At 46.5% G+C, this 72,089-nt stretch overlaps 1 protein-coding gene across 1 annotated transcript; it reads right to left on the bottom strand.

Moving 5' to 3' along the window:
• Positions 1-32,717: 32,717 nt before the first annotated feature.
• Positions 32,718-37,436, bottom strand: LOC128880741 (homeobox protein engrailed-1a-like). Its single transcript, XM_054131170.1, has 2 exons — positions 36,215-37,436; positions 32,718-33,833 (listed from the first exon to the last, which is right to left on the bottom strand). The coding sequence occupies exons 1-2, from the start codon at positions 36,900-36,902 to the stop codon at positions 33,478-33,480; spliced, it is 1,044 nt and encodes a 347-aa protein (XP_053987145.1). The 5' UTR covers positions 36,903-37,436; the 3' UTR covers positions 32,718-33,477.
• Between the last annotated feature and the right edge of the window lie 34,653 nt (positions 37,437-72,089).

Raw genomic sequence — 72,089 nt, 5'->3', positions numbered from 1 at the left:
CGCTCCCATTCGCTCCGATTGTCTAGCCTTTGATCCCATTTACTCTCGAGTCCTGAATCATTCCGTTAACGGGTTCCGAGTGCATTCGCGCGCTACAAATCGCTGTGTTTCTGTAGCCTTTACCCAACGACAATCAATTGGTATCCGAGATGTGTAACAATTGACATTTCTTGCATACAGCGAGAGCTTCTGTTGCGAGTGTTCGCCTTTTCTGTTAATCTCTACGTTGATCAACGCTAGTTCTACATCACGGTAACATCATCTTCGACGTCATCTGGCTGTGCTGCAAGTTCTTCACCAATTAATATTTATTGTTTGTCGATTCCTTTAGATTTTTCCTTTACCTCCGTTTCTACGACTCATGTGTCCACTTTCGTTCTCGAGACCGCCTGACGGTCGGCTGCGCGGGATTAAGAGAAGGATAATAATTCGTAGCGGCCGTGAGAGATCGGTAGACCAAGATCTTCAAGGATGATCGTCGTTAGCGAACGGAGCATTAGTCGTACGGTAGCCGATGCCGATGGATATGCCGTCAGTGGGGAGCCCAACGTGGAAAGCACCGTCGGGAGATCTGATGGTGACGGGTATTAAAATTAATGGTCAGCCGTGTACGCTGACGTGTCACCTTATACCTCCATGCGTCATTTTGATTGACCAATAAATTATCTCGTGGAAGACCTCGCGCGTGGTCGGGGCAACGGTGTTCGCGCGGTTCTTTGCCCGGTTCGGGTAAAAATCACCCTGTTCTGCAATTTGTTGCTCGATCCCCGCGATGATGCGCAGTCCCGAGAGAGTATCGTCGGAATCGAGCTCGTGAAAGTCTGAGATCTTACCGAGATTAAGGGTACGAGGTAATTCCTAGGGGAGGAGCTCTTCTGGCCCCATCTAATTCTAATCCAATGTTAGCTACCTTGAGGTTTCTATTTCTAGAGAAAAAGGAAGGTGGATCAAACAGGAACTTGTAATTTAGATACCGAGTTGCTCACTAGTAAGCGCCAGGTTGGATGGTCTTTTCGTGCCTATGGGAACTGTAGGTTTAACCCTCTCTATCGATGCTCTTGCATACACGCCCTTTTTCTGGAGGTACCACTACTGGTATCTCTACTTCGCTTGCTCCAAAAGCACAGTGATTCTCAGAACCCCTCTCTAATATGACAAACTCTGACTGGCCCCATTGACCAAGGACCCCCTGAGAAATGTCGAGAGATAAATCCTCGAAAACAGCGCTGCACTTTTCAGAGGCGACTAATTAAGATAACGCGGTCGCCAGAATTCTCGAAAGGCCCCCAAACTACCCAGCAATCGTTCCAATGAACGAGCGGAAATAAAGTACGCGGACGAGTATCTCGGATGCCAGTTTCGAGCATTATAGCAAGAGGATCGTGTAGATCCACCCGATAAAGGTGCCTCCCAACTCGGCCGAAGCGGACACCGAATCGCCGCTATGGAACAATAACGAAGCCTCTGTCTCGCGGATTTCCCCGAAACGTCTCGAAGCGAACTTTAATGGCTCAATCCGCGTGTTCTGGCAACTCGATGTGTGGGCTGGCGGGTCGATGGTCCCCTCTGAAATTTTCTTTTGGCCAGCTCGCCGTGGAAGGCGCGTTACCGGCCACCGATGGGACAAAACTCGAGCGCTGGCTTGTTTTTAGTCGCGCGAGAGGCCAAATGACCGGGACGCGCCGCTCTCATGCATGAATGCAACGTCAGCTGCCATCCCAGGATATGGCGAACTCTTCATTAACTGTGCAGGATCGCGAGGAATACGGGAGGCCGAATCCTCCTCGATTTTTAGACCCCGCACTCGCCCTGTGTCCATAAACTTGAATCGCGGAATGCGCTGTGGTTGAGGGAATTCGGGGAATGAGGGCAGTATTGTTCGAGTCATTTGAATATTAGGATAGGATTGAAGCTGTTGGAGATATTATAATAGTAGGAGATGCCTACGATGTTATATTTGTTACTTTCATTACTCCCGAGTTGGAATTTACTAGGTATTTCTGCTGAAACCAACGAGTCCAGAAGACTCAACCGGTGTATCTCTACATCATCCTCTCACCCAGAACTTTTTTCCTAGAACACATTTGCGCAACTCGACTCGCGCAAAGAGCCCCCAGGACGACTTAACAGCGTAAGCTGATGACTCTCGTGCCTAAGATCCTCGCCACTGTATAAACAGGTATCTCGAACACATGGAGCTGGACGTAGCGTCCATCGAGATGTCTAATTCGTCCAGGGATTTCCTCTGAAACCTTCGAATCCAATTTATTCCGAAGCGTCGTTACCCCGATCCCCAGTGTGAATAGCGAATGAAGTCGGTAAGACGACACCGGGACCGTTGATGATCCCCGATTCGGTGACTTTAACGAAAATTAAGTGAGATGGGTCCACGGAGCCCGATGCTTTCCGACAGCGTTCGCCACGACGGGAATCATAGGACCGGGTCGGCGGTATTTAGTTTCCTAGTGTCATGTCCACCTTTACGCGTCCGCGCCTCCGGACAAGCCTCGAACTCCAAACATGTCTGGCCGCGGACACTTCTCGCGCGTCACAGCTCTATTCGGCGATCGGGAACCAGTTTTCAAATCTCTACCCGTCCCGTCTGGACGGATCTTTCGGGTCAATTGAAAATCGAGTCGAACGGAATTGCTGAGGGAGGTGAGAGACCCTGAAGTCTACCATTTTTGGGAAGACCAAGTAATTTGGAGTGGAGAGTCACGCTGTATCTAGTCTAGGGGAGTAGGTGTCTTAGTGACACTGTGCCTAGTCTATTGGGGGCCCCTAGCATCTATGAACCTGGTACTTGGCCCTCAGGTTACAGAAAAGGTCTTGAAAATGGTGTAAGAAGGTTCCCTATGGGGTATGCCCCAAACCCTGAGCAAGAATAAATTTGAAGAGGGAAATGATCAGGTTAGTTCCATATCTCTAGGAATCATCGGTAACCCCACAGCTATGCTTATTGGAATCAACCTTCTTTAATGACAGCTATCAACTGACCAAGTTAATAAAGAATTTGATGAACTACCACCTTCACGCGACGGACTACTATGTATGTATTCATACCTAACTGAAGTAACGATCTAAATGCTACACTGTTAAGCTGAGACTATCGACAACTCAAAATGTGGACCCTCGAGAATAATCCCTGCTACACCCTATTAGGAGCATCCTGGTGTTCGACCCGAAGCGATCACCGGGAGGAGGAAATGTTAGCAATAATGAGATACGCTTCAAACAATATTTACCTCGAGATCACCTGGGGAGAGGTTTCGTTCCAGCAGCCGCATCCGGCGGCACTAACGAACGTTTCAATGCCAATTACAGCGGGAATCGACTTACTATTCGTGATCCCGATACAAATCTCTTTGATTGTTGCGCAAAAATTCGCGTCAGACCGAGGCGAACGACGACGAACGAGGAGGAATTCCCGAATCCGTGGTAGCCAATAGGTGGATGAGTCACCACCTTCGGGAACGGAGCGAAGAAGGTAAAGAGCCGCTCGGCGAAGGAGAGGAGAAACGAGAGAAAAAGGAACGATGAGAGAAGCTGAAGAGAACCTCCAAGTGGTGGGGACATCGCGGTGGAGTGGTGGTACCGGGTGGAAAGAGTGGATAGGGAGAGGTGGGATTCGAACCCCGGGACCACACACGACGCTCCACGCGTCTGCGACTCGGTTACATTGCTTAATTGTAAACGTTCCAGTGGTTCTCATGCCCTGTGCTCTTTCCCTCCTCTGTCCCTCGATCCATCCTCAGGTTCTAGAATGAGGATAATGATGGTGCCTCGATGGATGCAGGCTCGCAAATGCAGGCAGGGAGATTCGTACACTTATCGAGGTGAGTGGGCCAGATAAGGACACTTGCTCGATAGATGTCAACTGATCTGAGACCTAGCTACCTCAGAACAAAATTTGACTTGTTAATAGACAACTACTCCTGTTATTTATCAAACAGTGGAGAAACCTAGCTAAGACAGTCGAAGGTGCATGTGCCAACGTTCGAGCACATGTGCTTCCTATTCTCTCAACTTCTATTTCCGATTGTACTCCTCGTTAAACGGACATCCCTCCTACAGTGTACAAACCGAAGAGGTAATTGAAGCACATGTGTTCGAACCTCTTCTACCAATGCCAATACGTCAGCTGTATATCAGCAGTTATACATAAAGTGCTCAACATTCTTTCTCGATTAAACAAGTTTCCCTCCGTAATAGCATCTTAATTAAACCTTTTTTCCACAAGTGAACGACCATTACTTGGTACTCCTCTTTGATTCTTCCAACCTATAACCTTCAACAGAGTCCAAAGCTATTCGAGATAGTGTTCACGCTCGATCGTTCGCATTGCGCTTTAATCACATCATACGAGCATAACAGCGACCTGTCGTATTCCTCATAGCAGCCACGGGCGTCCTACACAGCCAAAGGACTTACTCTATGATCAACTCTACCTCCAGTTACCTGCAACAGCCCAATGCCCAGGTATCTAGCGACAAGTTGTAGAACAGCCTTACACACTTTACAATTATCGTAGGTACAACTGTTTTAACGATCATTCTACGAGAATTCGTCTTGCTCCTATTAGTCGACGTAGCAGGTGTCTATAAAGATTTTAATCATATCTGCTCGAACGTCGATAGGAAGAATTCGATGGGGGGTCGTTACAGAAGCTCTCTGGGACCGTGATTACGAACAGGAGTTCAGAAGGCTGATTTCTTATCTGAGACATCATTAATGCCACCGATTGTTCCTCCCGACGCGCGGCGGTTCCAACTAATTAAAACCAGAATCTCATCGAGCTTCTTCGTTCCCCTCTTTCGCCTCGCGGTCGTGTTGACCTCTCCTTTTCATCTGCCTTCGGCATTCCTCAAACGTTGTCCGTTCCTTTTTCCCGAATGTCCAATATTCAACGGGATTACATAACATTACGGGAACCGGGGATACATTTTTTTAATCCGTGTCCACGGGGACTGAGAACACTCGACGTTATCTCTCGTTTGGACACCCTTATCACGCGGTATGGTATCCGATGCTGTGAAAACCGAACACAGCAGACAAGCTGTTTTGGGTGTTCGGTGGTCAAGTGTAATCGAACACGACCTAACCATCGCAGACTTATCTTTTCGTGAGTTCCTTCAACCTGGAAATGGATGGAAACAATTCCACGTTTCAACGTGTTATTAAGGTTATGGTTAGATATAGGTGAGTGCAGATCGTAACTGAGAAGCCTTTTGGAATCGAGAGACTACTGGTAATTAGGATGAGAATAACAGCTACTTCCCTTATTTTAATTCATTAATTTATCTACTACTGGGGGCCAATTCATACATTTTTAAATTGCAGCGTCTACCTTTAACAATTTATTAACATTGTTGATGGTTGTCTATTATAATACGAAATTCAAAAAAAGAAAACAAATAAAGGTCGATTCAGACTATACGACACGGACCGTCACGTTCCGGCAACAACACGAACCGGCACCGACACGATAAAACATTAAAACACGCGTTTTGATGGAACTATTCACACTATTCCCGTTGACGTTCAGGTCGGTGTCTGTTAAGTGTGAATAGTTCCATTAAAACGCGTGTTTTAATGATTTGTCGTGTCGGTGCCGGTACGTATTGTTACCGGTCCGTGTCGTATAGTCTGAATCGACCTTAAAGCTTCTAATATATTGGGTATTCGAAAAAGTTCGTGGCGTTTCTCAACCATTTGCATAATTCCATAGCATCGTTCTGTAATTGGTCGATCACAGCGTGATGCATCTTTGACATCAAAATTTTGATACAGTATTTTGTCCGTAAAATCTACAAATTTTTCACAAGCCTGCGTAGCATTCTCAGTCAATGTTAGGTTACATTAGTACACTCTAACGCATAGGTTCCCAACCTTTCTTGCCCCACCGCCCCCTTTTTAATCGACTTCGAAAAGAAGGAGGTTACTCAATTCGACATGAATATCTTTTTTTTTTCAAACAGTGATTCGACGGCGCCTCTTTTAGGTGAAATATACTATATTACTACGTTATACATATATATTTAAAAACAAGGACCGGGTTTTATTAAAATTACTTTATTGAAAGATATTAACATGTTAATTAATAATAAATTAATATAATATTATTAGTGAGATGGCTGAGTTTGGTGTAACGACAATAATTTTTCGATATTTGGTGTCAGATTTGTCATCAGCAATCTTAAATTGCCGCGTTCCACTATTGACAATCTGTTTCTTTTCTTTGTTGCTAAATTGTCGATTACAATGACATTTACAACATTTGTTGAACATTGAAGATATTTGTTAAATACTTCTTGCGAGTATTGCCCAGGGTGCGGCAGTTGGTCCTCAGCGCCCCCCAAATTTGAGTTCGACCAAAAGCGCACCCTTAGATCTCTTCAACGCCCACCGGTGGGCGGTACCTACCCCGTTGGGAACCTCTGCTCTAACGTAACAAGTGTTAAAAGTATGTATTGGAAGGATATATTTCATAAACAGTGAAGAAACACTGTTATCTCTCTCGTAAACGTGCAAAATTTAATAGTTATTCACCATGATGAGCTAAGAGGTGCGGTAGTTAGATAATTTTCGTTAATTGTGAGATGACCCTTGTCCAATTCGATCTCGTTCGTTGTCGAGTGGCGTCACACATGTCGTTCGCATAATTATCGTTTCTAACCGCACACTTGTTTGATATTTATAACATCGAATGCACGAGAACGAACAATTCCACTTCATTATTCGAGCCTGGACACATTTATCAAGAAGCTTTTTGAAATTACGATAATTCAAGATAGTTAAAACCGTGCACGCACCAAACGTCTTGTCGTCATCTGTCGGACTTCGATTTATTGCGATTCGGTGATGTATCGAAGCAACTCGAATCTCACGCGATAGTTAGGTCGCGATGCGACCGACGCACAAGGTACGCAGCGTCTCCGCAATTATTCAAAGAAGAATTGGAAATTCAGTTGTCATATGTAGCTCTGTATTTCGCCATAAACGAGAGAAAACATGGGTAAGTAACTGTGCTATCGTGTGAATATCTCCAATTAACCGCAGGACGTTGGTTTCAGCGTATTATTCGAATCAAATTTTTCGCATTTCTAGGCCTGATACAACGAGTGCTGCGAAAGTAACGACGAGAGTCGGTGCAAAGACGAGACGTTAAATGAAGGGAAACTACGAGGCAAAGGATGCAGAACCTACGAATTATGGATTCGTCACGGGCGGATGCGGTGAGTGGTCTTTACAATCTCCTGTTTACTGTTTACCATTTTCTTCGCGGGTCTACGAGATAAATGTACGCCGAGGGCGGGGGGCAACAAACGAACGCAATAAACGTGGCGTTTTCACGTACCTCGGATACAATTATTGCCACGCTTCATTTTCGTTCTAAAGGGAACAGTTCGATTGAGAAATATCGAACATTTCTTTCTACTTTTTTGAAAGAGTTTCATTGAGTAAAAAATGTACAGACTTCGCGCACTCGCAAAAGTTGAACGGATTAAAAATCAAGTGACAGGATATCTTGTGAAATTTTACAATTTATTCAGAAATTACCTGAATAAAATAAAATAAAAATACCTGAATTTCAAAATGTTCACCTCCTTGAGCCCTTTATCGTGCTCGAGCTGTGACTGGAGTCCTGATAGCTTGAGATTGGAGGCTGATTTTAACAACATCGTCGCGTATTTAGTGAACGAAATTTTTGACAATGGTCCCACGTGGATCGTGGTCGAGACGCCGGCGCCCCGCAGACTATAGCCGTCGCAGATTCGTCGAGAGGATCGAGAGACTTATATCGAACACCCGCGCTCTGATATCAACCGCGGCGAATGTCTTCGGGGTGGCTAGTAGTCCGCGTGTGACGGGAGGGCCACCCATGTAGCCGTTGTTCGCTCGCATCTATCATGGAGCCACCTTCTTTTCTCGGCAGCTTAAGCCCCAATAAAAGCCCCCGGTTCGGCCTGTGTCTCCGGATCGAGCAAAAAATCGGCCATTACTTCGCGAGTCTCCCGACCGATGGATCCGAGTCACTCGTGGTCCTCTATCCCCTTGGATTCGCTCGCCGCGATTTCGCCCTTCTAATATCCCAGCGACGATTTTTCTTGGAGCGTTTATCGTGCCATTCGACCGTATCGTGGTTCGTGATTGGGAAATTAATGTCGCTCGCTCCTCCGATCGAGAAGAACAGGCACCCCTATGCGAGATTGAAATTCTTTCCAACTTTATTTAATTGGAGATTTGTATTCTTACCACTACGCTAGGATGGTTAGTTTTGGATGATTTTATTGGGGCGGGAGAAGAGTGATTCTTTTTGGACTGGCGGTAGTGGTTTTTTAATTTGAATGTAGAGGGGTAGAAGACCTCTTCTTTTTTCTTCGGTGGAAAAGGTTCTTATGTCTTTTTCAAAATTTACTCGTGGTAGGTAGCTGCAATGAAAAAGATATAATATTGGGTTGTCCAGAAAGTTCGTGCCAATTTTTAAGAAACATTCAAAGACACGTTTGAATTTCGATATATATTTATTGAATTATATATGTACCATTTTGTTCCACAATTTTTCCACCTTTTAAGGGATTTCCACATGTTATTTGTTTTCAACCATTCCGATATATTCAGACCTGTATCGCCTACTAAAACTCGGCATGGACTTTACAGACAACTTAATAGTTTAAAAATTTATTTCTCAAAAACCAAAAGAAACCACGCTTTTCCACTTCGCGAGGTTGTTCTGGACAACCTCCCCTATACGTAAAATAAACTACCGTTACTTTTAGAAACATTTTACCCCGTAAGTAAGTCTCGAACAATTTTCGTCACCTTACGAACGATTACCAGCGAAAAAATTAACAACTCCAAGTCTAACTCTGTTACAGTCCCCCACATCCCTTAATCCCTCCTATGCGACATATTCAGAAAAAACAAATCGTAATTACCCGCGCTCAAGGCTGAATTGCACACGCTCCAGTCCGTTGGCGGCCCGTTTACCTGAAAAGCGCGTTTGTCGGTCGGCTTGCGGATTAACGATGCACGCTAATCGCGAGCAGGTGTTTCCAGCGTCGAGTTATACGAAGTCAGTTGCATACCGCAGGCACGAGGCCTTCGAAAAAGGAATCGTCGCGCTTTTTGCCCTCGCGGTGATCGTTACACTCGCGATATCGTTTCCGTTGGTGTCGAGATCGAACGGTAGCATCGGGGTTAATTAGCGCGGCCCGCGACACACTCACACGCGCGAGGGAGAATGCTCGTTAACCCAGATTTTCACGATACACTATACATATATAGTGTGTCCACGCGGAATGATTATTTCGACCTGCCATCGCGATTTCGCACTGAATTTTTATCTGGTCGTCTCGTTCGCCAAATGAGTCGATACGTTCGAAATTTTTTTCAGCAGACTATGCATTCATGGGGACTCTAGAAGAAGGGTCCATTTTATGGATACTTTTGTCGGCTGAAGGGTTCATAAACGAGTTGAGAGAAAGATTATTCAGCTTTTTTTGAGCGTATAGGTACATGTGATCAACATGATTAATGAGACTTTCACCTTTGGAGATCAACAATAGATTCAAACTTAATTTATCTGAGAACTATAAACATTCTTATCACGGTGGCCTGTTCATAGAGAGAACTGCACCACCTTAATCCTTACTATATTTGATATGACCTTCTGAGGGGTTAAAATGTATGGGGAATCAGAAAACGACTCTATGACCCTATTCAAAGGTGAAAGCCCCTTAGTTACTCCCCGTGGTGACGTCACGGTGATTACTTCTGAATGGCGACGTTGCTTAGAATCTCGTTTTTTCATCTCTCTTGAATACGACTCGCTTAATTTGGAGTGAAATTAACGCTGCTCGCGATGTCGGATGCAATTATCTCTTGACCTTCTTCCCGATTCGGGCCTCCCATTGCGATTGTGAACGTATACCTACAGCGCGTACTGTTTGTCGAGATTAAACAGGAACGAATTAAGAACGAAAGATGGAATATTTCACATATTTCAGATAAAAGCCTCATGACGAAGCAAAAAGAAAGCCACGCATTTACTTAATTAAGTGTGCAACTGAATGTTTCATTAACATCCTTTAACAAAATTCTAATTAAAAATTCACAAAACAACGTACTTGCAACGAACCACGTTCCAGCAACTAATTTTCTAGAAATGTTTACCATCGACTCCATAAATCCAAGATTTTCATCCAGTCCCTTAAATGGTCCCAGATTCGACAGCCATTTTGTTCTAAACCGATTCGCAACTGGCAGCAATCGTTCTCCAGTTTGTAACCTCGGCTTCCAGCTGCCCCGATCGCAATCTATCGATACCCGTAATCGATCCCACGGAGAATCCTCCGACTGGTGGCACGGCGGATCGTCCTATCGTCCGCTCCTCTGTTCATCGCTTAATTATTACGGGCGTGCACATAGTACACGTTTGCGATAGCGCATAACCGGCGATTTGCACCGACGGAATTTATCACCTCCGTAATTGGCAATCGTTTATCCGGCGCAGAACCAGTACCACCGGCGTTGGTATCCGCGGATTATCAACCAACGCCGCGTACGTCGATCCACTGCCGCCCGCCCTCTTCGGATACCTTCAATTCAGATCGTTAATTCGCCGGGCATTTACATTTTCAATTACCCGTCTCGAAAGCTGGCCTCGCGTGCGAGAACCGCTCCGTCGAAACCGATTACCCCTTTCGACGGCGTAAAAACCGGTGAAAAACGAGGAAAACGAGGCCTTATGATTGTTTCGACGTCCTCGATGCATGGCTTGACTCTTCGATTAGGAATTATTATAGGTTTGCGGCGCGGAGAGCTGCGAATACTTGCACGTTCGTGATAGAAGAGTTGGGAGTTTAGTTGGCTGGTTTCAGGTGGAACCGAGGACACCGAGGGGAATAATTCGAGTTATATTGGGGGTTGGTGATGGAGCTGGAGGTTCCATGACTGTTTAAGGCTCGTTAGCAGTTGGTAAGCAAATGAGTTGGTATCTGTGAGGCTAGAACTTTTCGATACTTGAACGTTGGGCTCTTTAGAAAGTAACGGTTCGATCAGTTGGACCATACTGAGGAAGAAATCACCTTACAGGCTCTCTTAGCAGAGCAAAGATCCCACGAAACTGGAGTAATTATGGTACATTTAAAATGTAATAGAGTATCTTATGTAGAAAATGTGATATCGTTGAAACGATCTGGTTTGGCCACGGCAAAGTCGAATATTGAACCTGGTTGATCGAGATCGCTGGTGTCGTCACGAGGGCCTGCCATTACGTCACGAACAATTGCTTCCGAGTTGTTTATGCATTCGACGAGCCGTTACACAGCGATTACATTTCTCGCACCTAATCGCCGCGTATCGGAGCTGAATAGTCGCATTTGCAAGTCAAATAAACGGGTCCGAAAGCGTTTTCCTCGCCGTATTTACGACGATCACCGTTTATGATCGCCATTAACGTTCCGGGAGTGTTACAACGACCGGGAATGCATCGAATTGCAACTTTGGCGAAACGCTTTGGATCATCGATCGTAGATCCCGGGCGCCGATCACCTGTGATCACACCAACGCGAGTAGTACATTATACAACACGATAATCTAGAAGGACAATATAAATGGAAGTGAGAGAGTAGAGAAAGCAAGTTTTAAAGTTCATGGCAATGAGGGAGGTTGCAGAATCTGGAGATCGGAGTATTATTATTACGCGAAGACAGATCGAGGAGCTTGCAAACAATGCAGCAGAGAGGAAGAACTCATCTGGCTGCATAACCAGCCAGCCAGAACGCTGGAACTGAGGAGTCATGCGATATACCAGAACAGCAGGGGAAACGAAGTAAAAACTCCAGAGACACGGAGAAGAAGGACAGGGACCATAAATCCCATCCCAATGACGAAACAAGGAAACGACCAAAGATCGAGAAAGCACGAGTTTGGAGTGGGTTGATAGAACATGACGAGTAGGATGTACACGTGAAAAAGCAGAACGGCGCGGCAACACGATGGTCGATCTACTAAGATGAATCAAACGTTCTCCAAGATAGTCGAGGAAAGGTTGCAAGAAGAGTCGAATCAAACGAGATACCAAAGGAAGATAAGCTACGTAGGCGGAACTCGAAGGGATTTCCAAGAAAATACTTTTCAAAAATAGTTGTGCCAGCGGGAGGATTAGCGCAGAGTGCAGGTATCGACGAGATTTGAAGAAGCAGTCTGACAGGATGAAATAATCGTTAAGGGATTACGATACGTTAACAGGTTTAAAAAATCACTAACATTTTCCTTATACATCGATAAATAGAGGCCTTAAAAATAATGGACATTTGATTCTTCGACACGAGGATTTAAATAGATAATATTCGTCTATAATCCTTGGCGCAATGCTCGCATGGTAGAACGAAGGGATTTTCATCGCTGAAGGATTTAGCTTCTCTAATTGGATTCTATAAAGGGGAGATTATTGACCTGGTGGTGAAATACAGAATTCGCGAAATACACTCTAACCCCTAGAGAATAAAAAGAAGGAAACAAAAAAGAGAACTCCAAAACTGTTAAGGTTGAATATCGTAAACAATGTTGCGTCCAAAAGAATGCGCGAGGGAGCCGTTAACATTAAAGTTGACCCTCACAACTATTCCTTTAACAGTAATCATTCATCACACTCTAACCCCTAGAAGAATAAAAAAAAAAAAAGAAACCCGAAAGGGAACTCCAACACTGTTGAAGTTGAATATCGTAAAGAAAGTTGCACCAAAAGAATGCGCGATTGAGCCGTTAACGGAAACGGTGTCATCGAAAGTGTCCTTGTAGGCCCTGGTAAAAAGACAGGATCCTTTGGTCCTACGTGGTATCCGTTGGCGAATTGGCCCCGGAGCTCGTTTCGGCGACTGTTCCGTCGGATAAACGCGCGTTCGGTAAGTCCGCGGAATTTTCTCCGTGGCGGGGGCCCGGGCCCCACGGAACGACGAAAGAAGACGCAAAAGGACGACGAAGATGAACATCCCGATAAGTTTCTTTCGGAGCGGAGCCGCCCCGACATTCCGCAGACCGCGGGCTCCGGACACTTTCTTAATCGCGGCCCGTTTCGTTTGCATGGAAACAATTCGGCTACCGACTTAGGTGACTCCGGTGACATTCCCTCCAGCTAGGAAGGAAAGAAAGGGGGACGACGAGTGATCCATGGGACCCCATGGGTTCCACGGGTTACGGCTCAGGGCCCCGCGCACGTACACAACCATACTGTACGAGCGTATACGGGCCTTGGCACGGGGCCCGGTTGGGTGGTCCCATTCCGCTGACGCGTTCACAACACCCATCTCTCGCTATTATACCCCTCGGTGGCTCCCTTACTAAGGACCTTATTAAATATTGCTACACGCGAAATCTCATTCCATTACGTTCCCCTCCCCTCGCACACCCCCGTGTCCCGTTCCACCACGATCGCGCAACCTCGCGGTGAGATTTGAAAGCTGGAATGCGCACCGCTCTTTCGTGCCACTCGTTAGATCTGCGTGAGAATTTTTGGCTCCCTCGATCTCTCTCCTTCTCCACCCATGGGTGGACGAGACTTTCTTGTTCTCCTTCTTGCGTCGTCGTCGATCATTTTGGATCGCCGCGCGTCTGCGTCTCTCGGCGGCAATCTAGCCCCTTGGTCCATTCTGGACAGTGAGAGTTGGTTCAAATTTCGTTTCTGGCATGGTGCAATCACTGTTTTCTTTTGTGGGAACTTAGGAATCTATTTGGAAGTATTACCTCAGTATACACAGAGGTTTTACGATAAGATCGTAAAATCCATCGAACTGAAGCTAAATCAAGTACACGCGCACTCGACAAATTTTCAAACTTCTTTTATTCGAAAATAAAGCGTCATATGAGAAAATTTTATTCTACATTTTCGATTCAATTTTTCACGTAGAATCATCCCCTACTCGCTTGTACCACCAGTTACGGGGCATCCTGTATATCATATCGATCAAAATTCCCTTCCAGAAAGAAGCACCGTATCCTCCCAAAAAATATCCTTCCAAAGCCTCCTCTTTTTCGCGAGTGAGTAGCGGAGGTAGATGGCCGCCATGTTGATTACGTCGGGGACGAAAAGGGGTTGGCATTTCTTTCAAGGCGCCGCGCGTTATCGCGCACGTGAACGAGCCTTAAGTACTGCCGATTACGGGTAATAAAAGCGTTCGAGTGTCATCCGGAGAACGTACTGCTGTTCCCGCGCGGAACGACCGCAAGAAACCCGCCGCGAAAGCTCGGTGCGCCGTTTGATTGTCTGGCGTCGTACACGCACCGCGTTATATACCGGGCAGCGTGGTTTTTTCGGGCCAGTCGGGGGTCAGGAACGAACCAACGACCGTTTCGCTTCACGGTGGCCCCGATTCGCCTTCCGCGAAGCCATTTTCATGCTCGAACGACGCGCACGTGCTTTCGTATTTCACCAGGGGCTCGCGAGCCACGCGATTTCGCTTCCCTTCCATTCGTATTTCGCTCGACGTCCCTCGACACTTTTTCGGATTTTCAGCGTTTCTTCCTCGCGGGCCCTCGATCCCACAGGAATTCGGCTTCTTGCAGTGCCGATTTCAAGAACCATTATAGGGCGAGATTAGACAGAGTCTGACGAAAGGAGACTGTTAAGTTCTGGTGGTTATTCGATTTTTCTGAAGGAAGTACTTCAAGATTTTGGGTAGGAAAGATGGAGGAAAGGTTGGAACACGATTTATCTAAAGTCCCTCTCAAAGGTGTATGCATGTGTTATTTCTCTGTTATTCTGAGCTTCCATACCATTCATAGGCCTTTTCATTAAGTAATTTTCTACCAGCTTACTCGTTTGCATGGTTTATTCAACATTTATTCCTCTCCAGATATGTCCATCAAGAGTCGCTATCTCCCAAAAAAATAAAAATCTTCCATCCAGCTTCTTCTCTCCTTCCTCAAGATTCCCCTGTAAAATCTTCAAACGTTTACTTTAAATTTCCCCAACGAAACCCCCTAACCATAAAGCAAAACTCAGCGGCGAAGAGCGCCTCCGAGGTTCCGCGGACATCCATTTCCACCCTCCGGTCCTCCGGAGTGGTGTCGCCCTTTCAGAATTAAGGACCGGTTAGTTCGAACTCGGCGTCAGATCTGGTTGGCTACTCCCGCCGGCAGAAAGTACAATATTCTTGCTGATTAATGACAAGGTTCGCGGTGTATACGACTGTTCGTCCCCTGATAAGAAGCACCCCACGGGACTATGTATTTGAGATCGTGTCCGGGCATCGGTGACTCTGTAATGGGGTTAGATACGGTGGTCGCGTTGGCTGCGTTTCGCGGCGGAGCGCTATCGTGACCCAGCAACCATCGCGATAGATCATCCCGTCGGTCCCATAAACAATAACTTACGCTTCACCGACCCGCGAACTCGCGCGGAGACTTCAACCGGCCCCCTTTCGTTCCCCCTCCTTGTCCGTCCGTGGCCTGCGCCGCCCCCGCGATTTCTCACAAGTCCTAGCACCTCGCCGGGGTCAATTTTATCCTCCCCCGAGAGATGAAAGAAAATTCTCGTTGCCCCGTGCCGCGGTGATAAGTGACTGACTTTCTGTATCTCGATGGATCACCATGTATTACAGCATCCGCGATCATTTGTTCGCTGGAACGCGCCGTGGGCATTCCCCCCGTACCGGTGCGCCGTGATTTATCTATCAAAAGGAATTGATTTTCTCTGCTCCTTCGCGGCCTTTTTTCCCGCCGATTTATCGCGCCGCGCCGCGAGAAGAATGCACCGGGCGTTTGATTCCTCGATGAAAATTCGCGGTTACGCTACCCAGGGACTCGGGTATCTATCATCGAGGGGGATGATGAATGATCGCGACCGCGCTTCCACGAAACGATGACGCGCTTACACGCGGATTCCTTTCGGCGATTCGTGTACTATCGGCGAGCGAACTCGTAAGCGACACGATACTCCCGCCATGTGGAAAAATCGGCGAGTGGTGGAAGTTGTCCCACAGCCGTGTTGCGTGTCCGCGTCGAACTTTTACTCGCGGGAGCTGCTCTGACTGGAGGAATTTTCAAGTGGAGAGATTAACTGTGGTATAACGAGTGACGAGGCTTTAACAAACCCTACGGTATAGATAGTAAATCATGTTTCGAAGCGTTGCGTACTCTTCGATCACGACCCAGGTGCAATTCGACTCCACATTCTACGCTATTTCGACCCTCGAAGCGTTCCTCTTGCGACTCGTGCAGAGTAGAGCTTCCCGGTGGATGCTAAGCTTTGATTTTATGCTGCACTGTTGGACAGAGGGCAACGAATGCGAGTGGCATGCGGACAATCGTCGGACGATTCGATGTTGCACACGAATCCCTCGTTTCGCGAGTGCGCGGCACGGCGCACGTGGTTGACTTTGCACGGGGGAATCCTCGCGACCCGTTACTAATTATAAGCACGACACTGCAATCAGGAACAAAGAGCTTCTTGCCCCTGCCCCGTAGAACTCTCTCCAGCTTCTTCTCCCCGCGGAGGGACGTCCGTGCGCGAGCTTGTACACACGTACAAGCGGAATGACTTACGAGCCGTAGACTCGGTTCCTATACCGCCTTATAACTCAGAAACCGGCGATAAATCTGATTCACCGGGGTCCTTTTTACTCTCCCCGCCGTTCCAACCGTTGCTCTTTCTCTCTCTCTGTTCCTTTCGAGAGCGCGAAAATAATAATCGCCATAAATTATCGACGGAAATCGCGCTGGTTTTGCACGACCTCCGCGACGCGAGCCTCGCGGAACTGCCTCGACGATGCCTCCCGACGTATTAAAAACCCCACCGCGAGACGTCGACGAACGAGGTTTAATGGTTTCGCCACAATGTTCCTCTTTGAGGACGCGTTGATTGTCGCGCGCCCACCGACCGCTCCTCCGCGCTTGTGGATGCCCGAAATCGCGACGATACGCCTCACCTGTGAACGATTTATAGTCTACCCTGTGGATATCAGGCTCGGGGTGGGGGTAATTTTTGTCTAGGCGCGAATTTCGAAAAAGGAGCGATCGAGTATTAAATTAATGGTAGGAAGATTTCGTGCAAGAAGATGGCCACTCCGGGGGTGATTAATGTCTGCTGTCCGTATGCCTTATAACTCTTGTTGCGATGGGAATGATACTTGTATGGTATGAAGAAATTAAAAAATAGAGAAATACCTTACCCAATCGTAAAATCATCTCGGAATCGTTTGTTTCGAGCGTTTCCTCATCGCGCAACTGGAGGATCGTTCTTACTTCTTTGATGCTCGAAGAGACGCCTCTAGTTCTTCCATTCACGCGCTAATAACACGGGAAGTAAACTTTATGCCCAAGGAAATCGTTATTACGAATGATTTCCAACATTCCCGCCAGAGCTTGCCTATTTAAAATCAATTGTCTCCATTTTTACAGTCGGATTTTGCTCCGTCTTAGATTTATCTTTCCTCGATTTTATATTCCGCGACTAATTGTCGAACCCATGCTCCCACGAGATTTGAAGCGGCCCCGATAAACAACCGTTTAGCTCTCGCCGCGGCCCTCGATGGAAATTCGTAATTCCTGTCGGATTATCATAAATTATTGCCGCTTTAATTGGCTCATCGCGTCGTATTCTCCCGCGGTGACCACGAGAGGGATTATTGCACCGCGGATGCGACTCTTATTAATTAATATTTACGAGCACGCTTAACGACGGCTAACGAACGATTCGATGAGCTGCTACGACTTCCTGGTGATATTCGAGATCCATGGGGGTCTTCCATCGTAAACCCCAGCTACGATTCATCGTCGAGAAATCGTTCGCTGGATCGTTCGTCGTACTATGCTGAAACATTACCGAAGAAACTGTTTGAGATTGATGTAATTCGAGTTGCAGGTTTTTCTTGGATCAGTTTTCTAATTATTTATTTGTAAGCAACGTCCTACTCGAATAATATTACTCGCAATAAACACCTTTATTTATATTGAGTTGTCTGGAAAGTCCACGTCGATTTTTAGTAGGTGATACAGGTCTGAATAAATCTGAATGGTTAAAAAGAAATAACATGTGTACATCCCTTAAAAGGTGGAAAGGTTGTGGAACAAAATGGTACCTACGTAATTCAATAAATATATATCAAAATTTAAATGCGCCTTTGGATTTTATTTACAATTGACGAACTTCCTGGACAACCCAATAATTTATAATTTCGTCGATGCTCGATACTTTAGGTTCTCTATTAGTAGAATCCTAGTTGCCATGACACCAATAATCGAATTCGAAATTCTCTTCTACGCCGCGCGCCGCGGTGATATTTAACAGACTATCTCTCTGCTTGACACTTTTACGACTCCGTATGGAGATTTCTACGCCTCTCTTTCACACTTCTACCTAGGTTCCACATGCCGACGATCCGTAAGATTGGAAGCTGCCCTCTGTCAAACGGCCACAGGTAGACGCAGAGTTTATTCGATTACGTGGTAGCAGGTACGTACACAGAAGAGCTGTCGAATCTATTTCCACCGAAAGCTCGAAATTTATATTAGAATATTCCTTTGTAGGTGATAGCCTTAAGTTTAAAGTTTATAAATTAGCCTTAAGCTTAAAAATTACCGGAAGCGTTTCGACTATCTCACAAATACTTTCTGAAATCGGAAAAGGAAGCTAGAGTCCATCAAATCGTATCGTTTAGTCGGATTAGTCCATTGAATGAACGAATCCACTCTGCGGTTCGCGGATCGTTTTCACGACTCGCATGAAACGGGGAGCACCCCTCCGGAAGGGTAGCATATTGTCGACCAAGCTCGAGATGAGTCTTGCGCGCACCCCAGCCCGAACAAATCCCGACAAATGGCCGGAAAAGTAAGTGTTGTATCGTGATCCAACGTTATCGGGTGGTTTTACTGGCAACAGTCGGTTCGCGCCGAAGTTAGAGGGTCGTTGCCCATGGAAGGTCGGATTCTGCGGACGGAATAGCCCTCCCTCTATCCCCTTTCGATAGCCACAGGGTAAGGGTCGCACCCTACGCCGTTAACACCCGCGCGGGAGAAATGTTTGATTAAATAACCGCGTCGATGAATTGAAACGAGCGATGAAGTGCATGACTTGTACCTTCCAGGGGGTGCATCGACGATGAGATACGTTCGGGGTGAAATGAACTTTTGGGGGCTGAAGGGATAAGGAAAGAGAGGCACATGATTTTTGTTAGGTTACTTAAGAGGGTTGCATTAGTGAATTGATTGAAATAAAATCGCGAGGTAAAACTTGGTACGTGAATAAAGTTAGCAATAGTTACTTTATCCAACAATCATGCCTTCTGTTAATCATTCAGCATTTTCCTGTCCCTTCTGTCGAGTTACAGAATTAGAGAGCGAAAGTATTTAGAAGTAGCGAGAAAATTTTCGCATCACGACGTTGATTACTTCCCAAGACAGACTTCGCAGCGGAAAAGTGTTCGCCTCGAGCATCTTCACCCTCTAAGATGATTCGACTTCGCTGCTTTTTAATTAACTGTCTGCCCCTCTACGGAAAAGGTCGGCATAAAGAGGGTAGTTAATTTTCAGGCTTCCACGGTACGCTTTTCCTTCGAGGCTCGAAAAACTTTGCTCTACCATCATTATCGCACAGCATACATATATTTTACATTTTTTAAAGTCCTTTTAAGGTTATTAGGTTGTCCAGAAAGTTCGTGCCAATATTTAAGAAAAAATTCAAAGACGCAATTGAATTTTGATATAGTATATTTATTGAATTACGTAGGTACTATTTCGTTCCACAACCTTTCCACCTTTTAACGGTAATGACATCTTATACATGTTATTTGTTTCCAACCATTCTGATATATTCAGACCTGTACCCCCTACCAGAAGTCGACGTGGATTCTCCAGACAACCCAATAACAATGTTCAGAGTTCCCAGGGCTACAGAAAATCGATCCATTAGGTTATCATAATCACGGATGCATGCAAAATCCGCAGAAATACCAAGCAGCACCTGAACAAGTCCAAATATCCTCAAAATTACCCCATGGTATCCGTGGATACACTAACGCGTGTATCCTACAAGAGCAACTCTCCCCTAACATTTCAATAAGGTTCCACACCGTCATACGATCACCGCCATATTAGATTTTGCTTCTTTTTTCCGGTGCCATACCGCGCACTGTATCGCGCCGCATCTCGAATCTCGTTACACGAAACGCGCGAGCGACGGGAATTAATTAAACGGAATATCTGTTTACCAGCGGCCGGAGAAACGAAAACGAGGATGTTCAGTTCGGTGAAAGCGCGAAGAGGCCAAGACGGCAGCCAGCGGGATCGTCGTTAATTACGGCGGCAACGATTCCGTTCGAAGCGTTAATTTGCATTCATGGAAAAGCATACGCCGGACTCCGGCGAGAAAGCACCACAAAATAAAATTGCTCGCCGACTCTCCCCTCTCGCCCAAAACGCAGCCTCCTCGGCGTTTAACTTCAGGAACTCGCGAAAGCGCTTTTTACGAGCGGTACGTGTCTATTAGTCTCATTACCAGCCCCCTTCCGTAGGGGTGCGACCCTCCTCGGGGCGGAAAACGACGCCACCCGTTATATTACTCGACGTTACGCTCCACCCTCGGCACGAAGCGCGAATAAGTGAGTCGAAGGAGCTCCAGCTTCTTTCCAGCCCCCTTTTTCTTCTTATTCTCGCCCAGCCTCCGCTTCTTCGCCTTGCTCTCTCCCCTTCCGCTCCCCTTTTTCAACCTCCACCCTCCCCCTACTCGCGATACACACGGCTCGACAGGGGCTTTATTCTCGCAAGCCATTAGTTTCATGATTAATTAACGGATCCGGTAAATCAATTTCCTCGTACTCGACGTACGTCTTAGTCTTACCACGGGTCCGACTTCTATTATCTTCCGGTGATTCCGTCGGTTCGTCGTTTTGCTTTTTCGCGACGCGAACAGGGAGGTAATTACTATGGTCGATGGGCGATTGGTTTTGCAGACTTGTTTTGGTAGAATATTTAGAGGGTGGGCGACTATAGAAATCATAATACGCTTTAAAAAAAAAGCCTGAATGCAACGGAGTATTTTAGTCTGAAGCGTAAATTTCAGGTGTTCTTTTAGATTCTTGGGGGGAATTCACAGGAAATTTTTTGTATCATATGTTGGGGCTATACGTACTTTATATTTAACGAAAGTGATCAAAATTGAACACGATATAAGTAATCTTGCACACTCCCGTTCGAAAGAATCGAAGAATATATTTATAAATATCAGTGTCCCTTGACGGATGCATTTTTAAAGGTCTACACTTTGACAAAATATCCTTAAAAATTAGATTTTATACTAGTATACTCCCTTAACATAAACGAAACCTTCGAATCAAAATAATATCATTGATATCTTCAATATTCTACAACTGCTATGACCAATCCAAAGCATGCTCTGCGAGAGCTCTGTTTCGGTAATGGATATCCGAAACTGCAAGGACCTGCAGAGAAAAGATTTGTCGCTGACTTTAAATCGTGCAGACGCGAGCGAACGCGCGGAATTCGAACGCGAGGGGTGTCAACCCCCTGTTCCGCTGGCTCCGTCGAAGGGCGGGCGTCGAACTGGATGTTTATTTAACTCGAAGTAATTTGATCAAAAATTTAATCAAGTCGGATTTTTGAGCGGCACCTGAAAGCGTGACGAATCAGTCACGCCGGGGCAATAAAACTCGGAAGAAATCCCTCCCTCTTTCTCTTTTTCTCCTTCTACGGTCTCTCGTTCTTTCGTCGTTTATGGCGCCCCTTCGTTAAACGCTTGTCGCCTCTCGAATCTCCCAGCTTCTTTTTCGAGTTCAGAAAAAAAATTGTTCGAGTCCCCAACGAGGGGGGGGGGGGCGTAGTCGTTCGAATTCATACGCGTGTAATTACATCAAAGAACTGTTCCTGCCGATTTTTCCAGAGTAATAGTTTAACGACGCATCAATGTCGGATCTGATCGGGAATCAGACCGTGAAATGAGGAAGATTTAATTTTTCAGCGGTGGATGGTTACTTTGTGGAATATTATAATCTGACTGTGGTTGTCGTTACTATTTTAAACTTATAGTAATTATGTATATTTGTTGGTCATTCGGTAGTAGGAATAGATTGTTAACGAATAAGGTTGCACTTCGTTCGAGGATTGCTGTTTGTTGATATGAATTTTAATTATTCATCTAACACTTATCACTTTAGCGATCTATGTGCTTTAAAATCCACCATCATCTTTTCTACTTAGAAGAAACTATCCAGGAAAAATCTGTTAACCCACCCTGTACACTCTTAAACAAATTTCCACCACTCAAACATAAAGACAGAACCTAGTTTATCTAGACCTGTGTATTTCCAAACCTCCATGGCCTTAAAAAAGATTGGCCAAGGGGTAGTAAATCGACGAAAGCCGTAAAACTTTTATCGTAAATCGGCCGTTCGTACGAGCGGTCCTCCGCGTCGAAACAACCCCGTGAGCCGTAGTCGAGATAATGATTTTTTCCTCTCGCGCCATTGGTCAGGCCAGTCGAGGGGTTTTGTGATAAGGGTTGCAAAACAGTCGTCGACGGCGTGGACCCTCTCGCGTGATAATTGCCACGAAACTATTTCAATCGGGCTCCTGGCCCTCTGGCCCGTAAAAACGTCTCTGCTCTTAAGGTCGAGAAGAGCCTAGGGACGCGCAGAGCGGTGGAAAAGAATATTAGCATGCTCGGGGTGTTTCCTGGAGACTATGCTTTTCGCGAGAAAAGGTGGAGCGCGTTTGGAGGGCGGCGATAGCGAGGAAAGGAAGAAATTAAGCCTCCGTGAGAACGAGGGTGGCCGAGGGAGGGAGGGAAAGAAAAAGTGGCGAAGGATTCGGCTCGATTACCGGGGCCGTATTCTTTTAATTACCAGAGTCCTTTGGGGCAACGAAACGAAACGTTTCCCTTTTAATTGCGCGCTTCGGCCCGCGCATTCCGCGATCGTTCTCTCAAAGAATTTAATTACCAGAGCGTATGGCAGCTATCTCCCTCCTCCGCGCTGCACTTACGCATGAAATCGATACGGCATGAAGTTTTATTTAGGACTGGCCTAGGATCGGGTACATACCTTTGTCCTCCCGTTTCGTTGGGAGGTTTTCTCACCCTCCCCGCGCAATTCGACTCCACGGTCTCCCGTGTCGCACCCTTCAACCCCTGGGGACCCACCTGTTCCACGCACAGTGGCAGCCGTTTACTTGCAGTTTGCATATCGGAGACTGATCGATCGTGTACTCTCGCACATGTCATTACCGAAGATCAATTTGTGGTCATTTTTCAGTCATGTGGTGGATATTAGAAGGTTCTATCCATATATCATTTGATAATAGAAGAATCTTTCTCTACTCTGCGAGACCCATGTATTTGCTAATACCAACCCTTTCCTCATGACCACCTCAAGTAACGCTGCCTAAAGACTTCAAATTAAAATATACTATTCTTCCTTCGACCTCACCCTACTCCACCGCTCCTACGATAAAATTCTGCTTCGTCTGACCCAGTAACCAATCAGATTGTCCGCCACTGGAATTAAGGCAAGGATAAAATATGGTGCTTGCGACATACCGAGCTGTCCATTGCAACGTGTAGGGTGCTCGAATAAAAGTGCGACTTGCCCGGAAGTACACGGCCGCCAGCGTGGCTCGGGCGCGTGCAATCGTGTTCTAGCCACCGTTACAATGTAACAATGCGTGATCCGTTACGATGCCAGCACCTGTTCCGCGCATAAGACCCGCCAACTACGCCCCTCGCGAGGCGTGTGAACCGCGCGGGTTTCTTTCTCGCTCGGGGCGGGAACCGAGTAAAAGGTTAATTGTTCCGCTAAAAGATGAATTATTAATGACCTAAAAACTGGCAGGATTTCCAGGAGATCCAGGAATGGAAGTTCAGTGAAAGCAATAGTAATAAGCATAGGAAGGCTGTATTGTATATTGCTCAGGAGTTGGCGAGACACCTGCGAACTGAAGGGGACAGAGACAAGGACATTTCACCGTTCGGTCAGCCTTTGCTCCCCCAAGAGTTCCCTTTGTCGGTTAAATACAAAGTGTATCTTATATGTCTAGAATTCTTTAAATTTTCTTACATATATCTATGGCAATAGTTAATATTGCTCTTCCAGTTTATCTCGATACGGCTCGTTTGCGAGCTTCGTTACGCGGTACAGTAAAGTTCCCATTAATGCACAAGTTCAGTCCCGAGTTTGTGCATTAATGGGAACTTTACTGTAGCTTTGTAAATATCACCGACTCAGCCGGTACCGCAAATGCGTGTGAGTAGAGGTGTCGCCGTTATGCGACAGCCAATCGAACTGCCTCGCCAACTCCCGAGGAACGAACTGTAGTAGACATGGTTGCATCGCACCCCAAGACTGGAATATCGACGAAAGCAATATCATAGAAAGAATAACAATGACGAGGCAAGGAGGAAGGGAATTTAACCCATCCCACCGAAATGTCTCAAGACAAATGGCAAGGCACTGCTCGCGGATCCGTTCGTTAACCAATAATTAAGAATTGGTCGAAACAGGGGGAGACGGAAACACGAGGATCAGGGAGCCTCCAGAAGCTTCCCGGCGCATATATACCAGTTCCAGCAGCCCGACGCGGTCCACTTTACGGCGAGGGGTCGGCGGAGGGAAGGAAGGGAGGGCAATCGGTCACTGATTTGGTCAGATCCATAAGGAGCGTGCATAGCGAGGAGCATTAATGACCCAACAAGCATTCCTTGCCCAGATGCCCTGATCCCCCCTCTCGTTTCGTCCCTTAGGAATCAACCTCTCCCTCCCCTTCAGCTTCGTTTCTCCTCGCTCTCTCCACTGTCTTTCCTTTTCGACCCTGCTGTCTCCCCGCGCCTGGTCCCCCTTCCTCGCCCTCCCTCGACCGTTCCCTCCCGCTTCAGAAGTCTCGCGCGATCGCGTTGGGTGGTCTCTCTACTCTTACCGACTTCTCGGTCCCATATAGCCGAGAGACGTGTGCACGTTCTACCATGTTCGGGACCTTCACGACGGACGAACCGAAAGCAAACCTTTATGCCCTTATACCTTAAACGCGAGACGCTCACGCACCGTGACCGCAGTGCCCGCGACAAAGCGCGAGCGCGTGGGAGGCGGAGGTAACCAAATGCGTACGCGTATTCCGTCCCTAGGGAGGCACCGTCTCTTCTTTGCCGTTTTTTTCAATCGAACGGATGCCTGCCCTATCGGAATTGGATGGCAGGAAGTCGCAACGATATCCCGGGGGCGGATGAGAAAGACTGATTTCTGGTAGAGGATGGCTTTCGAGATTCAACGATGCGGGGTTCGAAGAAATCGTATGATTTTTAAGGGATGTTATGTATGACCCACGTTGAGTCTTTACAAGTGAGATTTCCTTCGATAAAGAAATACGGTATACCCAAGTCAACATAGATACACTGGGGTGGATGAGACCGACCGACTTCTGATAGAGGATGCCACTGGAGATTCAACGATTTGAGGAAATCGTATGATTTTCAGGCAATGTTGTTACGTATGACCTACGTTGAGTCTTTAGAAGTGGGATTTCCTTCGGTAAAGAAATACAGTATATCCAAATCAACATGTATATTAAATAACAGAAGCTATTGAAACGTTCTTGTTCTACCAGCAGAAAACTGCCAATACTTTCATGTTCCATCTCAACATTGAAAGCACATACGATATCATAGGCATTGGTCGATCTCATTGTCGTTTAAACAAGTTCTGTTGGCCTGGGACCACTCAATTACGTCAGCCTTGTCACACTTACTTCATCCTGGTATTCTTTGGAGAACAGAAACAGTTTCCTCTGCATCTGTTGTTCCGTCACCTTTTATTTCCTCAACATTGTTCGATAGCAATCATCCAGTAGAAGTTGTTAGCTTGTCCTCTGGTTACTTCGCGCATATAAATTGATGGCCTGGTAGATTTAGAGAAACGTGACGAATCGAGGTCCCGGCTGGGCTGGGCTGCTTTTGTTTAGAGGAAAAATTGAGCGGCGTTAACGTTGCCAGTGTTTTGTAACCGCTTTATCGTCGACCGTGCGTGAACGTCACGTGGAAAAGTCTTTGTTCGTAAAATGTCACGGGTTTAATACTGCATCCCTCCTGGGGGGCTTCGAATTATTCGTGCACCGAATCCAATCGCTTCGACGATGCATTACGCACTTCTCTCGCTTGTGACATTTATCGATACGTGAAGGACGTGGAGCTCTAGGACCTTTAAGTCTTAGTTCCAAACAGTCTAAGACACTTTGGAGAAAGGATTCTGTAAATTCTTTACTACAAATTTTATGACGGAATTCCACCGACGGAATGTAAGCCAACAGAATTATTGTAAATTTAATAAAATCGTGTGGGTAAGTGCTGATGTTTGGGTTAGCGATGGAATTAGTAGCTCTTTACCTTGTTTACCGCGTTTCATAAAACGAAGGAAAATGGAAACGATCGTTCGTCGCGATCAGGCAGATTAACTGCGAAGTCCCTCCTTTCTGGCTGCTCTAAATCTTTCCTTGCCGCGGAAAAATAGAGCAAAGACGCACGGGATCGCTCGGTTGCTCCTCCATCCGTGCGATGGGTATGCGAATTTTCATCGAGCCTCTCTCCGCGAGGGCCGCGACGCTATTTCAGCTCGTTAGGATAACGAGGATCTAATGTCGCGTTCACAGTCTGGCCAATTACGCGTTACGGGCCAAGGAGCGCGTCTTTCGGCGGATTCGCGCCGACGGCCATGTTGTCTAGAAACGAAGCTAATCGCCACGGGGCCAAGCTTTAATTAAACGAGAGTTTTACACGATTTTTCAGAAATTCGTCCCTGCGAAATATTTTCTCACGTTAGGTAGATGCAATCCTATTAGGCTAATAGAGGGGACGTTAACGTAGTTCGTCAGTCTGAAGGGTTTCTTAGGTCTGAGGTAGGTTCAATTTTTCTTTCTTCATCTGAAATAAGGTAGACGTGCTCTAGGTAAAAATTTCTAGAAATCTCACGTATTTTTAAAACTCTCGAATAATTACTCTGGAACGTCTTATACGAGAGCATGACTCGACTTTCCAATACAAAAGTAATAAAGAAATTCTATAATTAAAATTCCTGACAAAAGTTACCCAACCACGTGGCCCAAGAGTCGTTTCACCTCCGATTAGTTCCAGCGTGCTCGATCATTACCATGCATTACGTTGCTCGTGATTTCAACAAGTTACACGAACGCAAGAAAACATTGCGATTCCCACATGTTCGAGGTAACGGGTCGAAAGTATCAATTATGAGGGAACCTGTACCCAAGGAAAATTGCACGAGATCTCGTTGGTCGGACAACGTAGCGCGGAGCAATTGGACGAGGGTGGGCAGAAAAATGAACAGATACCGCGGGCAATGAATCTTGACCTTTCTCCCTCTGTGATCCAGGAATCTTTTAATGCCAGCGTGGATCGTCTGACGGGAAAAACAGCGGGGCTCGTTACGATATAACTCATACGCGGGCTCTTTCACGTCCCATTGGCGGGCCCCGCGATGAGAGACACGCGTTCGCAAAGCCTCTCGCTTCGGTCGCGTGGGGTGATCTATTGGTGGGACATCTGCCGCCGTGTCGTCATAGAGACGACGCATTTACGGGCAGCTAAGTGGCCTTTGCCCGCGGTTCCCGAAAGCGGGGCGATAAATTTCGCTTCGCCTCTTGCGCGACCCGCCTTTAATTTGACGGGCTGAGGCTCGTTACACTCGTTAGCAGCGCGAGCGAGAGGAAACGCGCGAGGACCTGGCCTGCAGACGCTCCAGACGACTTTTCGAAAGCACCCAGAATACACTTGCAACAATGCCGGGTGGCAGGTGAGTTGGAGACATCGCCATTGTTGCCGAGGAATCTCGTAACGAGACTTGGGACAGTTTTGGAAGCGGTGGTGAGGCACCTTGACCGTAGGGGATGAAATGTATGCGATGAGAATAGTATGTATGCTGAGATATGATTCTGAGATCGTGCGTAAACGTGTAGATTAGTTTGTCAAGTTACGTTTGTAGCGGACACAGGAATCTGTGAGATCCTTTTAATATTAACTATAATTTAATACTTTATTTACAGGCAATATGTCATTGATATCAAATACAATAACAAAAAGAAAATAAAAATTGTGTACCATGTTTGGCTAGATTACGCACACGCAAAATTGCACAATTGAATTTTTGAATGCCGAAGTTGATTCATGAAAAAGATTAACAGACATATTAAGGTTGTTAGCTGTCGCACATATTCTCGTAATGCAGTTTTGCTTACCTATTGAGGTACGGTATGGATCAGTATAGAAATTAGTATTGTTTCTAAGTAACCTTCTCGGAATATTAAATTTCAATAAATCTAGTATCTTAGGACATTCGATTTCTCGGTTAAAAATTTTAAAAACGAACATACGGTCGGCTACAGTTCGGCGCTGCTTAAGAGTGAGCATTTGCATAAGTGCACAGGATGTTGTCATAGTTGTGACATGCTATATCCATAGGTCTACCAATCTTGTAAGAGACGTATCTTAAGAATTTGTATTGCACACTTTCAATCATTTTAGTACGACAAATTTGTAGTGGATTAAGTTCTTGAGAGGAGACAAGAATCTTTCATAGTGCTTTCTTCCAAACAATAATTCTCCGATAAACGCAACGTTTGAATGTCCTTTAAGGATGAATGATGTACGAACTCGACAAACGAACCCAGAATGGCGGTGGTTCCTCCGCAGAGCACCGGAAGTGGCCGTTCGCGCGGTAGCTGATATTGTAATAAACAGCCGGCAGGGCGCGCCATTAATTGTGGAGGATCGCAAGGTGGTTCACGAACGGTGCAAGAAGGTGAAATTTAGTGAGCCACTGGTGAAAACGCGGAGACCCCTAATGGCCATTCCGATGACTATGGTTCTCGACCACAGCGGCTGCTCCCTACCCCGGCATCCCTCCGCCTTGCGCCCTCTCGCCCCTCGTTTTGGCCTGTCTCCTCCGCGGTTCTAACTCGTTTTCTCCACCCTGGTGCTCTTGGTCCTCGCCTGGCCGTATATGCAACGGCGTTCCAGCAATTACGCATCGCCGCAGTTAAATACAATGGCCAGGACAACGACTCTGTAATTTATCCCCGGTTTGGGCCACCGTCCGCGCGTTTATTTCCAACGCTGGAAGAGAACGTCCTGATCCCTCCTTGCCCCTCTCTTTCTCTCTCTATCTCCCTTCGTCCAGTAGCTCCTGTCTTTCTCCCGCGAACACACCATGGTCGGCGTTCTCCGCGTTTAAATTAATGATAATTAATAACGGCGAGTCGTATGGACGCCGTTCGTCAGCGGTGAAATACGGATGCTTCGCGGGGTGGCTCGCGACGCGCAGGATTTATTGGGATTATTAAAATGGGGGTGGTTATGCGGGAAACCGGGGGTGAAGGACTTCAGTGGTTTTCAGGGAGCAGTTGTTTTGACCTACGATCTCGTGGATTAGGTAAGAGATTTTGAAATTAGCTTAGGGGGTTGCAAACAATTGGGGTAAGCAAAGTATGTTTTTACCTTTGAAATTAGATTACTCGAGGAAGTGAAAATAAAACAAATAGTGAAAATGGTAGAGGTCCAATTTAATCGCGGTGGTGTTTGATGAAATTACCAATTAGGGTGGTTAAGGGGGTGAGTGGATGTAATGGTCAACCATAACGACTTGGTAATTTGTCCTCGGTTTAGGTCAGCAGACAGTTATTGTTCTTGAACGAGCATCCCAGTAAATGTTTGATATTAAATAGTACTGGGGGTGCATCGCATAACTCGTCCGCCATGATACGCGCATATACTCACTGTTAATGGAGTAATCAGAATTTTTTCAGCCTGAATTGTTTGGTTCTGGAAGAAGCGTGCTTATTGCCATTTGATTCTGCAAACCTGTGAGTTTATGAATGCATATAAAATATAAAATTCAAGAGATCGTCAAAAGGCAAGCAAGGTTATCAAACCTGCGTGATTATGATTATAAAATCATAAACTTCTAATAGTAAAATTTAATCAATATTAGATATATCAATTCGAGAATAATCTAACGGAACATTTTCCGTAAAAGTAGCGAATTCCTGAAGGGAGACGACGTTTTCACTAAAGAGTCGGAAGTTTGTAAAATCGATTTTACCTTTGCTCGCGAAAATACCGTTGCGCGCAATTACGTCGCACAATGCAACGGGCCGGCGATAGAATTACCAATTAGGGATCGTCACGGTTAAATACAATGGCCAACGACAACGACTCTGTAATTTATCCCCGGTACGAGCTACCGTTCGCGTGTTGTTTTCGAACGCCGGAAGAGAGGATCGTTGTATGTATCCCTTGGACGCTGAATCGCGTTGCGGCCTCCGCGTTCAAATTAACGACAATTAATACCGTTCGCCGCGTCTAGCTTATTCGAGATCGGTCGTTTAATGCGTAAATTTCGACAAATGGAAATTTCGTGTTAATTCTGTCAACATTTTATCATTCTTATCGATCTTGCGAGCTGAATTTCTCTGGTCATCAAACTACTCACGTGTAGATATTATCATCATTGTCCTTAATGGAGTCGATCATGATATTGATCATGATCATTTATATTTAATATACGATACGTTTCTACCTCCGGTTTAAGTCTTCTTCGTTATATATAAATAACAATCAGGACAATGAGTCACGTATCCTTAAATTACCACCTCTAGTATCACTGTTTCTTTCTACAAGTTTCAACATCAACTAACACAACTTTTACCGGAAACAACTCCCCTCCCTGCAGTTTCCCTACTCACAACTGATCAGATTTTTCCAAAGCAGAAGCAACAATTATCTCCCATAGAATTAGAAAGTAAATAAAGCAACTAAAACGTCAATTTTCGTCGGTTAATTTTCGATCGCCGGATACCGCGATCATCATTTGTAAGTCCTTCGAGGATAAGAGTTACGCGCCACTCCGACTAGCGGCGAGCGTTTCAGAATCCGAAAAGGTACGGTTGTAAATCTGTTGGCGAGCGGCAGCGTATGGCAGCGCGTCTAAACAGGTGCGCGTATATCGCTTATCCGGCGTCGATCGCCGCCGCCATGTGCGCTAATGCGTTTGAACTAAATAGTCGCGCACTGTCATCCTCGCAGCGTTCCATTTGTCGGTCGCGCTAGGGATAACGGGTGACTCGTTAATTCGGGATCAATTAGCGCGTCACGGCGCGTCACCAGCGAATGGGGCGTGCACCGGAGGCGTCCCCGCTCGCCCCCTACCCTCCGCGATACGAATATTTCTCGGCCACGTAAATTCTACTAACTACGTTCCCGCTTTCGCCCATAAACGTTTGCGTTTCCTTTCCTTTTCTTTTATTTTGTTTTTTTTTTTTAATTTCACGAGGGGACGAAATTTGTTAAAAGTCGAAAATCGTCGAGCGGTTGCGGCGCAATTATTCTCGATACTTAAATTTCTTCGAAAGGATACTCGCGGTTTGGAATGCCGGGTGATTAAATTCCTCGTTTAATGTACAATGTAATGAGGAGAAACGCGTGAGTTGAGGAGAATTCATGCGAAATCAGATATTAATTTTATTATATTAATTTGTGGAGCATTGATTTATGGAACAATAAATTGGTAAATACTGCTCCAAGATGGAGCTCTCTTTAACTTTTAAAATAAGCGAGCCGCCAGTAATCGAAACATTCTCCCAACCAATTTTTCTAATCAAAATGATGAGAACCTTCCACAAAAAAAAAAACAGCACACCGCTTCGGGGGACTCGTCACGTACTTAGAAAGGAAGATTTGATTGGATAACTGCTTACGATCAGCGTTGTACACCTGGATGAATCGCCTGGAGGAATTCGAGGGCAGGAAAATAACACAGAAAGAACAAGCTGGTATTTTTAATTCGATTTAATCGGTGGCAACATGTAAGCGGGTTACATAGATTATATCGACCACTTATTGTGAGACACTGGGATATACGTGTATATACCTTTCGAGTCTGTCTACGCGTATAACATATACATGTATATAATCGTCCGTACGTTGGTAGAATAATTAGGAATATACAGTGTGAGATCGTTTTCGTGTTCACGCGACCGTGCGCACTCATACATACAGAATAATATATAGAATCTTCGCGCTGCTATTAACTTTATCTCGTATCATACATATACACATTACGGACCAGTCCTATTTACAACTATGTACAGAGAAATAAATAATTTAAGCGTCTAATCGATAAGGATCGGTATCGAGCTCGCGCACCAGAATCGTACCCGAGCCGATACACATGCACGAGTCGATAAATATAAAGTCTCAGTCGGCGTACGATCGTACCAACCAGAAAGAACACGCTGTTCCTCTGACGACTGTCGTGCTTTTCCTTTTAACCCTCCTCTTTCGCGCGGGTTTTGTTTTATTTCTCGAAACAGAAATTATTGGTTGGATATTTACATATTCATGAATTAATCGATGTTGGAGCCGAGTGATAAGTGGCCGTCAGAGCTGTGTTAGACGTGTCCAAGAAAAGTTTATCGAAATTAATGAGAAATGTTTGCGTTATCAATTCGTGTTCCGCAAGTGAGGGATTAAGGGACTCATTGTTTCGCGATTCATTCTCTTTGCTATGTCTCCGTAGAGTAGAAAATTGGTAGTATTTGGTAGTAACTTAACTAGGGGATCGCTGTCCCCGTCCTTGTTATCGATTTCTTTTAATCACTGCTCATAGACTCTTAAAAACTCTCGAAGAATCCATAAAACTATCGAAAACAATCTGGTCAAACTAATTATGTACTAGTAAACTATCGAGTAACTAGAGACTGTGCTCCAAGGATTAATAGCGTCGCGTCTAAGCCAGGGTCTGCTGGATAAGCCTTACTAATGACGTCGGCTAACAGATTCGAGCAGAAACGCTGGAACGTTACTACGAGTATCAAAAATACTAATGAAGGAATAGGAGCGCTGTGTTCTGATTAGTGTGAGTAATTATATGACCAATGGGTGATCAATTTACTTTGCTCGATAGTACGAGTCTTGTTACTTAAAGAGTAGAGCCAAAGCATTGTACACTTTCTATATTTGATAAAGAAGGAAGAAGTATTTTGTTGTCTGGAAAATCCACGTCGATTTTTGGTAGGTGGTACAGGTCTGAATATATCGGAATGGTTGGAAACAAATAACATCTGTACATTCCTTAAAAGGTGGAAAGATTGTGGAGCAAAATAGTACCTATTAAAAATTGGCACGAACTTTCTGGACAACCCAATAGTAATACCTCTTCCTCCTTGTTTCAACCGTCACTTGGACACAGTTCAAAGAATTTCTGATACTGCTAAACGAAATTGATCGTATTCTCCACCCTCTATGGCTTCTAAAATACTGCGATGGTAACTGATGGTAACCTCCTTCTATCTCTAAACCACCCCAAGTGCAGGAAAAGCCCCAAGGTCTGGATCAAGTATGCACATACTCTATGACTCGAAATGAAAGGCCTCGACCAAACTCATGCGAGAAAAAGCGTACAGCCTGAGCCTTTACTGCGGATGAGTGCCCCCAGTCACGATTTCCTCACCGTCCTCGTCCACGGGCACCGTCGAGTGATCGTACAGGCCTTGGGCCATCAGCTGCAGCTGCAGGGGATTCTTCTGGCCGCTGGCCTTCTTAATTTTCGCCCTCTTGTTCTGGAACCAGATCTTGATCTGTGCCTCGTTCAGTCCGAGGTCTCGCGATAGCTGCTGCCTCCTTCTCTCGGTTAGGTACCGATTCTCCGCGAATTCTCTCTTCAGCCTGGCCAGTTGCTCAGCGCTGAACGCCGTCCTCGGTCTTTTCTCCTCGGGGGAGGCTGACTTGTTGGGGTTCTGGGTCCGTTTCACCCTCCGTGTCCTTGGACCTGAAATCGTTAAAATCATAAAAAATATTTTCAATGTTCCTTCAATTTTTCACAACTTGAAGGTAATTGTTAGTATTAGATAGGATAGCTACAATGACCGAAATAATGATAATAATGGTGCTTGTTATTATTCCGCAAAAAGGTGCCCAACACCTTCTAAGAGCAGTCAGTCGAATATTAAAAGCGTTAGTGTGGAAGAGATACTTGTTTCAAAAACACTTTGAAAATTCTCGGGTACAAGATACGAAATAATCTTAGGTTCGCGGTGAAATTCATGAGAAATACTATTGATAGTGCAATTTTTTGAACGTATGGTAAGTACACAGATTTATAAAGTTTAAAAATGATAAAAAATATTTTATGTTGGTTTAGTATTTTTAAAGCACAGTAGCAGTTGTGTGAGAGTGCTTCATGTAGCCAGAATCGTGATATCAATAAAATTATTCAGTAGAGCTTGCTCAGGCTAGGACGACTATGAATTATAAAGAAGAAGGCTCAGTCTCGGGAGGAATTGCCAGTCGTGCGTGGTCTGTCGACTTTCTAGACATGGTCCACGTCCCCTGTTATTCATGGTGCCGCATTCCCCTTAACTGGGGTCCAATCTTTCCGTCTCCCCCGCGATACACTCGAATTCGCGACGGTGCACACCCACGATCCGTAAATCCCGCTGAAACAAATGACGCCGGGGGAAGATTTATAGGCGAAGTTCGGCCAAATCTTCCGCGCGACAAGTATGTAAATGGTAATTAAGCGGAACAGAATGAGGTCCCTTTGAGGCGGTGCTCGGCTGCCTGACTATCTGCGCGACGGCGGATAATTTTCTTTTGCAACGAGCATCGAACGCGGTTCTACCTGTAGCTGCTATCGAGCCAGGCCTAGATTATCACCGTGTGTTTCCAAATTGGGTGCGCGCCTAGACCCAGACGGAAAAAATCTATGTCCGCTGGCCCCGACGCGTGTTCGCTCCGATGAATATTTATAAGCGGCATGACATCGAGACACGCGCTATCGATAGCGAACTGGCCATCGAACGCACTTTTTTTACTCTCGGTTGCGTAACGGACCGAATTGTGAAACGTAATTAAGCTAACCCCTGTGGAGCTAAGTGAAAGAATTCTTGAAAAAGAGTGCTGTAGAATTATTAGATACCCTTCTTGAGGGTTGTAGCACCCCAGTGATAGCGTAAAAACATATAAAAATCCAAGAAGCTATTATGCGCTTTTTCCTTCAGTTAAAAATTGTTTCGGTAGAAATTAACCCTCATCGTCGTATTTGTTTCAGTGGGGAACACCTGACGAAGACTCCAAGAAAGACAAACCTGACTCAGAGCTGAGGTGGTAAGTAAACATATAAGAATATGATAGAAGATAAAGGTCACCCCACTAAATCCCCAATTCCAACCCAGTCCCCCATCTCAGCTGCTCAGAAGCTCCTCGCCAGGGTAGCTCGCGATAGTCGAAACCGAGAAATTCCGTGTTCGCGCTCGATTGAGATCTAGCATCTCCGATCGATCACCCTTGGACGCGCTCTTTAATTAGCGCCCGATGGGAAACGTAGATCACGATTGGGGGTAATTAGTAACACGAGTGGCGCGGGACCACCCTGAGCGGGCAGGACCTTAGACGCGACGTATCTGGGACACAACGATTGCTGGGGGATGGTAGATCGCGGATATAGGCTGCGGACAATTAAGTTCTGCGAACGAGCGCAGGTGGTATCGAGTGGTACGTTCATGCCGCGGCAACTCGATGTTTCATGCTCGCGATTATACATGAGCTGCGCGGCTGAGATCGCGAACACTCCGGTGACGCTAAATCGGAACTGGAACGACTGTTCGAGAAACTGGTATTTCTTTACGGAACCCAATCGCCGCGAGTGTTGCAAATGGCCGCGTGTAATTAGGCGAGCGCGATTTTTCGATAGAGCCTCGCTATCCCGGGAAACGCGCGTCGATTTACATAGGAAACTGGTTTCCAGATGTAACGGTCGCCAAAGTCAATTGATTAAGCGGATACGGAGGAACGTTGGAACCAGAATCGCTGCTATGGCTAAGTAGTCGCGCCGCGCTTCCTTGATAGCGCGATTAACCAAGACGTATCTGTCCGTTGCGCGACGAGGACACGCGGATGGTCCTTGGGACGATGAAAATAGTCGCTATTGAGGACGTTGCCAATGTAAGTCATACGCAATTTCGTTTAAAGTTGAATAAGTTCAGAATAAAGTCATGTTTTGTGAAGTATGTGACCAGTGAGGAAGTGATGAATAATACAAGTAAACGAAGAACTCAGAAGATCCGAATAAGGAAGATGCAGAGAACTATAAGAAGCAAGAACACCTTTCACCGATACCAACTAAATTTTAACAGAACCTGTTACACCTACCGGAAGAGGGCCTATCGGAGTATCTGGTGCAGTAGACCCACGCAGGGAAAGGGCTCTGTCCGCTCAGTCCACCCGGTGTACTCGAAGCTGTGCTGGGTGTGCTACCAGAGCTGCTGTCTCCGCTCAAAGAATCGCCGCTGATGGTGGACGACGTGGATCCCAAAGTCGGCGCTCCTGTTACGGAGCTTCCCGTAACGGAGCTTCTGCTGCTCGCCAAGCTCTCGAGGCTTCCGCTCCTGCTGAGGGCGCTGTTCCTCTGCAGAGGCGAGGTCAGTCCGCAGTGGGACGAAAACAGGTCCCTCTCTCTGTGCACCGAAAAGCTGGACGCCTGAGGTCTCGAGGGCGACAGTCTGTTGGACGACAGGCTCAGATCCCGCGGCAACGACAGAGGACTGTGTCGCGGTATTGGAATTGGGATCGTCGAGTGTCCACTGGTCAAAGTTGGCTGCTTGGGAGCTTTCGTGCTAAGGATCGCCTCTCTACCGAAGTCTGGTCTCAAAATGTTCACCACGCTGAATCGTAGAGGCGCCTCCGCGTCTTTCCGATCCTGTTGTTGATCTTGATGAGGCACCACGTGTCTCTCCGGAGATCGAACTCGATGGGGATGGTGGTGATGGTGATGGTGGTGGCCACCGAGCCCCAGTCGAAGACCGTATGCAGCGTCCATCGTTACCAGAGCTACGCTCATCTTTTGATTCTTCGAATCGCCTTGTTTAGGGCTGATGTGAATATCTCTGATGACAATTGGAAGATCGAGTCTGAACTTGGACGCTAGCCCTCTGTCGTCATCATTGCGAAGGAGCACGGAAGCACGCTCGTTTAATTACATTCAACTGTCTATCGGATGAATGTGTCACAATGTAGGTCGCAACACTGATATTCACAAGCTAGGGGTCCTTTAGAGTCTTATGATCACTGACACGTGTCACTGTTGTACCCCCTTCACTGATTGTTTGTAAACACGAATCGTCCCTTGACTTCGCGTCACCGAATTTTCAGGGTCCTCGTGCGTTATCGCGTGATGTTTTGGACGATGGTGCGCCGCGTCGATCACGTGGCTATGGTTCGCCTAACAGCGAGACGCCGCAGAGTCCGGTGTCCCGGTTGCCCTAAGCGAGATTAACGGTTCGACGCTGGATCTGCTCCAAGCCTGAGACAGTCTCCTTCGTATTGGCTTTTCCCGAGGTTTCCGAGGACTCGAGCGAGTGCTGTGACGGGTCTGACTGGCTGTCCATCCGTCGCTCAGTGATGTCTAAACTAGGGGAACTGTGGTCCCTACTTACCGCTCTCCCCTCCGCCCCCCCATCGCCCCTTCACTCCTCCTACGCCCCAGCCTGGAGTGCAGTGCACTAGACACCCTCGATTGTATCTCTATTAACTCTACAGTCACAAGCTCCGCCCTCTGCCGTAAGGTCTACCTTACTCCCCTCTCGTTGACGAGTCCCCACCACCAGTGGCAGGGATAGTAGGGGGCTGGAGCTAGAGTCCGCTGCGATCGATGCCGCTGCAACGCTCCAGTCTCGTTTCAACAGCGACGCGATTTTTGTCCTATTCGTTGCTCCTTCCACCCTCGCACCATTTCGAGAACCATCTGCTCCTGCACTTCTTGCGAACTGCGTTGCTTCTTATACAGTTCCGAAATAGTCGGTCACTCCGATGTTAAACTTTCTTGAGACTATACGGGCCTCCTTGAGATTACTCTTTAACCATTTACATACTCCTCTCAGAAAATTAACCGAAGATCCTCGATAATAACGTAGGGATCGATCTAAATTGAGAAATCGATTAATGAAATTTACGTTTTCGAAGCCAAGTCACGTCCGTCTCAGAGTTTTAGCCGAAGAATCGGAAGTATCCGCGCCACTGCGAATCTTAGGAAGAGCCGCAGCTTCTCCCCGCCCCATTTTAATCCCCCACCCGCGTTCGCGCGGAGATATCGCCCACATTCTCGCCCCTCCCTGCGACGCCACGCCTACACAGCCTCCCCTCCCACTTTACCGGTACCCACTACTCCATACTTTTGTTCCTCCCCACCAAGCTCTCCCATCCAGGAGGCAGCTAATTCATTTCTTCGAGTCGACAAGCGTTCTCTCGCTGACGTGGATTTTATCGTGGCCGACGTCGAAATTGCTTTATACAAAAATTTGCCCGAGCGTCTATCCAGCTCCAACGCCTTTTTTTCGGGGTGGGGCTCCGGGACGGTTAACGAACAAATGTATTATCCATCTCCGCGGCAGATGCTGGCCTGCAGACTCCCTTTCCGCGTCCATTCTCTCCTTGTTGCCTCCGCACTTCCGACTACGTTCTGTCACGTGACTCTGCTTCACGGTCGATCAATCGTTAGGCCACTTCGTGTTCGATCCGAGGGATTGAATTGATTGTTTGTTCGGAGCTGGATTTGTGACAGCCGCTGCTCTTCGAAGGGTTCGTATCCTCGACGCTGATCGTTCGATACGACCACGTGACAACTTACTTACGGCCAATTTTACTTGAAAATTGAGAATTTTAAATGGGTAGTCAAGAATGCTATCTTTAGAAAGCGAATTCTTTGAGTTTCAGAAATTTCTTGAATGGACAATAAAGTTTTAAAGTGATTGGTATTGGAGTAATTACATTTTTGCTAGCGGATAATTTTTTGTAGGAGTACCGTACGCCTCATCGAAACGAATGTTACATCCTCGAATAGAACACAAAATAAGCTTCCGAAAAATATTTTTCATATCTCCCTTAATCGCGAGGACTCAAAATGGAGTTGTAGCTAATACTGCCCGACGCATCAACGCTTCCACGCCATCGCTCTAGGCATTATATTCCTATCGCTGATACAATTCTTTCAACAAATTCTTTTCTATATCATTTCTAAGAAACCTATCCATCTACGCGTACAAAAAAAGAGAATTCGTTTTTGTTTCGACGCAAATGAGGTATAACACCCTATTGACGGTGAAAGGTAACTTATCGCTTCCGCGAGTTTAGATCGCCACGATTCCGTCGTGTGTTTAAGGACAGTTGGCGTAATTAACGTCATTAGAAACAGCGATGTCACACTCCACCGATGCAGGGAAAATTACAGCTATTAACTCTTTCAACGTCTAATCGAGCGAGGCACTCTTCTTCTGTGGAAACGTTATTTGCTCGCGACACGAAAGGAGTGAGCCTATGCATTACAAACACGCGAGACTCTTAACCAGCCGTCGTTAAAAACGCTGCAATTAACGGCCGTAATCGAATTCATCTACAAGGAGGTCACACACACTATCGCGCGATACGCGTTAGCCTGCAATTAACGAGTCGTTCACGTGTCAAACCAACGTGGACGGTTATCGATCATTTGTTACATGATTTCTGGACACGTGAGAGAATTGCACCGTCAGATGTTAAACAAAAATGGTGTTTCTACTTGGTTGCTTTCGGCAATTCAACCATTCCCAACGAGACGCTAATCGCCGCGACACGTTCAATATTTTATACAAGGTGGCCGGTAATTGTTCAAGTGATACGATAATCGTGGAAACGCGACTAATTTGTTGATGTCAAATTTCTTTGTCACCTTTAATCGGTAATGCAAATAGCGCGACAACCGTGGCGCGATAAGATACTTGTTCGCCAGTTTTTCACGTCGGGGAAATACCCGCGTTTCGCGGTTAACTCGTTTATACGCGTGCGACAAACAGTTGCGCGCCAGAGGCGTTCGAAAATTTCGTATCTGACCGCGGTCGGATTGGCTAACCGAACGGAAGGCGACTCCTTTGTTCGGGCAACGCCAAGTTCGCGAAGAAACGTGTAAGATCGTTGTTACGGTCTACGGTTTTATTAATGACCACACCTAGAGGGATACCAGCTGCCACGTGAACCACAAAGCGATCGTTAGTCCCTGGCTCGATTCGTGTAAGAACAATAATAGAGATAGCCGCCATAAATAACCTTAACGTGTCTATCGATCAATAGAGGCCTCGTCTAAGAGCGGGGCCGCATTCTATACTACTTTCGAGCCGGAACACGGACGGGAAGGGATCGAGCCTCCGAACTAGTTTTCAACAACGTCTTTCTCTGCTCCAAAACACGTGGTATTCGTCGGCGATGCTCCGAAATTCGACCAATAATCGACCTGGCCTTTTAGCTATGAAAATTTGATTTGTAAGTGGAAGTTTAGTTCGCGAGAAGGCTCCTTCGGGGGTAATTGACTCGTGAAAGTCTTGGAAAATATCGCGTTGATAGGTTTGTAGGTGGAAATTGTTAACCCCTTCGTGGTAACGATATCGTTTTTTCATTTTAAGGTCTGCTCGCTAAACTCATTTGGTTCGGTATGCTTTTTCAAGATTACAGTCCCTCAGATGCTCGAAAATCGGTACCATCAATTATCAATTAGGGAAACACGGGTAGAGAATTTTTTCGCGAAGAACAGCGAGCCTCAACCCCTGGTTTGATTAGTCGCCTGAAGCATCAGCGTTACCAGCAGATGTTCCTAAAATGTAGCACGTTCCAGGAATCCGTATTAGACCTGAAATCGAGCCATAAACGCAGAGGTTTACGGGTGGCACTAGCTGGAGAAACATAAACAGTGGTGGGAACGACTCCTGGTCATGAACACACTTGATCAATATCTGAAACACGATACAACGATAAAGCAGCCTACACAATTTAAATCACATTTTCGAGAAAGCACTCCGAAGCGCATTAAGAAAGGAAATAATTTGCCGCTGCGTCCAGCTGCTAGCACAAAAGGGTTAACACGTCGCGAGTACAATCTCCTTTCGCCTACTACATCAGCGATCAACCTCAAGATTGACGATCTGTACAATATTAACAAAGCAAATATGTTCGACCCATTTCTTCCAAACCGCCGGCTCGCAAAAACGGAGCCGCTGTTAATTCATTCGAACACGGCCCTCGAGTGCCCAACCAGTGTTCCGACAGCAGCCAAAGGGCTTTCTGCGACGCAACGAGGCCCAGACGTTGTCATCCATCTCTCCGTTGCCAATGTATTCCAACAAGAACGCTCCATCGCAGGGCAAACGCAGTTAATTCGTTCGTTAGAAGCTGATCCCTGCGCGCAACGTCGAAGGACTCCGATCCAAAAGAGAAAACGCCTAGGGCGAGACCAATCGCGAGGCTCGTACGTCGGGGATTGATTGGGTTTTTCGTTGGGCTTGCAAAAGGAAGAACGGGACGCGGGATCTCGCCGCGGCGATCATTATTCCCCGAACGCGATTTGTAAACGGGTTCTATTTATGGCACTGCAAACTCTATAATCAGCCGCCGCAGGGGCGACGACTTATTTAGAATAATTAATGCAGGTACGACCTCGCCAACCGGTTCCCGACCAATCGAACGTCGAGCGTCCCCACTGCGTTGCTCCCACAGGGGAAGTTGGGGGCATGGTCGATCGCTGGCGACGCCCAGCGATGCTCGATACACATGCAACCTCGCGTGCGAGCGCCCCTCCCCTCTCACGCTGCTTTTTCGAGGGCCCAGCGATATTTTCTAGAGCAGAAGCCTGCGCGTAGCCATGCGCGTCCGAAGCAGGCGTCGCGAAATCCTCCCGCAATCTCGCGACTTTCAGGCGCAATTTTTGAGAATCGCTTTCGACGACGTCGTTTCTGCGAGCTGGTGCACCAAGTGCGACGAAAGTGTGTTCCATGTCCGATTCACGATTAGGCTGCAGTGACACGGGTCAGATGGATTCGAGTATAATAGTTGAATTGGAAGTTTGGATGAGGTCGATTGTATTGTATACATCATAACGTAGGTTACCAATCTGATGACGAACAAAACATTAATCGAGTAGCTTTCGAATAATGCACCCTCGATATGCTTAAAAGTACAATGAATAAAATCCCTGTTAACATTTTGAACAACCAATTCCTCGTCAATTAAATACACGTCCATAACTCCATATCATCCTTCCGAATTGTACCCACGTCCTCCAAGCGATCATCTTCGACGTTTCGAGATCTCCGAAACGATTCAGTTGGCCAGACGTACGTCTGGCCACAAATGTTTTCTGCCAAGGAGGGGAAGGCTTTGGTAATAAATGCGAGCGTCGGGACGCGTGAATCCAGATAACTACGCGATCAATCGGGCTGATTGAAAGTATCCGACGGGCCAGGCCTGTCGTACATCTACGAAAGTGCACTCCCCCTTTAAATCCCCTGGCCAGACACACCCTCGAGCCACACGAGACACGCCGTCGATGATTCCCCTAATCCCGTTTATAAACACTCGTCGACCACTCCCACCTCCCCTGCTGCGGAGGGATGATGCGCTCGCCCTAACCCTTGGCAACGTTTGCTCGTTTTCACGGCCTGTTACGCGTCCCGCGATCGCCTGGCTATATTTATACGCTGGCTGAGATAATGTACACCCGGTACACGCGAAGATAACCGAACCCTGGGGAAGCGGTATGCCGCTTATGAACCGTTCTAACACGATGGGGAACCGCAAAGTGTACTGATTTATCGGCGGGGAGGTGATGAACAAGGCGGACCGCGTTGTCTCTCGTCGAGACGCTCCTACAGCCCGCGGGAGACTTGTTACTGAGGATCAGGGTCCTCGCAAACAGTCCAACTGGGCTCACGATGGCTCTCAGAAAGCGAGAACTCGATTTAGTTCAGGGAAACAATCGCGAATCGACAATGTCGAGGCTTGATGAAACTTGGTTCGTAGGCATTGAAGATTATCGGGCAGGAATTTTTGTACCAGCTGTTAACTACAACAAATTGTCTTCAGGGAGTGCAAGAAAGTTATGGATAAGATTATCTACTTGGTTAAGTTTCCGAGTAATTCACAGAGATGGAAAGAAATTTCCACAGTAGATGTCCGGAACTTTTATTCGGAATTCATAGGGGTCACCTCGTCCTGGAATTATTCTCGAGCAACCCACTTATACGCCACATTTATCCTAAAAACCTTGATCGCGTTGATTAAAACGTAAACCTTCGTACCCCGGAAAAACAGGAAAATAGACTCGAACCATTCGCACAATTCCTATGAAAAGAGACCACGCTCCGTTCCTGTCAACATCGACGACCGTTCAGGTCTCCAGGTTTTCTCGAAGATCGCCACATAAATTACCCGTTCGTCCGTTAAGCTATCGAAGCAAGGGGGACTCGTCATTCAGATTTTTTCTATCCCACCCCTAAACCGCATTCTGCCATCGTGTCCCAGCGGCAAAAGGGAACAATACGACCCGCCTAACCCAACAGGAGAACCAATTACCGAGGACGGACTTTTTCCCCGTGCGCCCGTTAATCACATTAATCCATTTACGAGCGAGCGAACGGGCCGTGTACAGATCCGAGGACGGCGAGCGAAAAACGCCACGAATACGTTGGAACCGCTGGGGCCAGGACGGTCGGCTCGAGGAAGCCGATGTAAAATTGGTACGTGTTCTGCGTAATCCAGCACCTCGGCCCGGCCGAATATGGCGCTGCCCAGGCCCCAGGCCTCGCATAAGCTGAACCCGCGGTTGCGCCCAGTGCCTTCTATTCTAATGGTCGTGGCTCTCTTCGCTGGTAACGAGCTGCCCGACGACGCCGCGAACGCTCGCCACAAGTTAAGTAGATGAAGAGGATCGTGCTGTGCGCCCGTCTTCGGCTGGACGGGCTGCTCCGCGGCTCCTAGCAGCCCACCTGGTCGAACTCGTCGATATCCTTCTGGGTTGGTTCCTGGGTTGTGCTGGGTTACCCCAGCAGTGGTTGTGTTAAACTAGCTACAAGAAGTAACCTGAGAGTAAGCAAAAATTATATCCAATCGTAGGTTTTAAGATAGCTTTGAGGACCACTAGCGTGAGAATCATGCTGCATTAAACTCCCAGCGTTAAGAAAGAGTATCCGAAAAGATTTCCTTAGCTCTGCTCTTCCTTTCTTAGAGCTAAGGACCACTAGCGTGAGAATCATGCTGCATCAAACTGCCAGCGTTAAGAAAGCTTTTTAGCTCTGCTCTTGCTTTTTTAGAGTTGAACTTCAAGTACCCTTCAAAAAAGAAGGCTAGTCATTGCAAACACCTCCCTTCAGCAGCTGCTTTGTTAATTCTCGCACTGATTAAAGAATAACACTGCCCACTGTTCCCAGTACTTAAAGAGCTACAGCCTTCAAGACCTGAAACCGTTCAGCTTACTCCAATTATTTCTCCACCTCTCCACGATACGACAGAAAAGAAAATTAGCCAACGTTGCCGTTGGAAACTGGTTCCTCGTGTAATAGCAGAGGCATTAAGCGGCGGAAAGAAGTTCACCGTTGTGGCGAACCGAGACAAAGTCCCTCCGACCGATCCTCCAGCAGCGCATCGCGCTAAGCGCGCGAGAATGGGCGATGAAGCAGCCTCGATTATTACGCGATGAATCAGGGAGATTGAGCGAGGCGGTTCTTGTTCGGCATTAATCAGGTTTTCCCGCGTGTTTTGATGTTAGCTTCGGTAGGGTGCCTTGGTCTCTGTTCTACCGTCCGTGATGGATGGCCCTCGGACTCCTCACGCGGAGAGTTTTTGTTAGGGACGTCTTGTTCGGGTCCGGGGTTGGTGTCTTTGGAAGTGGCGCGTATGGGGTAACAGTTCTGCGAGAGGGTTCTCGAGATTCCGATGCCTAATGTAGTAGCAGGCATATGATAGTTAATATCGTTCGGAATTCCTCTGTGCCATCTGCTTGCTTCTAGAAAGGGATTAAATTTTTGTTGAAATCCTAGCGCGAGATTTACTTCGTGGATATGTGAATGTTGATTCGCAGTAGATCAGTCGACTCACCTGAGCTTCTAACTGAGCTTTCCTTCTTTTTCACTATTAACCCTTTGCACTCCAGATTGTCTGATTTCAGTACAGTTCTGTCGAGTTTGACTCGCCATAGGACATCAAAGGGTTAACATAAACCTATAAACCTTGCCTACTAGTTGAACCAACTGACCTCACCCCCTCACCTTTAACCCACTACCCCCTTTCTTCATCTAATACCCCAAGAATCACCTGCACCAGGTTATCACCTACCAAAGACCCATTTCCGTACGAAACGTCTCTTCATACGCCTCAAGCAGGTCACGGAGACACCGACCAAGAAAAAGATGAGTCAGGAGGCCCGAAGAGTTCGAGACTCCTCGGATTAGTCTCGCTGAGAAAACGAGGCGCAGGTGTCGCCGGACTTCTCGGTCACGGCGCGGCTCCGACAATCCAAAGGCGTCCATGTTTCGAAAACACAATTCGTTCCATCCGGATTGTTATCACCGGAAAAGGCCAGTACCTGAAAAGCCCATCGATTTCGTCACGGTGTGGGCCTCCGTGAGCCGAGTAATTTTTCCAGGAGGCACGATTTCACTCGCGACTGCCCTTCGCATTCTTTCCAATTCGAGCATTCGTTTCGCAATGAAAACGGCGAGAATTCACTTTTGAAAATACTCAGACCTGGTGAAACGACTTCTAGTGGAACTGCAGTCCTTCTAATAGGAGAAGAAATAATAAATATAATGAAGAAATGGTGTGTAACAAAGAAATACTTCACCATAGCACTAACAATTGATACGTAACGGAGCTCCTATGGAAAATGCGTGTTTTCAAGAAATGATTCCATTATTCCGAGGATGATGGCGAGTATCTAATCAAAACCTGTCGATTCATCACTTGCTACAACGTAGAGTTATAGCGCCACTCGCATAGCAAGCTATCGACCTTTATAGTACCTAGTTATTATCGAAGAGTTCGTGAAACTCCACGCGAGTTCTCTTGTCAATCAGACAAGACTTCATCCACTTTCTTTGCCAGAGGCTGGAACATCCAGGAGTAGTTTTCGTTCCTTTGGAGTCTGGGACTAGGGATGACCGACACGCGTACAAAGGGGATCTGTGTCCTTATTGTTCATTGCGGTGAGCGTTCCCGGGGGCCACCAGTCAGGAGAGAGGCCTGGTAGTCGAAGAAGGGTTTGTTTATACTCGGGCTTTACGGGGGGCCTCATTGTTCACTGTGACCAATTGCGCGCCAGGGGGTCCGTCGCTCAGGAAGCGTTCTTCTTTTTCATTCTAGGGCGAAAATGTCTCGAAGGGAGCAGAAAAATTTAGGAGGCCGTTCCCTGCCCTTGGAACGTACACTCGATTGCCTTCTTTCAGCTGGACAATTTTTTCAGGCCTTTCTTCTTTTAATTTTCTATCGAAGGGAATTAGAGCAGATCCTAGTGTTCTCATTGCGAAGTGGTTCTAGCAAATAAAACAACTGTGCTGGAAATTCAAGCGATTAAGATCTTTCAGTTTGTAAGATTGAGTGAACGGACGACGAATGTTTCCATTCCACGAGAAAGCGTGAAATCGACGCGATAGAGGCAACGTCCACGGTTGTGGTGCGAAAAGATGTTGCTTCGAGGAAACAAGATCGACCGTCGTAAACGAGCTTTGTAAAACATGGGCGCAGGGTGCCGCGGAAACCACCGTGAACGATCCTTTTCACGGATTTCGGAAATACTCTGCAAGGTGTACGTTCATCCGCGAGATTCGTTCCAGCCGTGGTCGAAATTTCCTGGACGTCGAGAAGTCAAAAAGTCGACCCTGACCCACTGTGCCCCGTAGCTGACCGAAGGGATCACGGGTGCCTCGAAAGTTAATCGGCAAATCCTGTTTGCTCGAGGCCCTTGCTTTCGACACGCTCGCCCTTTCGGCTCTTCTAAACGCGCTGTTTTCCTCGACACGCATTACCGATGTCAAAATAGACCGAATGACGCTCTGTTCCGCTGAAAGTTTCACAAAAATAAGAGTGTAGGTAGGCCACTTTTCGTATGAACAGATTGCAATAAGAAAGTTTTTCGATAAACGTAGACACAAAAATATGTCGAGCGTAGAAATATAGTGGAAGGTTTTATTGAAAATAAGGGAAACCTGGAATAATAAAAGGTAAATAGTAAAGATGGGCCCAGTCGCAAAGTTACAAATGGTAAAAATGGCTCCAGTAGCAAAGTTCCAAACACTTCCTACTCGATCCTACCGGAAAATCCCTTACAACGTAGCCACAGAAACGCTTGTGCCAGTGGAAAATAAACATACTTTTGTGTTACACTTTCCGTAAAAGCATAATGGAAGATTTCGCGCGGAATAAGGGTTGGCTGGTGTACAGATCCTGTTGTTAGCAGGTAAATCGAGTGTTATTCTTGAATCTTCCGGAAAGTCAGGCACCCAGGACACGAATTTCATTCGAATGTCGACCAAGGAAACTGCCTCTGCGATTCTCGCAGGGAACATCGGATTCTCTACCAGCGACGGGTAAACGTAAACACGACTTATGACTTTTTAAGCCGGATAATCCGTCGCAGGATAAATATTCCGAGGTCCAAACGACGAAACCGGGGATTACGGTAAATCACAGGTACGTTTTACGATGTAACACTGCCTAGCTATGCCTAGTGTTCATCCTATTTTCCTACATTAACTTAACGATCAAGAGACAGTCTTCGAAAGGTGCCATTTTTGCTGGGTACTTGTTTTTCAAATTTCTACAATGCACAAGTGTACAAAATTCTCTAATAAATACCAGAATTGGCTCTCAATTCTTGAAAGAGACTTTCAAGAGTCATTCCTCGCCAAAAAAAACTTCCAAATGCTTACAATTTCTCCAACGTCGAAGCGAATCACGTTTCCACAAAGTTCGACGAGGTTCATCGCGCACCATTGGGCCAACCTGTCTAGAACGACACAGTTTTGACATCTCAGTCACGGGAAATCAGATTATCTCGGCAGGATAACGGACCCCTGCGTCCTGCGTCCAGCTCGTCTACCTGTCACGGCTACCTGAAAGCATTTTCTGCTCTAAGTGCGCGCGATGGCCTTCGGTGGCCCATTCTGTGCGCCAAAAATCGTCAAGGAAACGCTGAAAAAAAATTCTTCACGCTCTCGATGGAATATTCAAAATAAAATGAACGTCACTGTCGAAGACACACGTGTAAGAGGGTGATTCGATTATCGCGCAGATTAAAGAACCAACAAAGATGGCGAAAAGTTCCTCGAGGAGAACACAAGCTTTCCCAAGCGGCGAGCGCGAAGAGGCCAAAGAGTCGTGTCTCGCGTGTCGAGGAATATTCGTCGTCGATCACGATACAGCCGCGGCTAGTGCCATAACGGTGCTTACAAATGAACGCTCGAGCCCTTAATTGAAATAGCGAGCTCATTCGAGTCGGAGAGGCCCCGACACGACGAAGAAATCGCAATTCCGTCGTGCGCGGCGTAAAACGGTGCACGCCAAGCCGAACACGGCGACTCCGGTCTGGGAATAAGAAGCAAAGAAAGAAGACGTATTGCGCAGCCAGATGCTGAGCAAGAAGGAATCGCGGACCCTCGTCGCAGGCTTCCAGGCTGGATAAAAACGACCCAACCGGGGAAAGGACGAAGAAAAAGGAGAAAACGCAAACGTTTCGTTCGACAGGAGAATCGATGGCGATTCTGCTCCTGTTAATAAGGCGAGCAGCCCCGGTTTGAAGTCAGAATGCAGCCTGTTGCGGGCATTTGGGTAGTACTCTTTACTCTTTATTGGGAGGAAGGAAAAAATATTATTTTCTAAAACAGTTGTTAATGGACAAATAAATTGGTACCGGTTGTCTTCGAGGATGAAATATTTTTGGTTTTTGAGACCAAAGGCAAAAGTAGGAATAAACGAAAAATTTTCAGAAGAAATCACCTTCGTTGATTCATTTAAATTGAAGCTGTGTTAATACAATCTTAATCATAATTTCTCCGCGAACTATATGCTCACAAATTACTCAAGCTAATCGTAAAGGAACGGAGAATCGAAACAATGAAACAAATGCTCGAGGGTTATTTCCACGCAAAAATCCTTGAAATTAATGTACTGCCCAATCACGGCTGAAGATACACAGACGCAGGACTCGTGAAATCTGTTCGCCACTCGTTCACTGGCAGCCAATCTAGTATATCCGACATGTTGGGAATTATAATCGATAATCACAACGAGCAGTCGTCGCTGGATGTAATTGCGATACATTTTCTCGCAATTACGAAGAGGAGCAGCTTCCTCCTCAAAGTTTGTTAGCGTCGAAGGGAACAGTTGACCGTTGCCAGGAGGATGAAATCACGAGGAATGGGAATAACGAGTCGAAGAGGGATTGCAGAGGTAATAATGGCTCCCGGCGACCGAGCACAGGTGGCGACACGTTAATGTCACCGTGCGACTCGAACTCGCAGCTCTACCTTCTGCGAACACATCATTGGGGCTCCCAAGCACGTTATTTCGTGCAATTGGTGTGCTCAGAATTTCGTGTGCTTGTAATTAATGATTATTATATTTTGCGTAACACGAAATGAAGGTACTCTTGGAAAGCTGTCTTGTTAGCATAGCAGCTATGTCCATGTAGAGTTCATACTCATCGCAACTTAAATGTCTGTAATAGTATAGGAAAAATTTACTAATGTGCATACGAGTCGTTCAGTGAACAAATCGATTAACTCCACCAATCACATAAAAATTGTAACGTTACCGACGATTATTTTTTAACTATTCTTTCTTATTAATTTTATATACCGTCAGATGAAAGCTACATCTGTATTCATGCAATCTACAATGTTTATTTAAATTTATATTATGATCGGAATTTGGAAAAATAATGCATTACATTATTTCGTCGCATTTCTCAATTTTTTGTTTTATGGAGTTAATTTGTGCAATGAACGGCTCATGTAATTGATGGAAAATTGATAAATGAGTCTGAGTTAGGATGGGACGACACCTCGACGCCTTGAACAATTGTTGTTATAAGGTGTACGAATAAAGTGCACGTTTCAACAATTTTTCACAAGGATTATGCATCTACAGTTGAACGAGTTCCATTTCCTTGTCACGGAATTACAGTGAGTTCCATTCATTGATTGTAATTGCACATAGCACGCGTCGAGAAACGTCCAGGAAATAATTCCAACGGGGCCGATGGCGAGGCCAGCGGCGGGACCCGTCATTACGTATGCTCCTTCTGATTTCAATCGTCGTAAAATAACCAAGCAAGCATCATTTAAATTAATTCGCTTGAATACTACGATCGTCGATTAATTGCAATTCTCTTCGCTAATGGACAGGCTCGCGTTATTACACAAAAATTAAAAATAATACTACCTGTTTCTCCAGTTGTTTCTTCAGTTCGCGAGTAAACAAACTCGAACGCAGTCAGAACCAATTACAAACATAATCCTATTACCAAACAGTTAGTAATCACGTCGATAAAACAAATCGATATCGACTGGAGTCGATAATTGACTAGTGTCGAAATTAAGTACACTTACCTCGGGTACCAGTTCAACCAGTCAGGCCCACTAGCCTTAATAAAATACACAAACCTATCACCAGACTATTAATAATCACATCAATAGAATAAATCGAAGGTGTAGATAATCGACTTAGCGTCACAATTAAGTGCGCTAACCTCAGGCACCAGTTTAACCAGTTGGTTTCACCATCTTTAATGAAATACATAACGCTATCGCCGTACTATTAATAATCACATCAATAAAATAAATTAAAACCGTCGTTAACTGGGTGTCGAAATTACGGTGCGCTTACCTCGATCGCCAGTTAGGTTTACCAGCTTCCTGATTCCATCTGGCAGCGAACGAGATTCTCGAAATTGCCACTGCGAGCGGAGCAAGACCGTTCGTCGAGATTTCGAGCCGTTCGCCATCGAAATATTGCTTTCCAACGGGCAACCAGCGCTGGAAATCGCGCCTGTTGCTTACGCACGCATAAATTGTAATCCGATGAATCGATGTTGCCCGCGGTATTTAATCTCGCGTGTCCGTTCCACCGGCTCGCGAATATCTCCGTCTCTTTGCTTTCCACTCTGCGAACCGCCAGTCCTATTGAGCAAACATTTGATCTATAAATTAACCCTTATCGCTCTCTACCTGTTTCTCTTGTCGTATAGTTTGTAGGCGGCTCGCCGTTGCCGCGAGACTGGGTGTTCGCGAGATAAGTCGGCATTTGAGCGATTCGGAGGATGAAGAGAGCCAGAGGAATTTTATAAAAACACCTGGGGAGTCCCAACGCGACGTCTTACCGATGGCTGATGTCGATTGGATTTAATTATCGACGGTGGCTGTAATTTTTCTTCGGAGCTAACGAGGAGAACTGGCAGGCGCTGATATAGTTGGAACTTTGCTCATATGTTCGTTTGTAAAAGGTGATGTCATGTTTTAGTGCTGCTACTGATCTTCGTGGTATTTACCGATGAAGTCTATTAGAAGACCTGGAGATAAAGATAGGAATATTGATCTTGGCACTGTAGATAGAATTTATCGCTATTTTCATTTGGTGATACGTACCGGTGCCAAGGACATTGTTCACTGCTTATCCTATTTACTGAAGAGTCCGTGCAGTACTCTCAGGTTGAAATCATCAGCAACCGCCCTTGGTACCAACAACCCTGTCCGTTTCCGTTTCCGATCCAGGTGACATCTACAGTCAGCCTCATAAGTACCCTCTATGTCTATCGAAGAAATTTATCTAAATTAATTGACAGGTTTGATGCTTCCAAATAAATGATTCATTATAAATGTATACATAGACTTCACACATGTATATGTTTATAATAAGAAATTTATTTGAAAACATAAAACCTATGAATCGATTTAGACAAAATGTCTTTAATAGATATAAAAGGTACGAATACTTATGAGATCGACTTCATCTTCCTCATAATTCCTGTCTGCGGGGGATGGATGGCTGCGAAAGTGGGCAAGGTATCCTCGAATTGAGAGCCACTCGTCGACGTGTGTGGTCCGCTCTGGCGGCGAGGTGCCGACACTCGAAGATGCCCCCCTCTCGTTGCTCGACGTCTTCGTGGTCTTATTTCTTCCTCGTCGCGCTTTTTTCCTGTTTTCTCTCCTCTGCCCTTCATTGTTAGCCTCGCTCTACCGGCGTTTCTCCCTTTCGCGCGTCTCGGTCGCTCGCGAAGCTTGCTCGCCGCGCTGGACGAGGAGGATCGGAGCGTCCTCTTGCGCGCCTCGTCTTCAGGTTCGTTTCCCGTCGTTCCTTGTCCTCCTCCCACCTCTTTTTCCTTCGTCTCTCCTCGTCTGGCGCGCGAGCGCGTCATTATATACCGGCACGGCACGGCACGAATCTACTTTAGGAGGCCTGAGCAGTGTGTATCCTCCTCCGACTTGTCCCTCGGGACATGCTACCCTCTCTGGCACTCTCATTGGCTCGGCTTATTACCGTCTCCCCTAATCCTGTCCTTGTTCGACTCGTTAGACCCCTGGCTCGTTGGTGCGCTCAGGTGCGCTCCGGCATCGCCTCGTATCTCCGGACGTCTTCGAACGACCGGCTTCTGGATTGCTAATCCAACGCCGCCAACCACCGGTTCCCGACGAAAATCAGTCGCGGACACGATGGAAATGATCGTTACCCGTAATGACGAGACTTTCGTCCATCGTGCTGCGGACCCGAAGCCCGGGGAACGTCTCCCCCGGTTCTCAGCGATCCACCGGTGACTCTTGATCTTTGGATATTCATGGGGCGGGATCGCGATAGACGCTTGGAAGTGTCTAGGCTTCGAGAATGTACGCGGGTTCTCAGGCGGGTCCCCGGGTTGACTCTTGAACATGGTGGTTCCGTGGTGTAGATGTAGAATAATAAAGGGTTGAGGCTATCTAGAATGGGATTTGAGTTGTAGGATCTCGACTCCTGATCCTTCATATGGTAGACAAACAATCGCTATGCTTCAGAATCTTCTGCTCTAGACATCCAGATCGAGATCCTACAACTCAAATCCTGACTCCTGATCCTTCGTACGGTAGACGAACAGTCACTGAGCTTCAGAATCCTCTGCTCCAGGCTTTCAGATCCTCTCCATGTTTACGTCAATGCACACCTTTGCAAGATAAAGCTGGAACTACAGGGTTATCAATGTATCTACCCAATTTAACAAGAAATGCAACAGCGTTCCTCCAGGTGCACAAGTCCTTTGTCTCCGAACCATTGGACACCAAAAGTTCCCCTTCTCCGGCGATCTAGTTCCGAATCAATTCCGCGGATCTTGCGATCTCGCCACGAGGTCTAGGCTTCGAGGGCCGATCGAGCAGGAGGGATCCATATCTTCTTCGGTTCTTCCCTTTCGTCGCCGGGGCTTTGTGAGCTTGTCTGGCCGTCGTTACATCACCCCGCCACGACGTCCCTCTAACAAGGCGCAGTTTTTGCGGGTTCGCAACATAATTGGCCGCTCATTTGCATAGATTCGCGGCACAGGCTCGCCTCAAATCCCCCGCTCGCAGGGCGCATGCGCGTACGCGAGGCGCACATGCGCACCACGAGGAATCCGCGTCGCAGGCCTCATTAAGCCAGGTCAAACAGCTCCGTGCCCTCGTTCTCGACCTCCTCGAGGTGGGTGCTTGCTCGAGCGATACGGATTCTCCATCGTGGTAGTTTTGACGACCTTGGAACCGTGAACGGAGCAGAAAGGGAAAGACTTGAGATTACGTTAGACACCAAACTTTGGGTTCGAGCTTATCGCAACTCTGTGAAGTTGCGGGAATGAAGAGTCGAGTTGAAGGGTTGAAAGTTTGGAGACGTGCTGTGGGAGATTAGGCCCTTATAGTCTGTAGTATACAGGGATCTTGATTGTAGATTGAATTTTAACGTTAAGAGGTTCTGTGTATAAACTGAATAGCATCAGTACACACAGTTTGCCTCTTTCTAAATTCTACGTTTAGAATCTTCTAGGACTCTGTAAATCAATTTTTCACACAACGAAGAGAATAAAGATGGCGAAAAGGGGAAGGGGCGCTCCAAGATAGTCGATATCGACAGCCAAGGGGTGTCTTCTTCGAGAGGCAACGAACACTTGGCAGTTTCCTCAACGAGCTGCGAATCGAGTTAATATTTTCCAGGGCTGCCGGGATATGGGATGGCGTCAACAGGGGAAGGAGAAAACAAATCACGGCGCGTGTCTGGCATACCGGACCCTTCCTACGTCGCACCCTTATGTAAAATGCCTAAGTGGCTCTCTCGACGCGCAGCCGACGAAAATATTTGTCGTCGGATCACCCTGAGGTCAAATTGAATTCGTGTCTCCCCGCTCGCGAGCGTCTCGCCCCGGGATCATAATCACACGTCTGCTTGAGACGCGGGGGAATCTTTGCGTTTCAGAAAATATTTACTGCGTGAATTTTGTTTTATCTTTGGAAAAGGAAGGATTTTTTAGTTGTCGCGTGCTTATGAATTAATTTTTAGTATAGACAAAGGGTGGCCTCTACGAGTTCCCTTGACAATTGATTAAACTATAGTGCGATTCAATGTTTTATAAAGCCATTGTTATTTTACAACATTTTTAGCGTTAACTTCATTGGAAAGTGTCCATGACCAATGATCAATATCACAGTCAACATGTTTACATCCTCAACGATTCAACTAATCAGGTAAATCACCCTACAATTCAAAGTAGTATCGTTCCCCGGGAGACTAATCGACTTTGGTCCATTAAAAGCGAGAAAATTCAATTAACTCGAAGGTTGCCAAGCTTCCATTCGACATCTACTCCACTGAGTTTCGTATCAAGTAATCATTCCCTCATCTCGAACCTCCTGGAGGCTCCTCTCCGTCACTTGTCGGCCGAATCCACCTAAGGAGGTCGGATAGACGGACTTGAAAATGAAAAATTCGGGTCCGCGTATCGATGGATGGCCAAAGGAGGGAAGGAATGTTGGCCGTCAGAGCGAGGCTTTACGAATCTTCAGGCGGTCCTCGTGGGTACGAAGGAGACGGCCTGGGCACGGGTGCTCCCGCGGCTCATTATGTTCGTAATAAACGCACGGCAGGCGTCGTGGCCCGGAGCGACGGCAATTATCCGGATTGCCGTAATGTCAGTGATTAAAAGAACCTAATGAGCCGCCATTAGAATAGGCGGCCTGGTTCGTGTTTTCTTGCACTCCTCGAAACCCCGGTAGCGGTGGCAGCTTAGGAGAAAATATGCCGGACTGGCTCGTTCGCATAATTATGGAATGGAGGAGTGAAGCGGACACACGATCGACGCGGCCTGTGGACTGCCAGGTCACTGGTTCTCAGGGACAAAAAAAAAATCTGCGATCGTCGTTTCCCAGGAGAATGGGACTTAGAAGGATATAAACAACTTTGATCGCGATGATCTTTCAGTGTTTAGTGCTAGGAGATTTAGTTCGAGGAGTTGAAAGCTGAGAAATTCGTGTTTAATAAAATAAGGAGATATAGTACTAATTAAAAGGAAATTAATCTTCCTAGATCTTCTTTAGAAGGATCATACATACAGAGTTAGAGTTACTCGTTTCTGAAGATGGCCCAAAACAGGAACAATGCTATTAAAATACCTCGATTTCACCAGCTTGTGTAAATATTAATCATTGCACCAAAGAGTGCTTTTAACCCCCAACGAATTCTTTCGATTCACAGGAATATTAAAAGTTCCAAGTACCGCCGCGTGTTTGGCAAGATAATTTCCAGGGAATTTTTGCAAAGAAGAGCAATTAGGATAGAGGATGAAATCGTCTCGCTGATCCGTACGTCGGTCCGTATTTCGCGGAGGTTGTAGGGAGGATGAAAATTCGTTATGGGTCGCGTGACGGGCCAGGACACGGCTTACCGAGATAAGCCGTGTCGTCGAGCCAGATTATGGTTTTCACACAACGACCCTCTTCTCGTTGCCGCGATCACCCTCTGTTCCGCGAGCGAGCGCAGGCTCCACAAAATACTCCAGCGAAACGATCCCCTTCCAAAGTGGCCAGCGATAGGATGCCACGTGCATATCGTTCCTTCTACTCCACTCGAAAATTGAATGTCGCAGGAAGAACAAGTATTCGAGGCAGGATGTCGAAAATGGAAGGATACTTTCCGTCAGAATGGAAATAATATTCTTCTTTGCCTCGTAAATACGTAGAACTTGATAGTAGGGAAACATTTTTAAAGTGAAAATAAAATCCCTTGTATCATTTGGTTCGCGGTATTGGATCCGCCATTTTGGATTTCTAAATGTTGAGTTCAGATTTAGAATCTGCGACCCCATTATTGTTTTATTAATAATATAAAATTATCCAGTATTAGCTACCTTCTTTGTAGCATGTAAATTGGAATGGAATCGGCCGATTCGATTCTAACAAAATTCCAATTGAGGAACGGAATTCTTACTATCTAATAAACAGTTATTATCATTGTTAAAGACAATATTACCGCAATTCGCGTGGAAATACACGGATCATCACAGAAAACTGCCAATAAAAGTTATTCTAATCGTCGTGTAAGCTCGCGCGTAAAGGCTCGTGTTTGATTCGCGCAACAAGAAGGGAACGTAAAATATTTCCCAATAAACCTTTTACGAGACGAACGTAATCCGGTGGCGCGCGTGATCCACTTCGATCGCCAGATGCTTCCATCGATCAATGCGCTAAACACCTGTAACAGGCTCGTAAGGGAAAGGAAATTATCCTCGACGCCGCGGCAATAAAGTGAGCCTCGACGACCGTTTAAAGTCATTTTTATCGCGCCGATAGAAAACGCGTCGAAAGGATCTTCCAGGAGAGTCGGTCGATCGTGAAATCTTCGAGGCAACGTAATTTCGTGACGTCGTGACGAATCGAGGATCCTTAACCATGCAGAGGACCAATCGACGAGACGAAATATGGTTGTTGCAGTGTTATAAGAATCGTGTTATAATTTACACAGGACGCTTTGCAAAAGTTGTTTGAAAGAAATGTTCACGTTGAAGACAGGGTAGACAGTCCAGGTCCATTGATCCTCCACTTGGATTAATAATTTTTTCCTGGCTTCCTTTCATCCTTAAAAAGCTCGTGAAACCTCCAACTTCACCTGATGTCCAAGGAACCGAATATTGGTCCAACTTAGTCTTGACAGGGTCAACATGATTTCTCCCTGGGTCCTAGAGGAGCCGAGGAACATGGTGGGGAGGGTGAGCAATGGGAATTTTATTATTTAATGGTCGAGAGGAGGGATCGGCGAAACGAAAGGAGAGCAAGAATGCCGCGGTGGTGAGAAACAATCGTAAAAGGGGCGCCCACTCACACGCCTCCGCGAATCTGTAACTATGGCCTACACGTGCACCGTGCCGACACCCACACCGAGGGAAAGGGCGAGCAGCAAGGCCACGGGCGCCCCCAGAATTCAATTTTCAGCTTGATTTGTCAGGCCGTCACTGCCAGGAGGAACTCGTGGAGCCCATTTCGCGCGGCTCGACCTGCGCCAACGGCAGCGCCTCTCTCGCCCAAAGCAGATTCTTTCGTTTCGCTTTTTACGACCACGCGAGCGCGGGTGGAAAGGGCCAGAAGGAAAAATCGATGAACTCGTGTCGACCATTCGACGCGAACACTTAACAATCCCCCGTTTGGTCCTGCTGGCTCCGAACGACTCGAGCTTCTTCGCTCCTAGGATGTCAGAGGTCGATTCGGTTATTATTGTTCTATTAACTTCGTGGGTTAACAATCACTGGAGGTATCTTTCTTGGGTACGTGCACCATTCTTCTGTTTCCTGGAAATTGGTCAGGATGTTCGAAGGAGTACGATCTTGGACGCTAAAGTGAAATGGTGGTAGGAGTCGACCACGAAATGAGTTGGAACTTGGACAGTTATGGCTATCAGTAGTTTCTGTACTCTTCTTCTTGTGTATCTAGCTAACTTAGTGGTTATCCTTCGTCTTGGACACCTAGCTAGTCCACTGCTAACTATCTCCATTCCTCCCGCTTTGAACACCCCAAACATCCCAAATGCCCAAATTCCCCAAGCATTAAGTTATGAAAGTCCAAAGGATCATCTGGCAGCGACATCCTCGAAATCCTTGACCCCGTGCCAGAGGATCGAGCTCCCCCGTCGAAGGGCACCAATGTACGACGGCGTTCGGGTAGCCCCAAAGGATTTACCGCGCGCGAAGTCGCGCATTTTCGCGGTGCTATTTCCATAGAGGCGGGCAGACACGTTACTGCACTCTTGACCACGAGGTTACGACCGAGTCGGGTCGTTTGCTCGTTATTTCGCTCCGTGCGCGGGCGAATAAGGAGCGTAGTCTCGAAGGAGAGGAGGGGGGGACCAGCGAACCGCGATGGAGCGAGACCACGCGATAGGGTGCGATCAGGGGCGAGAGAGAGAGGTCAAGCTGGACGGGGGAGTCACGCGAACGATCACACGTGAGGCGTGCAGAAAAGCGTTGCAGAAAACGTAGCACACTCGAATCCGTGGGAGGAAATCGTAAAAGGGCCTCACGGACGGCACGAGTTAACTCGACAGTAGCGGATTAATGGCCAGAGAGACCCTGGACTCCCATTAGACGGCGAACAATGCGGCTGGCGTTTTTGGACGGGACTCCGATCGCTTATGGAAATTCGATATAAGGAGTGGGATGGTCTCGTGGTATCCCCGCTATTCCAGACATTTCGATTAGCTGAATGTGTAGGGAATTAAATACGAGACCAGAGCCGAGGTGTTTGGTGGTGCATGTAGGTAAAAGGGGGTGGTCGATGGACTTCGGGGAAACAGGGTGGCTCTTCCGCTTCCTGTGATCTCGCGATTGATTGATTAGTTTCGGATGAAAGGAAGTGGAAGATTCAGTGCAGAGCAATTAAAAGATGTGGAATTTAAAAAAGAGTATACATGCATACATTTTTCAGAAGAAAAATTTTTAAGATTATTGCTTGCTGGATGTAGATTCAGTTTGGAGGAATAGTTTGGAATATGAGTGGTTCTATAGAAATAGTAATCGTGAAGTATCATTACAATTTATCATATATAACAAACGATTAGTTTCTCGGCCTAGATAATAGCGAACCAATTGCCAAGCTATCATTTTTTCGGCGTTTCGCGCTCAAGGTGCGCAGCAGCGAATGTCTAATTAACTTATTCATTCCGGCGCGTTGCCCCTAATTAAACGTGAACTGTAACACCTCGGTGTGGCCAAGCAAAAGCCTTCATTGCGGTAAGAGAGATCCGATAAGGCCTTGGAAGCGGGCTTTAATGAATGGAGAACGCGCCTCACCTTTCGTTCGAACCGAACGGAAAGCATATTCGCTCCCGCGATATCGCGCCACCCCATCAGAGGGGGGTCGTGGCCAGTTGCCCGATTCTTTTGCGCGGATCGCAGGATGCCCACCTTCGAGCAGATCGAACGATTTTCACGTTGCTCCTATTTTCTGTCTCATTATCTGCCCGCCCCACCCTCTGCGAACCAGAATTGTCCGTTTCTTGGAAATCGAAAGGGCTTTGGAACGGGTGGATCTTAGGATTTATTTTAACGATTGTCGGTGCGAAACGGACCGTTTGAGACGCTGATGAGATCCACCATTTTCGATTTGGGAGTTGGCAAGCGTTCCAAGTTGTGCAGCCTTCATTTTTGGAGTGTAAACAAATTTATAAGAGGGGGATCCTAACTCCAAAAGAATCTGTAATTAAATTTAATTTTAACGATGGAGAGGGGTAGAAGATGGTTCTCCAACTCGTCGAGGATCAATGTTGTATGTGGAGACGATTTAAATAGAGTTCTTTCCCGATCGTTGGGATTGAAATACTATCGTACTTTATCACAACGCTTCACTACAAAGATTATTCTTCTCCATTAAATTCTTCTCGAGTTTGACCAGCCTTGAGGGCAGCAGTTTGGTACCCAAATAGCTCTGAGAAAAGTTTGAATTCTATAAATGCTCCGATTCGAATCAGCGGGGTTCGAAAAACCCTAGAAGGCACAGTCGGCCATGGAGGTGTCGAACTTCTCCACCTTGTCGAGAACGAAAGAAAGTGGGAGCCGCTCCTCGAAGAGAGAAGAAAGGCGTGCATTCGAGAGAAAGAGGAAACATCGGTTTGAAAAGGCGTGGAGTGGTGCTGGAAGTTGGAGAGGGGGTGAGTGAAAGACTAAAGAGGGGCTAAGAGAGGGTCAAACGGAGCGAGAAGGGAGCGAAAGGTGCGACGAAGAGGCAGTTAGGCATAGGCTTATTGATTCGGGAGGGTTCTCTCGCATCTGTCTTCCTTTCTTTGGCACCTCTCTCTCTTTCTCCCTTAGCTGTAGTCTTTGCAAGCGTGTGGGTATGTTTATGCGCGTTCAAGAAACGCGTGTCAGAGGTTACGCAAACAGAATGATTGATACATTAGCCGGGCTTCTGCCCTCTCGCCTTATCTTTTATTCCGTTCGGCGAATTGATTTCTTCCAGAGGGGTTGGAAGGCGGCCGAGGGTGGCTAGCCTAATGAATTGAGGATTTTTCATTCCCCTTGATGACGACGAACCTATCCCCTAGGAAAGTGTGAAACGCCACTCCGCGAATTAATCGAAATTAACCCCCTGCAGGTCAAATTGTGTGTTGGCTTCTCCTGCTCCAATATATCCTGAAACGATTCACCGTGCGCCACCAGCGACTGAAACTGAGAAAAAAAGCTGAATTTTTCGGGAACGAAACGTCAAAGCGACACCTTCGATGGTTATCCGATCGCACAGGCCCGGTCGAGCCGATCGAATTACTTGGTATTGGTGTTTTGGCACGGGAACATCGAGCAGATGAAAAAACATTCGCGAATCCGTTGCAGACATTCGTAGGAGCTGTTTCGCCCTCTCGACAATCGATATCGGTTCCCATGGCGATCCCTCGCGCGTGTACACTTGTTACTCGCGTTCACCTTAAATCACACACTAGTTCGAATTACCGTTCATTAACCGAAGGTGCAATACCACCAAGTCGAGAGATAAAAAATGAAAGGAAGCATGCATACTAAGGTAATTAATTAATAAAAAGGCGAAACAAGTAGTTGGAAAGACCATGGGTCTAGCAAATCGGGGTTCCCATGAAATCTCGGGAAGAATGCGAGGCTCCCGCATCGAGACACGTTTCGAGAGGGTCGAAACAAGAGGCTCGCCTCTCGTTGGAAGCATCACACGCGTTCCAGAGGCGGTGTGACAGCCGGACGGACGTGAAGCGTTTTGTTATTCAAATCGAGGCAGAAGCGAACCACGCGCGATATCTTTCCCGATATCGGCCCGTCCCATCTAGTCCACGGCTATTTTTGCCACGATGCGTCCGTGTACGCCAAACAAACCTACCGATCCAACGTAAGTAGCCACTGTACGCCCGCGGATCGATAGATCCTATCGGCCGCCGCGAGGATCCCCGAAGAATGGGACTGTCGTCCGTCTCCGATCGGGAGAATACCGATCCTCCTCTTCCACTCGGGAGAATTTGTAAAATGAGAGCGGGAATTAATTCCAACGGGACATGGAGTTTTTCCAGTAGTCGATCGACCATCCCTTATCTTCGATTGCACCTAATGTGGCTTTCCTCCACTTTTTGCGGCGCGGCGCACGTTTTTCGTTGATTGCGTTTTGTTGGTAGGCCATCGTTCGATGCCAGAGGAAATCTCGATCACTTTCCTAAGATATTGTGAATTTCATCCAGCGAAGTCTCTACTCCTTTCTATTAACAAAAATAGAATTCTAAACTTAAGGACAGTCTAAGTGAATCGAATCGAAGTTACCTATCGGAAAGATTGAAGGAAAAATGAATTTCGTGGAGGTGAGGCGTCCATCATCGGTATAGGTAGCTACATCGAAATTGCATCATTGAAACGTACCGCGACTGGATCGTCAACAATGATTCCAGTTTCGAAATTGATGGCTCTGCTAACATCAATCGAAGCCCTAAGTATAGGTGACGACGAGGCGTACACGGAACGATCGCCGCTGGCAGTTAAGATGAGAGCGAACGAGAATCGCCGCTAGGGGAGGAGGAATCAAGGCGTATATTTTACATTCCTCGATCACGATCGGGGTGATACTTGCGGAATTAAATGCTGCGCCCGTCGAGGGGATCGTTCAACCGACAGCGATATCAATTTAACACGTAGTCAATCATATCGGACCTTTGAGAAGCCAGGGATGCATGATAGCGATAAGATCTTCACTGCTGCATCGCACTGTTGTCCTTGGGAAGACTTTCAGAATTATTAGAATCAATTTTCATTCATGCCTGCAACGTGAAAAATGAGGCTATCGAGGGCCAGAAAATGGAGGTCTAGAACCGATACGAGGCAAGGAGGTCAAGACAGCGAAATAGGCGACGGATATCTATCGAAGAAAGGTTAGATTGAAGATTTACTGCCAAGGGATGCGTTCTAGATACGTTTACGACTTGTACCTTTACTTTGACCGTTTCCTGTCAATTCCTGGAGTATCCTGGATCTTCTTTTAAGGACTCTCGCAATCTCGCTATTATCATTTCTGTAATCCACCCAAATTTCCACCGAAGAACCTCCAGCAACCATAGCGACCGATTTCTTCCAAGCCTCGTCCAACGCTCGGTCCAATTATCGGCCATAGATCTCCGCGAAACGCTGCGTAGCTCATTAACTTGGTTCCCCGATCGGCAGGCGACTCGGTCGTCTCGTCGAGCGCACGTGCGCTCCCACTTACCCCTGTAAACATCATCCAGAAACAAGATCGCGAAATGTAAAGCGCAACGAGAGGCCAGTTCGACTCCTCTTCTTCTCCCCGTTCCCGCCACGGCCGTCCTCGTCCTCTCGGTCGCGGGATTTTTCTCATCGCAGGGGGACGCTCACCGTGTGTCGACCTGGTCGTAGCCGGCGACAGTGATGGACGCCCCTGCGGTTTGCTTCTCTATCACCGCGCTCGACGATGGCCGCCGAAGACGAAGAAGAAGACGACCACGACAACGGACGAGCAAGACGATCCAGCGACAGACGCAGAAGGAGGAGTTGGGACTCGCGGTACGACGAACCAGATTGTGTGCACGAGGTACACGTCAGTCGTACTAACGACCGCTCCGCTGGGAGTGGGACAGAGAACGCCGGCGAGTGATGTTTTATTTAGTACTCGAATTCCTAAAAATTGTCCAACGCACCTCCGACGCCGCTCGCTCGCTCGCTTGCTCGCTTCGAAGGACTCGTCTTTTTGAGCCAGGCTTCGCGGAAACTACCCGCCCCCCTTCGCCAACTTTCCTCCTCCTTCTTTGTCGGCGGACATCGCGGCGGTTAATTGAATCACGTGGGGCAGCCAAGGGTCACACGGTTGGGGAGTGTTTTGCGAAGCGTGTTGGGAACGATGGAGAGCTAAGAATATTCGCTTTCGCGGAGAAACGGTGGATCCAACTTTTTCCTTGGCTCGGAAGGAGTGTTGTCACACCTGATATTTTTTTTTTTTTTTTTTTTTAAGGGGTTGAACATGGATATTCTTGGTGGTCATGCATCATGGTAAAACTAAAGTATTATTTATTGGGTTGTCCAGAAAGTTCGTGCAAATTTTTAAGAGAAATTCAAAGGCACATTTGAATTTTGATATATAATATATCTATTGAAGTATATACTGTCAGTCCCATAAGTATCCATAACCTCTTCATCTATGGAAGAAATTTGTCTAAATTACATGATAAGTTTGATGACATGAATACATTTTACACGTGTATATATAATGATATTATAATGATAAATTAATTGGAAACATCACATTTATCATTTAATTTAGACGAACTTTTTCAATGAACATAGAAGGTATACTTATATACATACACGAATACTTATGGTACTGACTGTAAGTAGCATTTTGTTCCATAACCTTTCCACCTTTTAAGAGACGTACACATGTTATTTGTTTTCAACCATTCCGATATATTCATACCTGGACCACCTACCAAAAATCGTGATGGACTTTCCAGACAAACCACTAGTAGTCAGCAAAGACCAGAGCAATCATTCAGAAAAGTCACCTAAATCAGTTACTCGCCATTACTCAGTCCTCCCTTGACGAAAAGGAACGCTAAAGGAAGATTCACCCCCTAATCGAGAAAAACAGAGGTGTCAACGAAGGTTCAATTGGCTCGGCGAGGACTTTAGAGTGTCTCGTGTGTCAATTATGCTAGGTGTCCACTTGAGAGTGTTACTGTCGCGAGTCGCTGAGAGCTCTCGCGCACGAGCGAGCAAGACACTCTCCATACTGCCAATTGTCCTGATACTCCGTATGTTCAGCATCCCTGTCTCTAAGTGACAGAAGCCTTGCTTTTAATCCTGGGCCCATTAAAGAGTCTCACAGTTGACGGCGACTCTTGAGAACAAAAGTCTTCGGTAGCAATCTCGGAGCCTCGTTTTATCGACTCCAAACCTCTGCCAATGCACGAGTGAACCCTTAATCCCTAAAGCCCTTACGTTCTGACTTTTGACCGCAAAACCTTCGAGAGGGCGCACACCAGACGAGCCCCGAGTCGCGTTGAAAATGCAAATTTCAATGGACGGAACGACGTCGCCGAGTGGCCGTCGGCGCGCGGCAGGCGTCAGTGGATCGAACGTGCCACGGCATTTGTTGTCCTCGCTTAAGGCCTGGATAAAATCTCCGCTACCCCTGTGCGCGACGGTGTCCCATAATCTCCCATAAACGAGCCTCGTCGCCGTGACAGACACCCTTTACCGTCTGCTCCTCGGCGGCATAAAATCCTAATCAAGGACACCGGAGAAAAAGACACCGGGGCCTGTCGCAGCTACAGTACGGGTTTAGCGGTCCCGAGGTACCCGAGGGGCCAGTGGGCCCCAACAGATATACAAATGAATGTAAGAAATTCTGTAAACAGTATTAAAACTATGGAGCAACGAAAAGAAGAAGACTGAGAGTGACAGTGATAAACGTATAATTAAGAAGGAAGCATCAGTGAAAATAACTGTGGCCGTATAGTTGAAATAAATTTAATATAATTTAAAAACCGAACCGATTTAAAATAAATACCGATACTGTCGCTCTTTCCCTCGTCGTTCCTCTTCGTCCTGTCTTTCTTCCAATCGCTGGCTCCCTCCCTCCTCGTCCGACTCCCTAAATCTCGGGTGTCTCACCTGGACTAAGAGAGAACGAGTCCCGCGGAGAACGAATAATGCTGGGACCACCCATGCCACTTTGGATATGCGGCAAAAAATGCTGTGATGGAAATCACTGGACAAACTACCTATTTGTCAGCGGTGGAAAGCCGTGCGAAGACCCTGGAACTTCGAAAAATAGCAAGCTCAATCGGAGAGGGCGTTGGGGAGGATTCGCGACGCGGTGTCTCGAGAATCATTCCACGCGTGGAATCGTTGATGAAGAGGCTCGTTGGCTCGAGAGGGTTAAACATGGACGATGTGGGATTTTTTAAGTGATTTTAGGTGAAGGGCAGCGTTGAGTGAATGAGTTGGACGTTCGGAACTTTTTTGGAGGGATGATCGAGATAGCGACCAATTGAACACCGAGCAATCTAAGTACAGCGTCGTCCTAACAATTTTCGCGCGTCAACGTATCGAGTAACGTCTCCGTGGAGATGGATACCACGGAATTAAGATAAACGTGTAGAGCGAAAATATGATTAACGAGTGGGCCCGGGCTTTTCGCCCCAACTATCAGCCTGCTCTCGCTCCCGCGTCCTTTCAACACCTCTCGGGGCAAGAAAACCAGGAGACAAACGGTTCGTTTAACATTGTCGCGAAATCCACGAAACCGCACCGTCGCGCACGGCTTTTTACCGCGATTAATTCAGATTGCGGTTCGTAAATTGCACGAGGAGTCTGGAGGGAACCAGAACCGGCGTATCGTTCCGTGGCTTTTTCATCGAAGAATGCCGAAGCCGCTCGCATAAGCTGACCGCTGCTCGTCGGAGAACGAGTGGCATTCCGTGTCACGTTCGCGACGCAAACGCGCCGCTCGAACGACAGAAAATTAGTGTCGCGCTCTATAAACGGCCGCTGCGGTAATGAAATTAAACGAGTGGCGATTCCGCGAACGAGAAATATTTCAATCGATGCCATCGTCTCGTCCGTGGTCTCCAGTGCCGCGGCGCATTGTACTTGCCGCGTGTTTCCGATTCCACAGAGTCGCTCGAGCCCTCTCGATCCAGCCTCGTCTCGAAAAACAGCGGTTACGGTGTCCACAACTCCCGATATCCACCTGCCACCTTGCTGGATTAAGATCATTTGCGGCAATTATGCGTTGGGTGCAAAAAACACGGCTGGCTTTCGACCGTTAATTGCCCTCTCGAGGTGGAGATGCTTGGAGAGGACAGGCGTGTTGGGATGATGAATCTTTTTGGAGGAGGTAGAATCCTTCGTCGGGGTGGACTAGCTGGTCTACTTCTGGATAATAGGTGGTAATAGCGAGGAGTCTCGTTATGTTCAGGTAAGAAGTGGAGAAAGTATGTTTGACCTGTTTACCTAAGTAAAAGAGTCTGGAATCCTTCGTGAGGACCATCAAGCTATATTATGAGCCTTGTATCCATTTTGATTTATTCGTGCAATTAAAAGTAGCTTCCAGCTCGGGTCACGAGTTCTCCTGATGAGACACTTTAATGAACTTCTGGACGACTGAAAGCTTTCTTGCAAAAAGATCAAGGCAATTTACATCTGGGTTGATTTATCTGCCCAAGCCGCGGTAGCTCCCAAATTAGGCCAATCAATAGGTGCTAATGACAAAACACTTTGACGAAGTTAGAGTTACGTAGACTTCCTCCGGGAATGAAGAAGCTACTCTGATTTATTTTTCCGGGTAGAGGTGGCTACCAGCTCGGAGTATGACGCAAAGAGTAACGCTGATGAGACACTTTAATGAGGTTCGGTGTCAAACGAAGGAACGTCTGGAAGCTTTCTTGCAAAAGATCGAGGCAATATACGTCTGCCTCGATTTATCCGCACGAGTTGGAGTTGCTGCTAAATTAGACTCATCAATGGGTACTAATGACAAGACGCTTTGATGAAGTTGGAATTACAGAGTCTTCCTCGAAGATGGAGAAGCTAGTACCAGAGTATAAGGAATATTGATCATGGTACGCTTCGATAAAGTTCTGTGTTGAGTAGAACGATTGAATGTTCGGTGTCTTTCTCTGGGAAAGGTTGAGACGATCTACTTTTAGCTTGATTTATCCGCGTGTCTAGGAGTGGTTCCCAAATTAGAGGACGAATCAATAGGTTCTAATGACAGGACACTTTGATGAACTCAGAGTTCTTTTTAAAGGTGGATAAGGTAACATACGCACTGATATCTGATGTGACTTCTTCGTAAAAAATTAGATTACTTCTAAGTCGTAAAGGTAGAACAGTAAGTATCTTTATCAGGGTCAGTAGAAATAGTCTACATGTGGCAAAAAGGTCTGCAAAGTTTCAATAGCTAATTATCCGTTCAGGAGAACAATGGTCCCGTTTGGTTGCCATTTACTTCTACAGGAAAATTGAGTCTGAATCGTTACATTGTCGAGCTCTCGAAGAAACGTGAAGTTTCTAACATGTCGGCTTGCGTGATCGTCGGTAGAAGACAACTCTCAAACAGTTTTTGCGTTTGTCAATTAAACGCGACTCGCGCCATTTTGTACCATTTTGTGCGATTTCACATACCGACAAATTGCGTTAACGAGGCTCGCCGTTGAATCCTTCCAAACAATTAGTTAGGTTGACGTCGCAATTCTAGGCGTTCAAACGAGGTCCACTTTTGTACTAACAAAAGAAACGTATTTAGAATCGGTGTCTGTAGGTCGTGGAAGCACTTTTCACTCTTCCAGAGATCAAGGTGAAATTGAGACTAAAAATTAAGTTAAGTACTCAATAGTCTAACGCAATTCCATTAATAGTATTCAGCTAACGAGCCAAGAATGGACAGTTCTGTTAAAAATAGTCTCTCATCCTAAACGTAGTATTTACACGCGATAAAGATAGAACGTCACCTTCAAAACAAAATCGAACCGACCAATCTCGAACCGTGAAGGACGCCTGAATAATAATGTCAGTGTTGGCCAGCTTCACCTGCTGCGAGATAATGCTTCATTGTGAACGCGACAATAGAATCCCCACTGGCAGGATCTGAAAAAAAGAAAATCATTGCACTAGCCTCGATCTACCCGAGATGATCCAACGCCGGGTGCTACCGACTGCACACTCGACGAGGACTAATTAGTGCCCCCGTACATTAACGTCCAAATGAATAATTATCGCAAGGCGAAGCCCGCGCAGACATCGGTCCGATTCCTGTCGTAGATTGGATGGATACCAGCAGGGACTTGCGTCTTTATTAATAACCCACGACGACGTTGACCGATCTGAGGAGCTCGCGTAATTACCATACTAGCGTTCTAGCGTCCCGACTCGACAGATGGAACGTCTCGTGAATCGAAATCATCCATTACCTTCGATTTCTTCGCCCTTTCAACCGAACGAAACAGCTCAGGCTGCGCGACAACCGTACCTCAACGCATTCACACGATATGCCGCGACGACTAAGCCACTCACCTTTCGTTCTTACTCTATGTTTGAGTTCCTTCATGCGTGTTTCACTCGGATGGGAATATGCTCGACGTCCGAGGAGTTTTATTTGCATTGATGGCGCTGTACTCGCGAAGATATTCAGTGTGAGGCAATTTGACATTTAGTGTGAAATGTTTGAATCTCTGTTGCGTTATGTGACTAATCGAGAACTGTTTGAGAGGAGTCCTAAGGAGATTTACCGTGTTTGCACGCGATGTCTTCTGGTGGAGACACGTACAGCTCTAGGGGGTATAGTACTCCTATAGCGAAGTTCAAGAAAGTGTGTAGGGCAACAGCGTCCTCTCATTTTTGCCTTAAGTAACTCTCATGATTGGACACATCAGCAAAATCCTTGGTAACTATAATTGATGAGACAAGATACAACCTGTAGAGTGAACAGCCTAGGTATCAATTATCCAAAGTACGTATTACACAAAAGTTGAATGCCCAAGTCTCGCCATGGGTATACTTTATTTTTTCCAATGCCACAACTTCTTCTTCAGTTTTACTATCGATGATTTCCGTTCGAATGATCCAGACACGTTGATACTGCCTCTCAGACTGAGCTGTTAGCCGATTTAACCAGCCGTCAGTTCTCAACTACCGCGAAGGGCAAATGGTAATTGTAATTAATCGACGTTTGTGCGAATGGAATAAATTATAGACGAATATTATCCGTCGAACGCGGTCGCGGAGAAAAATTGAAACGTCAAGCCTGCCTCGACGAGCAGCTATAAAGACTCGCTCCCGCTCGTTGCCTCTCAATCAGCGTGCCAACGATGCGGCACAATTACGTTCAATTAATTGGCACACAGGATTTCGCAACCACTTATTAGCATCGTCTTTTCGCGATTTATAATCATATCTGGGATTATTATTAAGTCCCAGGATCGGAAGCCTCGACTGACGCTGCCCTAATCGAGAAATAATTAAAAACGTTTACAGAGGAGATTGCTTATCGTCGGGAATACCTTAACAACCCCCCTTGCGAGAATGCGCACTTACCACAGAAGCTACAATTAGTACGTCGAGTGTTAAGTGAAGAGTGTCGATCAAGATACCCCGTAAATAAACTAACTACCGTGGCGAGTTTTCAAACATTTTCCACGAAAGTTCCTTACTGTTCAAACAAATCCAAACACGTTCAACAACTTCATCCCAACAATTGCTTCGAAACACAAGTCCTCGGCAAATTAAAATTTCAAAACTTTCCTCCACAACTACGTCTCAAACTTGTTCAAACGCATTCAACAACTGGTTTCTAGATTTCCAGAGAGTTTCAAGCCTCCTAGAACGTTGCTCGCCGCAACCTCGGCTCGCTATTATCAAACACGAGTCATCATCCGCGCGGCAAGTCGAACACACGGCGTGCCCATTGCACCGTGCACGAACGGTGGTTTCTAATCATCGATTAGAGCCGGCCATTATTGCTTGTGTGCATTCTTGGATGACTGCTGCGCCCGTTCGCGGTTCTCGTTTGTAAATGAACCTTCAGTGCACCTAGCCGTCTCTCGTCTCGTTTCCCCGTGTAATCTCTTCGTTTCCTCTCCGCTCGTGTTTCATGCATCGGCGGCCAAGGGTTAACTCTTTACAGATCCGGTACCGATACCACGATCACGCGAGCGGTGGATACTCCATGGTAATGTCAATTAATATAATTGCGACCGAACGCTTTTCGTTAATAATAATCGACGGTGGGGTATCGGTGATAGAAAAACCAATCGTTTTAAACATCTGCGTTTATTGACGTTTGGGTTGTCACGATCCTCTACAGGGCAACAGTGTCTCAAGGTGACGTTGAATAAAATTGTAAAAAGAATATTGTTATTGCAGGACAGGAGAGGTGTTGAACATGTTTAGATGAGTTTGAAGGAAACATCTCTCCGAAATATTCTGAAATTTTAATTCCTCTCCAACTCCAGCTTTCAAACACCGTAGCTATAAATGAAGATAATTATACATCGAAAACCTACCACTAGAACGCCCATCGAGCTATCCTTTCCATCGACCTCAGTGCACCCGTTCATTTTCATACACCTAGTATCCGGTATAGCGAGGAATGGGGGAAAACGAGCTGGAATCCAGTGGGAATGTTCAGGAACAAAGATACGCACGTGCGAGAAGGGAGGATTCAAAATTCACAGCCACGAGCGTGACGATCGCGGCCAGCAATAATTATTCACACGATGGAGGGGGGGGGCGGTTGGGGGGGGATACGTACGATTTTGGGATGAGCTGTGCAAATACTGCGTGGGAGATAACACGCGCGTCGGGCTACTCGCCTAAATTAACCCTCTATTAATCCGACAAGTGGGGGTCGCTTGGTACATCGTAAATTATCGCTCACGACGAGCCGTGGCTCGCTTGTGACGTTCACGTACACGTGACTCGTCGACTTCCATTTTTACGCCGTTTAATTGAATCCATTGTTTGCGCGGCGGGCAAATCTAATTCCCGCCGTGACGAAGTTTTAATGGGCATAAGTTATTTAACCATAGAACCGGGGCGTGGGGGCGATAAACGACAGGTGGGCGGAAGAAATCATCCCGTAGGAAAGTGTTTATCATACGGGAAAAATGTATTCCATCGCTTTTTAACAACTGGGCTCCGTGGCTGTATAGAATTTGCATTCGTTCGATCTCTGAGAATTTTGGCGTGGGTGGAAGATAGGTTTAACGATAGAAGTTGGGTTTGATGAAGTTTGAGGAAAGTTTGAATGAGGCCTACCTTGCCTTGCTTACCTCGAGAGTGTAATATGAATTCAACGAATTTTTAAGTTCGTTTAACTAGTTTCACGAATTTACAAATATGACTCCCGGAGAAATTATATGAAAATCACCTATGAAAACACAGAAGACGAGACTCTCGTATTCGGCATCGAACCTAGGATGGAATAACACGCTCGAGAAACCAGTATTTGGGGGTGGCTCTCTAATTACAGGCATACAAATGAACACGGCAGGCCGTCTGGTCGAATCGTTCGACTCACGATACTCTCTGGCAGGGGGCTCCGCATACACTATCGTCCAGAAGTATTCGCCCAACCACGAAATCCTTCATCATTCTTCTGCCTAGTTAAGTATACCATCGTATACCCTTTTCTCGTCTATCTATAACTCAAACCGAAAGTAACAGAATTCTGTATGTAAAGAGGATTCGATAACGCACCGACACCCTCGCAAATAATAAATGTCCACTGCATTTTAGCTCTACCAATCGCATTCACAAAAAAAGTAGAAGAAGTAGGTACTAAACATCCAAAAGGGATTAGATATGATTTAGAATCGAAGCAATTTTTGATTTTGTCAAAGGCACCAGAGTTCATAACATGGATAGTGCAATGCCTACGTGAAATCATCATACGACATCATCTCTTGTCACAACCTAGAATCAAGTTCAACGTGCAAGTACCACGGCAAGAGAACCCTCTGCAGGGTCTCATTACCCAACCAATGAATTTTTCATTCGACCAAAAACATCCAGATTTCACGCATCGGACTATTCCCGTTTAAAGGTCCCGGTCCGTGAAGACGGGTAACGCGTCGAGATGCAAAGGTGGACAAATACTTATGGTCGATAGTGTAGCTTCAGGAGTGGCTCGCGGCTGGCGCGGCTTCCGTCATGGTGGGGGACACCGAGGCGGGAAGAGGAGCCCGACGGAGA

Source organism: Hylaeus volcanicus, chromosome 1 (assembly GCF_026283585.1).
Source record: "Hylaeus volcanicus isolate JK05 chromosome 1, UHH_iyHylVolc1.0_haploid, whole genome shotgun sequence".
NCBI classification, from domain to species: domain Eukaryota; kingdom Metazoa; phylum Arthropoda; class Insecta; order Hymenoptera; family Colletidae; genus Hylaeus; species Hylaeus volcanicus.
Note: the sequence above shows the minus strand (reverse complement) of the source record. Positions and strands in the feature narration are given on the sequence as shown.

What these genes read in the sequence shown, in the direction of transcription:
- LOC128880741 (XM_054131170.1), bottom strand. Translation starts at nt 36,902, where the DNA reads ATGAGCGTAGCTCTGGTAACGATGGACGCTGCATACGGTCTTCGACTG. An exon ending in CTCCGATAGGCCCTCTTCCG is followed by an intron (nt 33,834 to 36,214) that starts GTAGGTGTAACA and finishes TAACGATTTCAG; the next exon opens with GTCCAAGGACACGGAGGGTG.